The sequence below is a fragment of the Lissotriton helveticus genome, chromosome 1_1 (assembly GCF_964261635.1).
Source record: "Lissotriton helveticus chromosome 1_1, aLisHel1.1, whole genome shotgun sequence".
NCBI lineage: Eukaryota > Metazoa > Chordata > Amphibia > Caudata > Salamandridae > Lissotriton > Lissotriton helveticus.
This window is the reverse complement of record NC_136057.1, coordinates 1,348,645,446-1,348,717,534: the sequence shown is the minus strand read 5'-3', so window position 1 is coordinate 1,348,717,534 and position 72,089 is coordinate 1,348,645,446. Positions and strand designations below refer to the sequence as shown.

At 45.9% G+C, this 72,089-nt stretch overlaps 1 protein-coding gene across 1 annotated transcript; it reads right to left on the bottom strand.

The window, feature by feature from the left end:
• Positions 1–19,110: 19,110 nt before the first annotated feature.
• On the bottom strand, positions 19,111–44,832 carry TOB2 (transducer of ERBB2, 2). The gene is made up of 2 exons (XM_078683113.1): positions 44,627–44,832; positions 19,111–25,267 (listed from the first exon to the last, which is right to left on the bottom strand). The coding sequence occupies exon 2, from the start codon at positions 25,207–25,209 to the stop codon at positions 24,274–24,276; it is 936 nt and encodes a 311-aa protein (XP_078539239.1). The 5' UTR covers positions 25,210–25,267; positions 44,627–44,832; the 3' UTR covers positions 19,111–24,273.
• Between the last annotated feature and the right edge of the window lie 27,257 nt (positions 44,833–72,089).

Genomic DNA, 72,089 nt, shown 5'->3' with positions numbered 1-72,089 from the left:
CTCACCCTTGTCCCTCCTGGCACTAGCCAGGTTTCCCCCAGGAACAAAAAATAACAAGCATTGACATAGCCAAGAGGTCTTGCCTTTGGGACCTTATAAGTGTTTAGCCACGCAATAGTTGATGTTGTTGGACCAAGGATATTGTGCTGCATAACTAAATACTTAGAAGGCCCCAAAAGCAAGACCTATTGGCTATGCCAATGCCTGTTGTGCGTTACTGTGAATTTGAGATTAATATTAGTGAACTGCTGATGTGTTACAATCTGTAATCTGACACCAGTTACTGCTGACATTTTAAGCTATGATGAGATGAGACATTTTCATGCCCTGGCCTGTAATTTGGTACCACTAAATATTAAAATCTCATGTTGAGATCAAGGAGCTGTTTTCTGGCCTAACTTAACACCATTAGTGCTGACATTTACAATGAGATGAAATATCCGTTTTGAGGTCTTTTCTTGTTATTTGACACCACCGAGTGCTGCGTTCAAGATGAAAGAAGATTGGATAACCGTTTTCAGATCTAGTAATTTCACGTGACCTAGTGCTGTCATCTTAAGGCAGCAGCTTTACCTCGTGCTATGATTGCTGCTACCTAAATGAGTTTGACGGTACACAGTCTAAATATCGAGTTTGTACTATCGCCATACAGAAATATCGAGTCTGAAATATCGAAGGTAAAGAATACCGAGGTCAAGAATATCATTGGACAGAATATCGACCCTAAGGTAAGTAATATCGAAATTTTTTATATCGATGTAAGTAATATCGAAGTCAGTAATATCGATTTCAAATCTATTGATGTTACTAATTTCGATGTTACTAATATCAATATTTGTATTACTATTATGTATTTAATATGTATGTTATGTTTTTTGTTAAGTATTTTACTTGTTTTAAATTATATGTGTACTATTTTTATATATTAATAATGATATTTTTAAGTAAATTTTATGTTTTTGTACTGGAGCGAGTTGTGGGTTTATAGGGGAATAGGGTGGGAAGTAATTTAAATATATTAAATTAATTATTATTTTTTAGGAATTACAAATTAATTTTAATTAATTTTTGCTTTTAAGTTTTGTAGCGGGTAGTGGGTTTATAGGGGAATCGGGTGGGAAGTATTTTAATTGTAATTAAGTAATGATTTATTTTAATTTATTGGTATTGAGAATTAATTTATTTTTAATTAATTGGCAATTAATTATTTTAATTGGTAATTTATTTTTAAAATTGGTAATTAATGTTTGTAATTGGTAAGCAAATTTTTCTAATTGGAAATTATTTTTTAATAATTGGTAATTAATGATTTATAAAAAGTATTTTTGGTATAAAAAATAATGTTATTGTTTAACGTTTTTTAATTGCTAATCAATTTTTAATAAATATGTTTTTTGTTTTGAAAAATAGGTTATTGTTCAATATTTATTATATGCTAACTAATATTAATTAATTAGTATTGGTATTCATTGTTAATTTATTGTTAATAAATTATTTAATTGTAATTATGTTTTTAATAATTATTAATGGGTATTTTTAAATGTTGAGTTAGTTCAAATTTAAATTATTAATGATTTTAAATACAAACATTATTTATAAGTATGTTATATTTAATTTCTACGCTATCCAACGCTTTCCCTACTGCTGCACTCTCTAGAGTGGGAATAGTAATTTTTACCCCTACGCTATCCAACGTTTTCTCTACTGTTTCACTCTTTGGAGTAGTAATTTTTACCCACCCGCTATCCAACATTTTCCCTACTGTTGCACTCACTGGAGTGGGAATAGTAATTTGTACCCCTACGCTATCCAACACTTTTCCTACTGTTGCACTCTCTGGAGTGGGAATAGTAATTTTGACCTTCCCACTATCCAACGCTTTCCCTACTGTTGCACTCTCTGGAGTGGGAATAGTAATTCTTACCCCTACGCTATCCAATGCTTTCCCTACTGTTGCACTCCCTGGAGTGGGAATAGTAATTTTTACCTTCCCGCTATCCAACGCTTTCTCTACTGTTGCACTCTCTGGAGTGGGAATAGTAATTTTTACCCCTACGCTATCCAACGCTTTCCCTACTGTTGCACTCACTGGAGTGGGAACAGTAATTTTTACCCCTACGCTATCTTACGCTTTCCCTACTGTTGCACTCTCTGGAGTTGGAATAGTAATTTTTACCTTCCCACTATCCAACGCTTACCCTACTGTTGCACTCTTTGGAGTGGGAATAGTAATTTTTACCCCTACGCTATACAACGCTTTCCCTACTGTTGCACTCTCTGGAGTGGGAGTAGTAATTTTTACCCCTAAACTATCCACCACTTTCCCTACTGTTTCAGTCTCTGGAGTTGGAATAGTAATTTTTACCCCTACGCTATTGAACGCTTTCCCTACTGTTGCATTTTCTGGAGTGAGAATAGTAATGTTATGTTCTACGCCAGTGTTCTTCAATCTGTGGGGCGCGCCCCCCTGGGGGGGCGCGACACCTTCCCAGGGGGGGCGCGTCCTCCACTGCAAACCCTTTGTTCCCTCCATGCAAATCTTAGAGGACTCCGGTATGTGGAAGGGGGAGGGGGGAGATCGATGGGGCAGGAGGTGCCCGTCCTTTTGTCTGGGTAACTCTCCCAGGAGGGGGTTAATTCACGGAGCTGTTAGCTTCAGCTAAAGTGTGAGGCAAGGAGTCTCCTCTGCTAAAAACGAAAACAAACAGACACGCTTTCGGTTTTAGCAGAGGAGACCCCTCGCCTCCCACTGCAGCTGAAGCATTTCAGCTCTTGGAATTAACCCCCTCCTGGGAGAGTTAGCTCTTCCCAGAACAGAGACAGTTTCCAAAGTTCGAGTCTCGGCATTGAAACTGAACATCCTGTGATTCTGGGCAAATCACTTAATCTCCCCTTGCCTAACAAAGAAAATGAATATGTCCTCATTACAGATGGACACATTCATTTTTAGGCATGGGGTGAATACTTGATTTGCCCAGAATCACAGGATGTTTGAGCCTCCCACCAGATTCAACCTTGGTCCCCAGCTTCAAATTTGGCCGCTCCAACCGTTAAGCCTCATCCTCTCATGGAAGGAAGACAGTTACACAAGACTGCAGATAAGGCGAGGAATACTTTTTTATGTATATATTAAAGAATTGCTGACAATGCATTTTGCAGACAGCTGTGGTGTCAGCCAGACCTAAAAAGAGACTGGCAGTTCACTGTGGCTCATGTCGCTCTTAAGGGAGGGTTTAATTGTGAAGATTTCACAAATGTCATGAAAAAGCGTTTTTGTTCAGTGCTGAAAATAGAAATATATGTACCTCAGAAACCCATAATTTGAGGACGAAGGCATAAGGGAGCGGAGTGAGGGGGGAAGAGTCCAGAAGAGCAGCAGGACGAGAAGCGGAGTGAATTACAGACACCCTATCATTTAAATATTTTTTTTTTTTTACATATGCTGCACAGAAGTGTCGACGGAAAAATGTGATGGGCAAGCTTTTCTAACTTCCTTACTCTGTATTAAACCGACTGCATTTTAAGCTTGCTTTGGAGGTAAAGGCACTTGCTGCGTAGGTCTGTGTGCATCCAGCAGGTTTCAGGGTGTGATACTGGTGAGATAACTCTGGTAAATGACGCATTTGCTGGAGAGATCAGAGTGCACCCGTTTGACATGTCAAAATCATCACAAAATAGCTCAGAGGGTTAATGTACCTTTTGCAGAGCTCTACGTTTAAGCTACTTATTTTAATGTTTTGTTAAGTAGTTTGGTGGGCTAATGATTTTCTTTAAGAGGTCCTTGTGTAAACTGCAAGCTTACACTCTCAATAAAATGACCCAGTCATGTTCACTCTTTAAAGGACTCCATGTAGCCTGCGAAGTCTTAACTTTTAAACTCAATATTTTGATATTGTAAGATTGTTAATATGGGTTTTAATGGGTAGTGATAAATACTTATTATGTGCCAAAAAATGCAGTTTGTATCATCTGTTCTATGAACGATTATAAATAATGTACCTGCACACATACTATATATATATATATATATATGCTGCGAGCGCATCGGTTCAGGCTTCCCGGGAGTTGCAGCGCTCGTCATGGGTGCCTCTCCCTACGGCGGAACCACGCTGTTTTCAATATTAAACACATTACTTCTTTTATGAAAGATTTGGGGCGCACACCTTAAGTTTTCTACTGCAAAGTGCTTAAATTCAGGATCATATCATCATTACAGGATAAAAGCGAGTGATTTATGCGTTTCGGGGCACCTTGGTCACGATTCTACGCGTTTCAATGTCCCTGTCCCCTTGGTATATATAGTATTTTTGCTGACCATGCATAGATGTCATGTTTTACACAGTTACACAAGCTGAGAAAATAAATCAATTTCTGTAAATCTCAGCAACGTATGGATTTACGCTGCAAGGGATTTCTTTGGTTCTCTTGCTAGGCTGCTTGGTGCGGTGGCCAGGTATGATATACGGTTTATTATCAGTCATTGATCAATCAGGCAGCCCTAGAAAACAAGTGGTGTTTTGAGCTGTGTAATAAGCCTCTGTCATTTCACCACACCCACCCACTCACAAACCTGCAGTTTACTAAACACTCTTATTGTATTGAATGGTATTTGCTGAATATGCCCGGAATGTGCGAGTGGCGGTCGAGTCCAGAAATTTCTGTCAGGTGGTGGGGGGGCCCAACATCTAAAAAAATTCAGCTGGGGGGGGCTCAACCTACAAAAGTTTGAAGATCTCTGTTCTACGCTATCCAATGTTTTCATTACTGTAGTTTTTTTGGGACTTTAAAGAGTAGTTTTATTTATCTATTTAATATTTTTTGTATTATTTTAGAAAATGTAGTATTTAATTTTAAATATTTTGAAAGACAATTTTTTTTTTATTTATTAAAATAAATATTTACTTTTTCTTTATATTATGTTGTGTGTAGATGTATTTGTAATTTATAGTATTTATAAGTAATCTACAAGTAATTAAAATAATTATTAAAAGTTATTAAGTATATATTATATATTTTATGTATATGTTTAATTAATGTTTTATTATTATATGTGTATTATTTATTAATTTTAAACATTATTAAATATTTTTAACTATGTTTATTTTATTTATTAGTATTTACTTTATTTTACACATTTATTTTTAACAGAAAAAAACGATATTTTTAACATCAATATTTTAGTTTCAATATTTTTGTACTTACCTTGTTGTAGATAGGATGTCAATATACTTGCCTTCGATATTCCAGCATCGATGTTTCTGTAGGTTGATATTCTGTGACTCGATATTCTGTCAGTGATTCGAGTTTGACATATTTGATATGCTTACCTAAAAGTAGATATCAAACTAAAATTGCCTTATCTCGAACTTCATCATACATTTGACAACACTCTGTTGTGTTATATCCCTGAACAAACTACACCTCCCACTCCTGTGGATGGGACATGCCTGAACCCTGCATAAAGGAATTCCATGACGACAAGCCTATTCCAGAGCTACAACCTCACAGCCACTCTGTGGTTCCTAAAACCTATGACTAGGTAAGAACTGAGCAATCCATGATTTTCACAAGCCAGTGAGTGGAGAGTAATGGAGTGATAAACGTGTTAGAAAATTCCACTACAGCCATTGTTCTTTGGCAATGGTGTGGTTTGCATAGATTCAGTGGCTTCTTCGATCCTGAATGTAAACTGCTGTAGATGTTCAGAGAGTTGTCTGATCGGTTCATGAATGGAGATTTCGTCTTGCTGGTAGAGGGTAGTATGGAAGTTGCTGGTAGAAAGTTAAAACGGCTCTGAATATCTTGACTCATGTCTTCAGGCTAATTCTCTTGTGAACTGAAATCTAGTGGTGCCTAGTGAGTGACTGGCTGGCCTGGCACTTCTTTAGTCATTCCTGTTTGTTTCACATACTGGAGTGAGTTGTCCCATATTTCATATTTATGGAGATTGGCTGAGAAAAGCAGAGTGAGGGATGTAATACATAAATCAACACTTTATACCAATTAGCTTTTCCTTACAAGGCTGTTTAGCTCATCTGTGCGAGTAAAGAACAATTTGCAAATCAGCCGTGACCTCACTCCCAAAGGAACATTCTGACCTGAATTACTGTGCCACATTCCCTTTTCGAGGGTAAAATAAAGGTCAAGGAACCAACTACACAAGCTTCCTATCTAAGCCCGTGTAATTTTTAAGGCCAACTTTATCATTCACCACTCAAATTACTTTCATATTTCACTATACTGAGTCACCACTAATCCTTTATGGGTTCCGGAGTGGAGTGCTACTCGCCAAAAAAGCGCTTTAACATCCTGTCAGGGGTAACAAGCGCTATATAAATAAGACCTATCATGTGGCGCTGTATGTGTGCAAATGCACTGTCTTTTCACTTTTTAAGCAAATGTTTGGAGTGATTTTTGCACGGATATTTGTTGCTGCACCCACACACAGTCTGGTTCCTGGCGCACACAGCCTTGGCTGCAGCGCACAGAGTTCTTACACTGCCGCACACAGAGGAAAAAAAATAGAGGGAACATTGGTCACTGCACTTAAAACCTGTAAGTCAGCCCTAGACCAGGCCTTTACAATCCTGAGAGAAGGATGCTTGGTTCTAAGTGAGAGGGTGCCCCTGCATGAGCAAAACACCCCTGCAGCCTACGGAGTACATTCTACTGGGTTGTCAGTGAAGCAGCCATATACTATATAGAGGGGCATCACTTGACCGCACGATGAACATCTCGAAAACGGCTGCAACAAATCCGATCATGTTTGGTATCAAACATATTGAAAGCATACCCCACACCGTAAACAGTGTGGGAGGTATGATTCCAAGCACTGGAAGAGCCCTCCGTTAGGCTCTCGGTGTTCCCAGTACCAGCCTTCTAGTCCCGAACAACACAAAATGGTTGCTGTCGACCAGAGACAATTTCTGCCCTCCTGCTGCTGAGCCAAGCTCGAGCAAGGGAAGGAAGACAATAGGCATCCAGTCACAGGGAGGTGTTACCACCTCCCTGACAGGATTTGGTTTATTAGGGCTGGGTGGGTACGCTTGCCAGTGCCTGAAAGTCTGCATGAAGGGCACATTTGGTGTCCTTGTGCATAGTCCAGTACAAACCAGTCCTAGAAGCCGTTGGCTCCCGCTCTGGCGCGAAACTGGACAAAGGACATGGGAGTAACCTCACGCCTGTCCAGACTCTCCCCTGGGAGGGTCCCCTGAATCTTCCCAACCCTTTCCCTAGGGTACTTAAGGGCTTACCTGGGTGTAGGTCCCTAGATTAGTCGTGGGATAAGATTCAGAACTGAAACCACTGTACTTCTACCCTCTGGGCACTCTGGACTTCGCTTGGGCCGGACTTCGTCTCCCTTCCAGTCTGCTGCATAGTCTGTGCCTGTGCATCATACATGAACCTTCCAAGGCCTGTGATGCATCAAGGACAACCAAAGTAATCTCCCTTGGAGTGAAGGAGTCATTCGTAGGCAGCCCAACACTTCTGACCGGTCTGCTGATCCAGAGCTCCTGCGGACTCCAGAGGGTTTAACAACACAGGTGGTGGTCATCTACCTCAAGCTGCCCTCTCACCAAGTCGGAGGTCAGAAATCCTCGTAAGGGGCTGCATTAACTGAACCCCGGTGCACCGCGTACTTTTGCAAGTGAATATGCGTGTTGGCAACTGTGTGACAAGTGCATTGGGCTCCAAGTAGCCCCAACCTCCAGCAAATTCTTCCACCATGATCTTCAGCCACACCGCCTCGTGGGCACCATGGCCTGCTCCTTTTGGTGAGCCACTCAATGTCCTCTCGCGATCCCTGTGCCTCCGGCCTTTGGGTCCAATCAATGGTCATCTTTGTTTTCCTTGGGCACCCCCAATCCCCCCCCTCCCCCAGTGCTCGGGACTTGCCCTGACTCCCCTGCTTGTGGTGAGTCTCCTAGACCTTGCTGGTCCCAACCGTGCACCTTCTTGACTTCCTGCTGTAGTTGCCTTTGCCAAGGCTTGTTGGTGCTCCCACCGGACACCAACCCCTCAGGGCTAGACATCCGTCGTGGGACAGCTCATATCCGGGTCCTGGTTGTCCTCAGCATTGCCTGGTCCTCACAGCTGCAGAGTCAAGATCACGGTCATCTTACCTGAAGCACCGGGCATCCGTCTTCCAAGTCTACTGGTCACTCCTGAATGACAGACACTGTCCCCTCTGTTTTCATGTACTCCTCTTCCAGAATCCACATTTGGATTCCTCCGGACACTTTCTCCTCTTCCATCAGCGGCACTTTCCTGAAGTTCTCCGTTGGCTTCGACTGCGGTTTCCGACACCACTTCACACCGGCTTCCCTGGGATAGGTAACTTGGGTACCCCGGTATCCACGGGTGGGGTTGCTCTCCAACCTTCTGTCGTCCACTGGGTTTCTTCAGGGTCCACTGGGAAAGGTCCCTAATTTTTAAAATTCAAACCGCGACTTGCACATCATCTTGTACAGAGCATGCAGTTGTGTTCACACACTCTCCGTGGGGTCCCTATCTTCTTACCTTGGGTGGTTTTGTGGGTCCCCAGCAATTCTATGTCCTCTCAACACTGTCCTGACTAAAGTCTTGGTTCTTATACTGCTTTCTTAGTATATGGTTTGGTCCCCCCCTGTGCCCCACTGTATATTAGTGCTATTTACTGTGATTTCTTTGATAAAGTATTGTGTGCTTTGTGTCTATCGCCGTGTAGGAGATACCGTAACGTATTAGATAGTGTTCTATAATAAATAAAAAAAATTATAAATACTTTATGTGGGGCCTTTTCATTTAATCTATACTATAAGATAGCATTCTGGTAAAACAAGCTGCTTTACACTCCTTCTAGACTAAGCCAGAAGGCTGCTCTCCACAGCGACCACTTGGATAGCTTTCTAAGGTTGTCGGAGACCCCTTAAATCACCATAAGGGTTGTCTGGACTGGTGCAAGGTGCTCACTTACATTAGTGGACATCATATACCAGGCCAGTTTCTCACACCTGTGAGATGTGGAATGGAATGCTTTCAGCATTGGATGAACAGCTAGCAGCCCTGCAAGTTTGCTCTCCAACCTGAGAGTGATGCATCCGTTGTTATGGTCTTCTGCGGAACTGGGTCTAGGATAGGCTGTCCTTTTAGAAGACTGTTGGAATTCCACCACTGCAGAGTGCCAAGCTTGATAGCTGATTAACTACATCTTCCAGCTGACCGTTCGCTTGAGACCATTGATACGTTAAGCATTCTTTTAATAGTCGCATTTTGAGTATGGCATAGGGTATTATGCTATACATGATGCCTAGGAAGCGCATCACTTATCTGTTGATGAGGCTGAAACTGTGGGATAAGAGTTTGAAAGGACTGAGCCCTTGCTATTTTTGGGTAAGCTATCCCAGTTTGAGAAATGAGGATGGCTCCGAAGTAAGGTTGTATTTGTAGAGGCTGTAGGAGGGACTGGAGTGCATTGACTGAAACCTAGAAAAAATAGGTTTATAGTAGTTGGAGTGTGATGAAAAACGCTCCGATAGTTCAAACTTTTGATGAGCCAGTTGTCCAGATATGGGAAAACGTATATTTTGTCTGCGTAGATGAGCTGGTACTACAGATAGACATTTGGTGAACACACTGCGGACTGTAGTGACCCTGAATGGAAGCACTTTGAATTGAAAGTGTTTTCAATTTAATACAAATCTGAGGTACTGTTGACAAGCTGGGTGAATTGGAATGTGAAAGTAAGCGACCTTTAGGGCCAATGCAGACATGAAGTCGCCTTGTTTTAGCAGTGGAATTACATTTTGTAGAGTGACCATATGGAAGTGCTATGAGGGAATGTACCAGTTTAGGGTCTGAGGTCTAGAATTGGCTTGAGGGATCAGTCCTTTTTGGGAATGAGAATGCAAATTGAGTCATGCCTGTGTCCTGTTGGTGTAGTGGCACGGACTCTATAGCTCCCGTTTGAAGAAGAACTTTTCCTTCCACTTTGAGCAGCTGTTGATGGTCTCGAGTCTGTGTGTGGATGGTCGAATGTGTTATGGTGTTGAAGTGAGCTCCAGGCAATTACTATGTTGGATAATAGCAAACACCCACTGGTCGGAGGTGACAGTCTGCCATGTGGGAAAGAATTGTTGGAGTCTTCCCTCGACAGGTGTACTATGATCGGAGTGTTTAGCAGTTAAGTCAAGGCTTTGTGGCAGTAGCTGATTGTTTATTGAAACCGTCTCTACTGCGAACTCCAGAATTATTTCCTCTGTAGGAGCCTATATAATATCCTCTGGGGGGATGTTGTGACTGGGGAGGTAAACCTGCAGAGGTGTCTGCAGATGTACCTTTTGCTGCACCACGAAAGAGATCAGCGACGAAAATTCCCTCTTTGAGCAGATGTAACCCCCTCCCCATAGCTTTAGCCGTTTCATTGTCTTTCTTAATTATCCCAAGTAAGGTGCCTATTTTAGGGCCAAAGCAATTTTCCCCATCAATGAGAAGTGTGAGAATATGGTGTTGCACTTCTGGTTTGAAGCTAAAAACCTTGAGCCAGCGTGTCATCTTATGAAGACTGGTGTTAATTCCTCTGGCAGCTGTATCTAGTGCACAGCGGATGGAGGAGTTATCTTTTTTTGTACCCTCCGAGGCAATTTCACTGGCCCTTTTCTTGTATTGTTCTGGGAGATGTTGGAGGAGTCCCTCCATTTCATCCCAGTGTGCCCGGTCACAGCCAAAGGAGCTGGCTATCCTCCAAAGGCTGGCCGATTGTGCTGCCATTCTATTCCCTGCAGCATATATTTTCCTATCCTCTTTGTCTGGTAGGGGTGCCTCACCAGTTTGTGAGTTCGACCCCTTTCTTGCTGTGGCAACAACTAGAGAGTTTGGTAGTAGCCGACACTTTATATTTTGGGTCTGGCTTATATTTTTTATCCATTCGTGGTGCAATTACCCTTGCTTTTCCTGGGTCTTTAAAAATATATGTGGCATGTCTTAGCATGCTTTAAACATGGGCAGATATTGTGCCGAGTGGATGAAAGTGTTACAAATGGAAAATCATCCTTCAATGGTTCTGTGAGGAGTTGAACTTTTACGATAACTAGCTGCTCTACCTATAATGTCATGGTCTGTGGTAGTACTATCTGGAGGGGTAGGTTTAGCCAGATACAAAGCTGGGTTTGTCTCATATGTGTCCCACAGATAATTTTGAGGGAGAATAGATTATTGGCCCCAATCATCTGCTTGTCCCTGAAAGGAATGAAGGGAATCCTGTGGGAAGTAATGTGAATCTGCAGACAGTGAAGGTGGCAGAATGTGCCCTTGGTGCGCCTTGTCGTGGGCTAATGGGTGCTGGACTGGTGACCTTGTAGGTCCTTATTTTGTGCTGTGGTGGGCAGGGACTCGCCAATGCTGCTTCAAAAGTAAAAAAAAATGTGCTGGCTTGCCCTTGGTTTGTGGAAGTGCAACCATGATTTTATTGGTGTTTGGGTGAATCAACAGTTGTTTTGGCCTAGCATTGATATGTTGGATGGGGCACTAGTCTGGCCCACAGAATATTTTTTGGGGCCTTCCTCCCCAATGCTTGGCTTAGGTAGGGCTGGGTTTTATGCTTCAAGTATGTTGAAATAAGCCTGTAATTACCCATTTCATAATGTGCTAGGTTAGTTTTAAGTGACAGTTGGTAGATTTGATTATGGATTGCATTTTTGATAGTGGGGTAGTTTATGTCCTCATGACCCAAGTTCTGTATTGCCAGGTCCAGTGTTTCCACCGCTTTTTGAGTGTATATTTGCAATGGGTTGGTTGTCCCATCATAGATCGGTATTAGCATGCTCTTCATGCTTCCAGCAGGGGCCTTAAATGCTTGGTAGTAGTATTTCGCCTGCATACCCAGGCATTCTTTGTTTTGTTGTGACAGCATGGAATCAGTGTAGGCTATGCATTTACACAACTTGTGAAGGCAAATGAGAAAATATCAAACTGCATCAAATACAAGATAACAGCCCACCAACAGTAGGCAATGAAGGGCGGGGGGGGGGGCGTGAGCGATGCGTGATATCAGGAATCGTGTGACTAAAGGTTACACCAATCCAACACAGATTGCAGGTGAAAAAGTGTCAGCCGCTAGGAGGCCCTGGTGGTATGGTAAATGAGACCACTGGTGGCAAGTATGCCAGTGAGTCTCTGGTGAACAGATAAACAAAAAGGTTCTCATTTGTCTTTGGTTCGTGACTGCAAAGGCATTCATTTCCAGAAGAAGGAGAACTGTTTAGAGCAATATGTTGAACCCTGCAATCAGGCATCCACCAGACGCCTTCCCCAGTTCATGGCCACACTACGTTTACCAAGGAGGAGAAGCATAGCTATAAGTCTGCAGTTTGTGGCTGAAATGTCTTTGATCTAACCCAATAATCCGATTAAGAGGGTACAATGAATTTGCGCTCGTTACTGCATGTATGGTTAAAAATACTTCCTCCCAGAATTCTGCCGCCGTAGGGCACATCCACATCAGATGGTGGAAGGCTGGTGTCACAGCCCAATAGCGGCAGTTGGAGTCAGGGGCAAGACCCATGTTGAATAACTATGCTGGGGTTCTATATAAATGAGGTAAAAAATAGAAATGTATCAGCCGCAGTCTATTGTTGGGGGAAAGGAGCTCAAATTCCCACAGCAGAAGGACCACTGTGGATCTGTGAGTGGCGAGCCATAGTCTGTTTCCCACAGTGTGCAGGCTCTTGCAGTCACCGAGGTGTGCTCCATAATATTGTACAAACGGATTTACTTGCATGGGGAAACTGTAGTTAGAATAGGTTGCAGTGCCTGGAATGTCCGTAGTGGGTCGGGAAGGTGTCCTGAATGGTGCAGCAAGGTGCTTTGATTGGATGGAAAAGGTCCAGTGAGGTGGGTGTGGATGAAGAATTAGCAGCACAGATTGCATGAAGTTGTGCTCCGGGTACAGATCAGAGAATGTTATGTTAGCGTACTCACAATATAGCACCCATATCTTGTAACGGCAGCAAAAGAGGTTTATGGCTTTGGGGAATAGAAGGTGCATAATGCAAGTTAATCTAGCACTTTTGCAAAGGCCGTTCCAATTCCAGTGAACACATGCCACGGCATCAAGCTCATCCCAGGGCCCAATAAGGGGGCATTAAATGCCATGGATAGGGGCAATGGAGCTGTGGTCTGTTTCGACTTCATAGTGGGGCTGGTATGTGGCTGGGTGAATCCAATAATGTGATAATTGCACCTGGGCTCATAATGCGTATAACAACATTTGGGGCAGAGTGAGTATATACCAAGAAATGCGAGGCCGCTTGCCAGCCCAGACCAATGTAACCAGGTCTGACAGTAGACGACGCAGGAAATTAGTTCTGAGTGGTAGTAAGGGGGGGAAGGGGGGAAGGGGGGGGGGGGGGGGGAGGGAGGGGGGGGGGGGGGAGTAGAGGAAAACATAAAAAAAAATTGGGAAGGATCACCATTTTGGCAGTGGCTATCCTGCCAGTTTGGACTATTTGGGGATTCTGTCCTACAACCACTCAATAGCACAGCCATAATTAGCTGTCCAGATCTCCAGAGGATTGCGACCGAGCCATATACCCAGAAAGCAAAGCGGGTCAGTGGCCTACCTCAAGGGATATTTTGTGTGGAAATAGTGAGTCAAATCGAATTATCTCCCATGTAATTGGTGCAAGTTTTTGCGGGGGTTACAGGTGTACAGTGTAATGTCAACGGTATACACTGAGCGCATCAATCTCCTCTAAGTGAAGCCTATGCCCCGATTTATGTGATGTTGCCAGAGTCTAGCAGCCAGGGGCTCCATAGTCACCGCAAACAGCAATGGCAAGAGGAGGCGATCCTGTCGCATACATAGGGTGATTGAAAAAGGGCCTGAAATCAACCAGTTAAGACTGATACATGCTATGCGGCGTGTGTATAAAAGTTGAATGTATCAGATAACAGTAGGACTGCGTCCCGATCGTGGCAGGAGTGGGAAAAGATAATTCCATTCTAGCGAGTCAAAAGCTTTATAGTGTTGAGTAGGGCAGCAACAGCAGAGATCTGAGGATCAAGGTGGTGCATGACAGCAAAGATGGCACGTAGATTGTTGAGTAGATCAGGCAGGAATAAATACGGACTAGGCCGGTTGTACTATGTGGGGTGCAGAAGTTTTAGATTGTTTGCCAGAATTTTGGAAAGGATTTTGATATCTACATTAATCATTGACAGCAGTCTATAGAAGTCCCACTTGGAAGCTGGCTTGTCTGGTTTAAGGAGTGATACTATAACAGCCTCTTTAGGCGTGTGAGGCAGACAACTTGTCCTCAGGGAGTCTTCATACATAGCTAAGAGATGGGGGGGGGGGAAGCCTAATAAATGCAAATTCTTTGTAAAAAGTGGTCCTGAGGCTGTCCAGCTTGGGTGCTTTGTCCCATTGGAGCAAATTAATTTTCTGCACAATTTTTTTTCACGGTGATTGGGGGGGGGAAATCAAGGTATTCCCTGTGTGCTCAGTCGAGCCAGATCAGCCTCGCTTGGCCCATGCCAAACACCCAAATCCTCAGTGAGGAATCTTGGGTAATTATCGACAATAAACTATCCATGTCTGAACATATTAGCAAAGTAGTAGGCACCAGCTGTGGCCTCATGCGTAGTCTGAGGAAAATCTTTAAGTGGCTCCCCCTCTCAGCGCGTATGCCTTTAGTACAGGGACTCATCGTCAGTAGGATTGATTACGGGAACGCACTTTTGGCTTCAACAAACACCACCCTGCTGGCCCGCCTATAGCTCCTGCAGAATACCGCTGCAAGACTGGTGCTTGATCTGCCCTCCCGCACCCTTCACTACCCTGCTTAAAAACCTTACACTGGCTCCCAATACAAAAACGTATTAAATTCAAACTATGCTGCCTTGTCCACAAATCCATCAATGGGCATGGCCCGGCATACCTTGAACAAAAGCTTAAGGTCCACCACCCCGTGAGAACACTCAATCATCCACCAAGTCCCTTCTAAGTGTCCCCAGGGTACGTACGGCCAGAAACGGCGACAGGGCCTTCAGCAAAACAGCACCCGAGGCCTGGAACTCCCTTCCCCTCCAGATTAGGACGGAACCAGACTACCTGAGATTCCGCAAACAGCTAAAAACATGGCTTTTTTAAGATCTGCTTCTGCCATGCCTGGGTTTCTGCTAGGAGTTTTTCTGCAAGCGCTCTGAGACCTTCGGGTGATTCATGCGCTATACAAATGTAAAAAAATAAATAAAAAAAATAAAAGCCTGGTCACATATAGCCCTCAACCAGACTTTCACAATACACATTGCATATCACTGCCTTAAATGACTCACGAATCGTGGATGGGGAGTCCACGAGCCCTCATTATGTGTGAAGTATGCGATTATCTCTGCACATACCTCCTCCCAGAAGTCTGCTTCCCATAGCTCCAGCGAGGGAAGAAGCCACAAGTGTGTGCAAAGGGAGGCCTGAGGAATTGTGAATTCTAAAAGTACTGGGCCATGATCTAACAGCGCTCAAGGTAGGTGTGTTACTTTTAATCCCCAAGTTTTAACATCCTTAAATACAAGCCAATAGTCAAGCCTTGACCAGGTCTTGTAGTGCGATGTGATGATGCCTGTGTCCTCCTGAGTCTCCAAACGGGTCTTTCTCCGGACAGCTATGATTTTCATGCATAAGTGTTTTGAGCGTCAGTGACGCGCGAGGGTGCAGAGAGGCCCCAAAACGATCTAGCTGGTCATCCAATGCCATATTTAAGTCCAGATCCCCCCCACCCCTACCCCTCACCACCCTCCAGAGGATGGCCATGGGATTGAGTACAGATACCAACCTCCAAAGTTCAGTGAGTAATTCAGGCACGTCTGTATTACGACCATGGAGCTCAACTAAAAGTAAGGGCTGTCTGCTTAGTGGGCCAGCTAATATAGCAGCCTTCTTTGTCTGCAACGCTGTTTATGAGATGCCATGGAAGGTTCTTGTGTATTAAAATGGCAACTTCTCTGGCACAATTAGAGTATAGGGAGTCATGTGTCTCGTTACACCACCTAGCATGCAGACTTGGAGCAGAGATGTAGCACCTAGAGGAAGCATATGTCTGTTTGATAGTGGACTAAGTAGGCATGAAATAGGCAGGCTCTTTGGTGGTCATTAAGTCCGCAAATATTCCAAATGAGGCAAAGTCAGTAGTTAGTGTGGTGCAAGAGAGTTGGTTGTGTAATAGCCAGAATGTGAGAAGATGCTATGGTGTATTTGCCTAGAGGGTCCAAGAGAGTTAAAGAAAAGCAAAGAGATGAATAAGAAATAATCTAATCCATCCACTCCAGCCCCCAAACTTGGTCAAGTAGTTAGACCCCCCCCCCCCCCCCCAACCCATCATAAAGGGGATACATCCCTGGAGGCGGGGCAGGGGCGAACATTCATCCCTGCCAAACACTGGCTGGGTGGCCAAATGAGATCAGATCCAATAGTAGGTCAGTTAACACAGCAAGCACAAATACAAGGCAAATCTCAGTGACGGTACATCATGAAAAATAAGAATTGGGGGGCGTACCGCTCTCGAAACTGACCCAAGAGAGGAGTAGTGACTGATAAAACGATCAATCTCATGCCATCCCAGACCCTTCTCTTAAATCATGGTCATTTAAAGAGCTGCCACTAGAGTGATCTGGTGATATATCAGGAGAGAGTTGTTCTCGTGTGACATGCTTTGCTAATTTGAGACCTAGTTTATCATTGGTGAAGTGGGAGTTACCGTCATGGGAGTTATGCAGTTTGGCTGGATATATTAAAGCATATGGGATTTTAGCCTTCTGTAGGAGTCTCTTAGCCAGCAGAAACTCTCGTCGGACAGCTTGTGCCAACATGGGGAAGTCTGGGTAGAAAGTTGCCCTTATGGTATACGGACAGGTGCTTGTGTAGGGAAGGAGGACTGTATTGCAGTCTATTTGAGGAGGCACGAAACAATGGGACGCACCCCAGGGAATGATGGGCCCTTTCTACAATCAACCCTTTGTTTCATATGATCGAGGTGGTTGGCTATTGGGTATCATTTGGGGTTTAAGGCCCTGAGGCTAGTTCGGACATGGGGGCAGGGAGTATCCAAAATAGCCCCCCCTTTCAATATCAGACACGGGTGCTGACACACAAGGCTCAGAAGCGGAGCACCAGCACACTCGCGACAACCAGCGAGAAGGTTGCGCGCAGCAGTGGGCAAGGTAGCACCACGCACACACAGGTCCAGGCAAGCAGAGAAGAAGCATACTCCTGGCTCCTTAGGCTGCGATCTCAGGCCAGAGCTACGAGGCAGGCAGCCGGCCATAGCTCACAGGTATGGCAATTGGGTCCTGGCTGCAATAAGGCAGGCGGACTCCCGTGTCGGCAGTCCAACGGGGGGGGGGGGGGGGGGGGGGGGGTCTGTGGATAAGCTCTCCGCCAGATCCCAGCCACACCAACACCCAGGCAGCTGTCCGGTCTCGGAATGCAGCAAAGCTGGGGCAGGTGTCAATGCCCCTTATTGTTGCCAGCACTGGGTCGCCACCGCAGCATAAACCAATTGTGCGTCACTCCCTTAGACCACACTCAGGCGCACCTCTCCAGGCCAGTCATCTTCACTCCAGCTCACCTGCACAGCAAGGGTGCCCACATATGTCAATACAGCAATGGGGGGACGGAGGGGGACTGGGTTTACTGCGTCGCAGATTATGGAAGATCATAAAAACCGTCCGGCACAGCCTCTCTAGAGATCGACCATCTAGCAGCTCGACTAGGCTCCACCCAAACGAGAAGATTTTTGGGGACTCTTGAAAGTCCAAGCAATAAATAAAGATGCCTTTAAATTCTGTATCGATTGATGTGCTTCTAAGACCAAGGTGAAATGTCAGCTGATTTCTTTTGACTTTTTTTTTTTTTTTTAAACATTGCATTTGGTGTTCCCAGACGCCTCTCATTTTGCAGTCAGAGAAAAATAAAGTGAATTATGTGACAATGTAGCTAAGGTAAAGTATATATAAAAGGAAAACTGTGGATGTCATTTTTTTAACAATGTAAATACCTGTAAATGAATTGCATTAAATCAGCAGTTACAAAAGCAAAAATAAAGCACCTTTTTAATAAAAAAAATAAAGCTCAAGTGTGATGGAATAGGTGAAAAACAAATCAAGACACTTTACTTGGTGATGTACAAATGATAAATATTCACAGAGGGCAAAATTCACAATGGTAAACTTACACTTTGAGTGTATTTTTTTGTATTCACAAACTACAAGTTACTAGTAAGTATACATCTGAGCAGACTATATAGTTAGGGGGGAGAACTCCACATATAAAAAGATAGGCAGGCCTTCGCAGTCAAACTATTAACTTGCAGTTTGTGAATAAAAAAATTGAGAAAGTTACACAAGAGTGTAAGTTTACCTTCGTGAATCAGGACCTACAACCTGATTTCCACACATGATTGGGGTGCAATTTTGTTATATAAGTAAAACTATGTCTCAGCAAATCTAGTGCCACGTTCAACGGAAAATCTACTGTAACCGAGTGCACTAAGTGAGTCCTGAAAGTCTGTCAATCTAAAAACTGGGATTTGGGTCTAAGAAGTTTGGGAAGCACTGATCTAATAAATTAATTTGATGATTCAGTGCGTTTTTGATATGTAAACTAGTACCTTGTGAATTGCGATGCAAGTACTCCATAAGAGGGGCGATTATACACCAATCAGCTAATTGTATGAGGAGAGATGGTTATACTCTTGGGGGGCAAAGTCCTTACCCTTTTACATAGCAGAATTTATACTAAATTCCTCACACAGTTGCTCTAGTAAGCCAAACATAAAAAGACCAAAACAAACCTCATAGCAGATGGTAAGCAACCTGAAGGGAGAATGCAGTTTCACCTTCCTAACGCCAAGCCAGAGGGAAAACTCTGAGATATTTTGGCTGAGGTTAGATCTCTTGTAAATACTTCAAATAATAGCTACTGTATAGGGCCAATAAACTAATGGAATCTCGAAGACTATTACCAGAACGGGTGGATTTGGCAAAAAGGCAAACAAGATAGAGACAGTTTTGGAAAACTGACAAATTGCCAAAGGAAAATAAAATATAAATAATAAGGACAAACAAAGGCACAGCTTACATCATGCTTTTTTTAATACAAACTTAAAAAAATCTGCGACAATAGAAACTGTACAACTTGAATCAATCTTTAAACTTAACCAAAACACTCCCATTCCCCCATCAAAATATTGCACAATGTTTCAAATAAAAATAAAAATAAAACCTAAACTAGCTTTGTTTTCATTTCCTTTTCATCTCTGGTAAAGAAACTAATTTCCTTTCCCAACATAGCCCGCCCTTCGCAAAAAAGATAGAAAAAAACCTAGGATACAGTCTTTAGAAAAACATTCATAATTCCAATGTTTTAACTATCAAATTTCCTTAGCTGTACAAGATTACACATTGTGTTGATTGAACTGAGAGACCAGAAGGAAGGAGGGGTGGGCACAGGGGAAACAGGGAATTTTCTTACTTAGCTTAAACTAAATTTTTTCAAGTTTATTTTATTGAAAAAATATTTTTTTTTAGCTTTTCACTTTTTCTTATGAAAAATCTGGAAAGAAATTACAATGTACGTTAGAAATATATATACATAATATATACCTCTTACATTTTTACCAATGTATCAAATAATTCATACAAACTGAAAGGAAGAAAGGAACAAGGAAAGGGCAGGGCAGGCTGAGGAAACAGGTTGGACTTGGAGGGCGAAGGGGAAGTAAAATAAAAACTTAAGAACAAGGCAGTAGTTAGTGCCGATTTTTTGTTTAAAAAAAAAAAGTAAAAATCAAGCAGGTGTCGTTATAGCTACTTGAAGAATCTCACTTCAATATATATATTACTTTTAACACCCTTGTGAAGTGCATTCTTGTAGTTTCGTATAAAAAGGACTTTTTTTTATATTTTTGGTGGCTATGTTTTTCTTCTTCTTTCCAACTTGCTGATCACCTAATGTGCTAGTTCAATTCAATACTTCTTCAATCCCCCCACTCTTTGTGGCGGGTCGTCACAATGCTGAATATTAACCAGAAAGAAAACCTTTACACTTCCTGGAGAACTGAAAAGTTGGAATGATGGGAGGAGTCTTGCGTTCCATCTCAGCGAACATTTAAATAACTGAATTCATTTCTCTAAATACTTTGACAGAATTTGCTTGCTTGGGGTATTCGAAAGTAACCGTACAAGTTGACCAGAAAGAACGTTTGGTTGCAGGGCTTTAGCACAGAACATATATAATTTAACCTTTTCCATGCGTCTGACCGACGGTGGGTGTGTGCGCCGGACGACGGGGGCCGTCCGATCTGTGCACCATCAAATTCCACCGCATCACGACAGAATGTGCACCACAGATATCGATAATTGTCAGATACTGAAGCACTGGTTACTCAAGGATAAGGCCAACTGCCACATATTTATGCGTGGTTAGACTTTTCTTATGTGCCACAAATCAAAAGTTGCAGAATTGGTTGGGGAGGCAGTAAACACAATCATATACAAATAGCTTCTTCACAGCAGTCTGCATCTCCTCCCCTCCATAAGAATCAGGAAAACCTCAAGAGCATTTTCAATCAGGATACCCTGGTCCTCAACCACAGGGCTCCCAGTTAAAGAATAAATGTCAGGGAGTGCCTTGCAGCAGTCAACATTTGGGGCTACATAAATATTTTAGATTGCTTTTGGTTTTACCTCAGCCGAGCACCCCAGATGTACAATTATTACAAAATAGTTAAAAAAACGAGTTTTCAAGAAGGCTGAAGGATTGGACACATGCACACAGGGCAAGCCTCCTTGGACACACATCGGTTGAGCGTGAACATGCAGGTTGCATAACTTTATGGACGCACACCAAAAGGGTGTATACTCTTTTTGTACGTTTATTACCAATTAGTTAAAATAATTTCTGTTTGCTCTGCAATAGTGACAACCTATTAACAGGTAGTTGCATGAAAGAACGTCAGCACAAAGCTTTAACCAAACTACGTAACTGATCCAAAAAAAATTCTTGTGACACCACAAGCTGCGCTAAGCTTGCCTTTCAAAAGCTTTGAGACTAGAGCCTAGCTAACTCCAAGGTGGGTGTTTCTACGTTAGGCTTGGATGAGTTAAATACAGGAATTGTATTGATAAATTTCCAAACTTGTGGAATTCTGTGGACCCAACCCCCATGCCCACTTCGAGGAAAGCTCAAACCTATAGCCAGCTACAAATTCTGGCCCAGACAATAGGAGTGCGCAGCAGTAGCATTTTAGTGGAATACGTATTTTGAACCTGTACAGGGCTTTACGGCCGGCAGAGTGGTTTCAAGGAGCAATCCGGGTATCCGAGTACATTCTTCCCATTCTGCTGTTACGTTAGCACCAATTAAGCTAGTTCATAGCTGGCTGAGTGTGTGGATGAAATAGCTATAGTCTGAGTCAGCAGAGCAGTGGCTCATGGTATGCAAGTCTTCCAGGCTCTCAATGAAACAAAATTTCAGAGTTAAAGAGATTTCAAAAGCTCTGCTACGTAACAGAGCTACTATCATGTAGTTTTCCGCTTCACACAACAGCAATCATGAGGTTAGAGATTTTCAAGCCTCAAACAGTACAACTATCCCAGTCTAGACAGCAGTTATCTGTCAAAAGTATCATTAAGCAACATTTTGCCAGGAACTGGTATTCAGATGAGACTGCAGAGCCATCAAATGTGACATAAGCGAACACCCTTAGAGGTAACCATCATTTGTTTGTATATCATTTATATCCTTCTAAAGGCCTACAAATCTCTGCCCACCTTTCATCAGTGTGCAGTGTAATGCGACATTTCGCCTCACAGAAATACAAGTCAAAACCAGGCGTTTCAAAATGCACAGGCCACTGCAGCCAAAAGAGGGTGCCAAATACAAAACACGCACTATGGCTGAAACATTGTTATGCTGTGACCTTCCATTACCTTTTGTGCACAGTTTAAACATTGATCTCCCTCACCTCTGCACCCCTTCAGGGAGAGCTTAAGGCATCACTCAAGGCAGCCCAAGTAAGCAAGTCCAACAAGTGGAGATCCCGGGCAAGGGCAACTCTGCCAACAATGGCAGCCAGGCTTCAAACCTTAAAACGTTTGTGTACCTATCTCACTGAAAGCCAGTGCGGAGGAAGAAGATAGATACTTAGGGGTGGGAGGGTGGCGAGGAAGGCTCGAGGTAAGAATGGGTCCATGGCTCGTTTAGGGCCTTCATTAGAACCAAGTAAACAAAAAGTGCTTTTGTGGCAGGAATGAACATTGGCTGGCATTAGAGATGGCATATGTGGCACAGGTGTTTTAGGAAGGGGTGGGTGGGCACAATACTGTCATTTGGAAGGCGCCATATTCCATTCACTTCTTAGCCCTGCCAACATGCCACCCACCCTCTTCTTAATGGGAGAGCCCCACAGGAAACAGTACCATGGACCCTAGCCCGAGGCACGTAATGAGATTCAAAGTGCTGCATCCCCACCCCAAACAGTGAGACAGATGAGACAACACACACTGAGTACCTGGGGAGGAAGGAGAAGGACAGTTAACAATACTGGGAGACAGAATAAAAACACCTAACCCTGCATTCATTTGCACGCAATTCCACCAAGCTCTCTTAAATGTTACCATTTTAGACCATACCAAACCCTCGCAGCCCCTTTCAACAAAAATGTAGGGCATTTACCGGGCCTGAAACGTGTTTTGATAGATAAGAGTAGAATGGAGAAGAGAGACCAAATAAGGCACCTGTGCAGTCTCAGTGTACCCAAGGAACCCAACTCTGCAGGGTCAATTTGCTTGCCAGAACTCGGTTCAGTAATGTGCTCAACGATTAACTTATTATTTTGCCATAAATATCATTTTGGCTTTCATCGCCCTCATTAAGCAGCTTGGCTCATCTTTACCAATACCTACACAAATCAGCTCAAAGCACACTAGCAAACAGCTTCGGAAAGGGGACAAAACACATAACCAGTCAGAGACTACATTGGCAATGCAGTCTCAAATTTCACCCCACACCCATTATTCAAGCTTATACACTGAACCATGGAAAATAGGTTGAACATGAATTTCCTTATTTTGGAAACCGCATGGCCAAAGTATTCTGCACTACAACCAAAAAATACGGGATTATACCAAGCTGTTTATAACAGAAAAATACTGGTGGTTATGTGCCAATAACAATTTCACTACCCCAGACGGCAGGAGGACTGAGGTGGGGATGGACTGTATAAAGGAGAACTGCTCCTAGACATCAATAAATGCCTCCAAGAAAATAAATTGGTGTGGCAAACGACATCCAAGACCACTTCAAGGAACCTTTGGTGGCAAAATTATTTTAGAAAGTCAATGAGAGAGGTAATCAGAAAATAATTTTGGTATATCCCCAATAAAATAAATGGATAATTTTGTGAGCATGGTGGAGGTGAACTCTGGATATTCAAATAGAATAAAATATCAAAGAAATTTGCATTTCGTTGTGCGCTTTAGGGTGCAATTGTCAGAAGTAATCCACCTGTGCAAAGACACATGAAAATAGAAACCAAAACCTTTCCAAGCAGCTGGAATGGCGACAATGACTTGTACTCTTTCCCCAAACTGATTCCAAGAGGTAAAAAGTTGGGGTGGTGGTGGGTCAGGGGCACAAGAGGCAGCTCAGATAGGGAAATAGCGATATCTGTTCCAGGCCTTTCCCAGGTACACCAGTACACGCACGTTGTCCCAAACGCTTACATTTTTCTACACCCAATTTTCATTGTGGCCAACTATGGAAAACCTTTCCACATGCCTGCTGGGTCCAGTGGGGTGGGGGCAGATGGAACAAGGCAGTCACATAGTCCAGACGGGCACACTGGGCTTTCAGATTCCAGAAGCAGTTTAATTCTGGCTCACCGCCATGACAGACGGCCACCCAAGTCATAACAATGGGCTATGCCCCAGAGGTACAAAAAAAATATATATTTGTGTGTATAAAGGCAACACTAGTTTCAGTCTTCCCGTTCGGATCGCCGGGGAAGTAGCAGAAAAAAAAAAATACACAAACACTTGCCACCTGTTTTTTTTCTTCTTTGCTCTGTTTAAATATTCTACTTAAAGATTCGCTTCACAGGTGATCTACAGCAAAGTAGAGTAAAAAAAATAATCTGGTTTGTAATAATTTTATCTTCCAGTAGCTATATTTATAGATTTGTTTTTTCTCTTCTTTTAATGTATCTTCACAAAAAAGTTATAAAAAGGATTTGTTTCTTAGTTAGCCAAAACAACAGGCTGGAAGGGCTGGCCAGGATACTGCATGGAGTTTAGGTTGAAATTAAGCCCTTCGACAAACTGGGACTTTTCCATGAATAGGGCGCCGCCAGTACCGGCAGCATTTCCTCCTGCCAGGACCTGTGCCATGTCGAAAGTGCTGCCAAAGGCGCCCTGCCCCGCCTCACCATCGTAGAATAGGCCACCTGCCCCATTGTAGACAAACTCCTTGGCGTTGGGTGACAGTTGGGACTGTGGTGGCGGGTTGGTGTTGCTGACGAAGTTCAGAGAGTGCATGGACAGAGAAAGGCCCTTGTGCTTGGGCAGGCTGCCAGTGGGGGAGCGGGCCACCCGCTGCCCACCTTTCTTCATCTTGGTGGAGCCAAACTTGGTGGCGGCAAAAGTGGCAGTGGTAAAAGTGATTGGTTGGGCTGAGCGAGGGATGAAAGTGGGGCTAGGTGACTGGCCAAAGGAGGGAGATGGTGAGTTGGACAAGGAGTTGTCCTGGCTGGTAATGGGGATGAAGGCCTGTGCCTCTGGGTTGAAGCTGCTTTTGATCTCCTTGTCCAACTCCAGGCTGTTATCAAGCTCATCCAGGTACAGTACCTTCACGGCCCCCTTCTCACCAATCTGGTAGGACACTTCGAAGGGGTCGATCCACACGCTGAGCTCCTCTGGCACGTTAGCTCGCACGTCGTCAATGTCCAATCCGCTTCGGCGTGCTGCCTGCTCCACTACCGGGTCGACAGTCTCCCCAATATGCACACAGCGGTAGCCAGAGCCTTTCAGGGGCTTCTCAGGGTACCAATGCCCGTCGTACTTTGTCTTCAGCAACCTTTCCAACTCCTCACCAAACAGGTCAGCGCGCCGGCGCGGCAGCTTATTGTACAGGTACGAAATGATGAAGTTTAGAGCAACTTTTATCTCCAGATGCATACTCTCCTTCACAGCAACGAATCAGGGCAGTGTATAAAATATTTGGTTCCAAATAATCCTGTAATGAGAAAAGAAAAAAAGAAAAACAAAAAGACATGTTAATGCATCAAACTTTCAATCCCAAGTCCCCCCCCCCTTCCAACCGCAAGGATAACCAGACACATTATTCATCTACAAGTACCCAAAACCATTCACAGTCTTGCTCTGTAAAACCTAAAGGTAGCTAAACACGTTGGGGAACTTCACTGTTTACCCTTAAGTCCTCGCAAAGCAACCATTGCAATTTACAAAGCATCAGATAAAGTAGATTAGGTTCCTCCTGGAACATTATGGTCCAACATAACCAGGAGACAGCAACCTCTGTAATACAGATGCCATAACAAATTAAGATATCATAAAGTACAGCAGGTGCTTTCCTCCTAAAACATTAGCTCCGCTAAGCCAGCTTGTATTGCTCTAATGGTCTACCTAGTGTCTCAGTAGACAGGGCAGAGTATGCCTGGGTCCGGGTCCGTGTGCCCCACCCGTTGCAATCTCAAAACCAGCAGCCTCTGACTATAAAGGCTAGGTATCCATGGGACCTACATTTAGCACCCTGCTTTAGTACAGTTATCTGTATTATTGTTTTCATATAACAGGTCTATGGCGGGAGCAATTGGCCTCTTTGAACACCAGGGCCCCGAGACCAGCCAAAAGACTGATCACAGCCTACGCATTACCTCTGGCTTCGCTATTTATAAATGCCTTGTTCATCCATCTAAATATAACACTCCCTGCGCCCTCGCCATCTCGGGTTATGTTACAGTTCATGTCATTTATTCATCAGTTTTTATGTCCTTGTTGCTTCGAGCCAACTCCCCTTGCACCAGTCTAGAGCACCTAATGGGGGCCAGCTTCAGCAGCCTATACCCCTCCTGCATCGAGCAATCAGATTAAAACGCGAGAGATTAACAATTTGTCTCAGAGGCGCTCACTAGTGCAGCTTGGTATCAATGTAACACGGCTGGTACAGGTGGCCAGATACTCAAGACAACCGCCATGATTTAATACTGCTGCACAGCTTGTAAAAGTGCCTCCTGTGCTGCTCAAGTTCACCATGACTGTGCTGAACGTGGGGTGCGCACTTTACACCCTTGGCCAGCCAAAATGAATCTCAAAATAATCAAGCCAAGTAGCCCACAAGGTCATTGGCAAGCCCAATAGGTCTGGCTAGGGAAGTCGGTGTGATGGTTATTTTTTTTGCAAGCATGTGCCAACAGATTAAGAGATAAAACATGCCACAATCTAAAATGTATGGCTTGCAAAGGTAGCAATTATTTTCCATTTAAATTATTGGCTTTTTCTGTTTAATGCCAGTGCTTTCCAGCAGACAGATGAACATGCAACAAGGGTATAACGCCCTTTTTAGTTTCAATGCACATCACATAAAAATGTGCTTATTAGCAAAACGAAAGGGTTCCATTTGATTTAAATTACTGCAAGCTAAAGATAGTTCAAACACATAGGACTATTAAAAAAAACAAAAACAAAGGATAGAAAGAGAAAAAGCATTTTTCAACTAAAGGGTTATCCCAACAGCACCGAGTGTTTATTGTAATGTGGATGTGTGTGTCTGACCACCAGAAGCAAAAAGTGCATGAAAGCCAAACAGATGAATAAGGCTGAACCCAAAGTCCCCAAGTAAGTACATATGCATTATTTATTTCATAGGGAAAGTAGCTAAATGTGTCCCTAGGTTAGACCGAATGACTATGCTTTGTAATGACCGAAGTGGGCTTTGGGGGAACAGGCCACAGACCGAATGACGATGCTTTGAAACGACCGAGGTGGGCTTTGGGTACAGAGCACAGTTTGGGCCTTCAGGAGCCAAAGGTAACAATGATAGGTTCCTCCCAGAGCATGGACATTTAAAAATGGCCGCTCATCTACGCTTGACTGAGGCCTGCAGTTTGGCCCTACAGTCGAAATGGCTCTTACATGCGTAGGCAGTTTAACCTCCTGCCAAAGTCCTCCATGGTCTTCCTTCAGAACATGTACCCTTCACCTGCTTTTTCTTAAACCTGTGCAATTTTGCGTCCTTTGAACTTTGTGGTGACTGTAGCGTACATTTAACAGGCCTGTGGAAGACTTTACCTTGAGCTGTTGACATTTCAGACAAATGTGCGAAAGGGATCTGGTGAACTCCTGTTTACACACGGACTTCTGGACGAAATCCTACCACCTGTCAAGTCTTTCCAGAATTGACAATGTACACCAGGTAGGTACGGCGTGCAACCAAAGATTATCAAGTCTTCCAAACAGGATGGCAGTGGAGGTAGACAATGGCCTGCCAAGCCACCATATGTCATCCGTTTTTGCAGATTGCAACAGAAGTGACAGCGCGATATCTGGTAACCAGCAATTTGGTCACTCCTGGTCTGCACGTGTCACCGAATCGGAGGACTGTTCTCACGTCAAGAACATTAGGCTGCGCAGGACTAAGGTGGCAACACACTTAAGAAGATTCAATGCACAGGGGATCGTTTACCCAAAAGCCATCTGGTCACATTTTTGAACAACGGTTTCTCAATAGAAATTCAGCACGACTTTGGGGAGACAAACATGTAGCCAGTCAGCTCTTCCAGTGGAGTACCTTAAGAGGTCACAATGGAAGAGTTCCAAAATCGGGCCTGAATGGTCCACTTGGATATAAAAAAAAACAATTAAAAATATTTAAAAAACTCCCTGAAATGTTTGTTGAGCACTGGCGTTAAAGGAACTGCTACTTGCATTCTGTATTGTAGCTTTGCACTAAAAAATTATTATCCAAGCAGTGGACTCAAAAATTCTACCTGAAATGCAGCTCGCATTTGAAAATTACCCAAAAGCTACATTGTTTATTTAAATTTCTCCCTGAAATGACACTTTGTGGCATAATCGCTGTCATTTCACTAATTCCGTTATGTGAAATTGCCAAAATTATGTAATTACACTAGGATAATTAAAGTTTCGCCCAGACCGGTCAGTGTGAGAGTCATTTCAAATTGCCCTGCAGGTCTGGGCTCGAGCTCCATTAAGCATGCTGTTAAATGTCAAAACCAGAAACCATGGTGATGGGCTCCCAGATCAGATCCGCCAGGACATTGGATGTCTTGAATCTAGCAATAGGAATAAGACTTGACTGCAAAGGTACTCATGCCACAGGCCACACCTAATTATCAAAGCAGTTTTAATGGCAGAGCGCAAACCTCTCTTGAATGGCTTCTGTACCGAAATATCACACTGCAATAAAGTAGATGTGTGAGAAATGGACTATCAACGCAGACTGAAGAGATGAGAACTTCACACACCGAGCAGGTGTCTGGTGAAAGGCCTCATCATCAGGTTCAAGTCTACACGCGAACGGCATCCTTTCAGTCCATGGTTACTAGAAACTAATCAAGACTAAATGTAAATGGCAAGACATGAATGTATATTCAGGCTTCAGCCAACAGATTAGCTCCTTCTGTTTTAGGAGGAGACTCGCACACAAACATAGGTAAACTCGAGTCACTTGGAGTAAAATCGAACGTGTGTGGCCAGAGCCAGTCCTGGTAAAGCATAGGATGCAGGCAGTAATTGCTGAGTGGGTCTGGCCCCAACTTGCACATGCATTGCCATCCTCTGGCAAACTAAAAAGGTGAATTGGAGCCTTCGGGTACGGGGAGGGAGGGGGGGGGGGGGCAAGTAATAGGACCTCGGTGGATTTTTTTTGCAGTCATTCGTGGAGTAAACTGGCATGACCCCGTTTCCGGATATCTTAAATACCGTGGAAATTGTAGGGTGGAACTCCCCCCAAATACGAAGGAACGGTGGTCCACGTAGACAGGGTGGGAAACGAGGAAAATCACAGCAAAATGTAGATGAAGGCGTGTACTTCAAGTGCTTCTCTGGAAGTAAGGACAACAAGCTCTCTCTCGCCCCTGCAGACCAAGGCGAAGACCAGACCCCTTCACCTTAGCAACTGAGCAGCATACACTTGAACTTGTTCATGGGGAGGAGCATAGACACCCCGACGGGGACGTGGGTAAAACGATGGGTAGTTGTGCTGTCTGGGCCTGTGTCCAATCGCTACATGTGAAGAGCACAACCGCTCTTGGTTTAGGGGGTTACCGTGGAACCAGCTGGCTCAAATGCAATCCCGAGGTGCCTACCTTGGGCACAAGGCTGTTCGAATCACTAGGCCCATGTGCCACTATTCCTCAGGCAGACATTTGCAATGCTTTGAAACTGGCAACGCGAGTCACTACAAACATCAGCTTTCAACAGCAGTATTCTCAGGATTGGTGCTAGATCGGGCACATTCTGCTGGGCTTCCACTCAGCCGAAGAGAGATCACGCTGACGCTTGCAGGGTCGTAGAATCGGCATATTCACGAGAAGACTGTTCAAAACACTTCCATCAAATTCGAGTTTATCATATTCAAAAATAGTGGTGAGGGGCGGGGTGAACGACACTAGTCACACTACCATACATTTGATGAGGTACTTATGCAGCTGTTTTTTAGGCCCTCCTTCCCAATACATTATAGAAGTAATGAACTGCAATGTTGTAACCCACGCCCCCCCATCCACCCCAAGAGTCCGTATGGCACGTTGGTGTGTGCATATACCGATAATAAAGGCAAAGACACGAGGGAATATTTGGGAGTCCGGTACACAAGCAGATCGGGTTAAACGGACATAAACTTCCATTGTATAGCATATGTTACAGCGTGCTCGGGCAGGTTGTACCTCGCTTCACAGTGCTTTCCTAAATAAACGGCTTACACATTTAGTTGGACAGGCACTTATTTCAATATATGGGGTATTTAAAAAATGGTTTCTACGGGGAAGCCACGTGGGCAAATAACCTAATGTTAATGGGTTGTGCACCCGCTAATCTAACTTTTGAAACAGGACGGATAAAGGAGCTGCATCAGATCTCCCGAGCGGCAGGATCCCCTCTGTACCCGGGATGGTTAGCGCTTCCCAGGCAGACAATGTTTTAAGAAGCCCTGGAGGAGCCTCGAAGAGGAGGGGGGGCAGACCTCGAGGCTCATATCCCTCTAAGGAGAGAGGGTCAGTGAAGTGCAAAGGTTCCTCATGAATACTTGCCGTGCATAAAAATAGACAAATCCATCTGCTAGAGGGTGGAGACCGCATCAGCCAATAAGCATAGGGGGAGGTTGCCAGGTGACCGACAAATTTTTTTTATCTCGGCGATTCAAGGCGATTTTACCAAGGATCCCAATCCCGTGGGCACAGAAGGGGGTGGTGGAACACTAGGGACGGGTATATTAATCCGAAACTCATTAAGGGGGCAGCGTCGAGAAGCGAAAGGTATCACTGGAGATTGTGAAACATCGCCACCCATCATATTACGAAGGCCAATTCACACTCCCTGCCAAAAATATTGACAAGTAAATATGCAGAGTTCTAATACAAAAATTACACCAGTTTCTCAACACTTGCAATACGGGACCGAGGGTGCAATGCGCACATGTACAAAACGTCGAGAAGCCGAGATTAGAACCAAGAGCAGACACTCACCGGCGGTCCGAGCCCCACACAGACTAATTTAGTGAATAGGTGGTACAAGGCTTAACTGGCAGCACCCATGCGGCGACGGGCCTTTGAAGTCCAACCCGGATACAAGCGGACATTGCAAACTTGACCGAACTGGCAAGATCTGTGTATGGCCTGACAACAGAATGTCGTGCCCACCGTCGTTAGCATGTTCACCCTCTGTCCAGGACATAACGTAGCATTCCACCTCTGTAAAGAACTATGGATAACGCCAATCTTACACCCCAACCCCACTCCCATCGACAGCACTTACTACTAGCCAGAGGAAAGACAACGCAAAAAGTAACCTGGATTGTCGGATGTGAAATCAAAAAAAGCATTCAGGCACTTCGATTAATGAACCCAAGTCTCCAAGCACTCAAATATGACACCTTGGCTGCCGCATCCCTACCCACCAACTGTGCGAAACCTTCCTTTGCACGTCACGGTGTGTTTACCATATTGTCACCAGGGTCCCCATGGAAAATAAATAGCGATCTACTTTGAGACACGTCCTTTCTGTTGCGATGAGTGTACACGCGTACTTTGAGGATTTCATCGAATACTACATTCAACCCCAAATGAATGCGGGTTTAGGCAAGCCGCTCCGAAGTAATGGCAACCAATCTGTAGGCTGGCGTACCTACGAGACGCCAGCCTATTAATAATCAGGGGCCTGGTTTTAAACGGACTGGCGTGTAACAAAACATTTTCCGTGTTTTGGTGCGCACATAACATGCCACACAGCCATCTTCTGAAAATACAAAACACGTAGCACATTTTTGGAGCAGAGAGTTTACCACATTATGCCAGCCAGGGGGCACTTCGGAAGATCAGAACAGACCTCTAGCCCGCACAAGACGCCCCCGCCCACCTTTGCGAAGGCCAGGTTTATGCAATCCGTTGCAGAGTATTCCAATAAAATGTTGGTTTCTGCGAGGCACCCTTCTTTCCGTCAGGGAATGTCCATCCCTTACCTACTTTTGACGGCGAGCGATGGATCGCACTTATTACCTTTACAATCTTCATTTTAAAACGAGTAGAAAGACACCGTGCATTACCGAGGGTGGAGTTCACGAAGCCGCTCCGGCTGTACACATAATGGCTCCTCGGCAAACTCGGCTCAAGGATTATCGCCCGCCCCTCCTAAAGCCGCTTTCTGCGCGTCGAGAGCATGCAGGGAAATGTAGTCCTGGCAGCCCACCCTACCCGCCCGCCTGCTGACCCACTTTCCCCTGGACTTCTTCCACCGGCATGCTTAGGGAGAAGAGGTGGTAAATTCCCAGTGAACGCTGCACACGTCACACACCCACGCTCCTCCTCCAGGGCTATTGCTCAACCTGAAAGGGGGAGTCAGAATTAGGCCTTCCCGTCCCTTGCTCGCACAACCCTGTAGCGGATTTTATCCCGTCTGGACCTGGAGTCGATCCAAAGAACCTTTTTTTTTCTTCAAATACTTGAGGGGAGGGGGGCAGTCGTTTAAAAGCTTTGTATTGCAATCTTTCACGTCTCTACCCCACGATAAGAAAAGGCACAGCACGCCACTCCCGGTTCCGGGCGGATCCCTTAAACTGATGAAGAGGGGGAGCAAATCTCTCTCCCGACACCCTCTCCGGGGCGCGTTCTGGATTATGGGCCGTGCACAGCCTGGCGACAGCTGGCTCCACAATAAGGACTTATCCGACTCTTGTAGAGGCCCTCCACCCTGTAGCGTGAACCCTGGGCGTCGCCCGCACCCCCTCCAGGGCAGATACTACTCATCCGGCCAGACAGCACAGACTACCGACCCCTGTAGCTCAGGCGCGCTCATTTACACCTCAGAAAAACACGGCTAAAAAGAGACCCGCACCCCCGGAGCTCTGGCACAGCCGCGTCGCACACACAGCCCTACGACCTAGTACACCCCTTCGCGACCTTCACGGTCCGTGGCCTGGTGCTTCGCCAAACCCAAAGGGGGAACAAGCCACTTATGCAAGCTCTGAACACAGCCAAGCGCAGCGTCAGCCGAAGATAAGGCGGTCCAGTGGCGGCCATCTGACCCTAACAAAACCACCCCATATTACCCATAACCAACCAAGCCTATCCTTTCAACGAACCAACGTAAGCCATTCCCCAACTATACTCTGCCAACTCTCCATATTCTACAAAACCAACCTCGCATCAGCCTCTAAAATAAAAAAAAATGACTGACGACCCCTTCCAGCCTCATCCACACCCCCTCTCGACAGACCCAAACCAGCCTAACCACCACCCCCCTCCATCAAAACCAACCTCAACCTATTCCATTTCTCCATGCTCCGACCATAGTAAAGTCTCATCCGCTCCAATATAACACCCCCTCCCTAACTCCAACACAGGCTAATCTCGGCCAAAACACTCCCTTAACACAGCCAACTCACCTCTCACTAAACATAACTTTGCCCCCCCCCCCCGCCTAAATTCAAACCTCGCTTCAAAACAGGAGTATAAGAAAATCAACTCAGGTCAACGTCCCCTTGTCCAATCACACAAAAAATTAACTGCGAACCGCCCACCCCTTTCTCCGCTCATAACGAACCACAGTCAACACCTTCTAAACTCCACATACTTAACTCGAAAGGCTTTCTCCCCAATCGAGCAAAATGCAAACAACGTTTAAATATCAACTCTAAAACGACTAAAAAGCCTGCCGGAATCAACCCCCCACTCCAAAACACTAAATTGAGCAAAGCGAAGATAACCCCCACCACCCTCAGTAGTTGACTAGAGGTAATGATCCGCCCCAAGAGCCGGTGCATTACACCATTTTTCCTTGCGAGTGGAGGGACGCCAAGTCCACTGCTCAAGGACAACGCCGGGTCCAAAGGCTTGGAGGCGTTTGCTTGGCAGTACCTTTAACAAGGGCCTCACAAACACTTACACCAGAAGAGTACACTTGGGTCACGAGAGAGGGAGGGTCAGGGGTTTATTGCCCACAAGGGAGAGGAGAAGGAATGGGGATACGCCTACCTTACACAGAGCGATGGGGTCGCGAACAAAAACATTAATACATTTAAACCAGTGACCAAAAAAGTCACCCGAACCGCAACACTAAAAACCGTACTGGCATCAAGTTTTTTTTGTATTTATTTTTTAGAAAACTGAGAAGTTACATACATTTTAGCTACATGGGGTACGAAGAAGCACACCCTGAAAAACTACAAAATAAACTGGCGCGTAGTTTAGTACAGGCAGGCGCAAACAGCACCTGGGAGCCAGTGAAAAGATGTAATCAATGAACCGTACGGGAATCACCAAAAAGACAAAATGCGTCAGAGTCGGTTGCTGCCGAAATCACAGTAAAACACGCTGCACACAGTAAATGACCAGAAAGCAAAACTGCCCAATGACCCCGGGATATGGAACATGCCTGAGCAGGTAACCATATTGCATTAAGAAACACCAGCATATGGTACAGAACCGTGCCAGCTCACAATAGGCAAAACGAACCGTGGCATATGGTGCAGTCTGCTATCCAAAATAATGAAGTCCACCTTCGAGACATAACCACAAGCTTACATAAGCGACCACTACAACAACCAAAACTAGATTACGAATCACACCATGGTAAAGGACTAGGCCTGCATACACGACGACTCAATTCAGTAAAACGCTCTAAAAAAATAAAATAAACAGGTGGCGACTAAAACTCCCACGCAGTAAAGGGGTCAACAAGCTAAATGACATAACCGCCCCAGATAGTACTGAACTGGACCAGCTATCAACCAAAGCGGTTTAACAAACCGCTCCATATGGTACCAGATTAGGCCGACATACATAGTAACTTATCAATATGAAGAATTTCTTAACTAAAAGGAGACAACCATGAGACGTTGACACCTAAAATACCAAAACAAGAATGACAATGTAATAAAGCAAAGGTCTGCATACCAAAATTACAAAAACAATAGGGGTCCATGCTAATAGACAACCCAAAACGCAAACTGCAAAACAATAAAGGATGGTTTTCCTCACACAATTAACTTACAAAACTCAATCCTACACTAAGATAAAGGGCAGTTGCACGTGCCACCCAAAACCCATAAAACATATCTATAGGTAGAACAGTCGACTGCTTCCCACCAGACCTACGATACTACGCAACTGTACCCAGAGAACACGCCAACTTATAAACGGATAAAAGCACCATAACACTAAAGAAAAACCCATAAAGGATGGAGCAGGCACATCAAATTACACACACTATCATATAAATGCAACATTGTACAGGATCAGCAGAAGAATACTACAAATCAGCCCATCACGTATAGGAAACGCAAATACCCTGAAATACACACTCCTACCCTGCGTATATTGTACCACAACCAGCTATACAACTGACCCCAGTATATGGGGAGGGGTTGGCAACTACAGGACCAACCCTGGCATATGGTATTAAGAGGCTAGGGTTAGCACCTCCATGTGACATCTGGTACATGTTAGGGCTGACACAGAAAGATATGTGAAAACAAAACATACCACACAACCGAGAGCACCTCATAACATATCCATACTGGTTTGGCAGGGGCAAACTTGTATAAAAACAAAATCTATCATACGTAGAGCAGTCCAGTCCTTAAGAATACAAACAAGCAAAATGAACGCTACACCTCGATATGGTACAGAACCACAGTGACACAAACACGCAGAAGTCACGGGACGGATGGAAACATAACAAAATACACAAAGAACAGAGAAAAAAAGTTATACAAACCAACTCATGGTTGGAGAGAACGGTGGGTACAAGAGGAGTTATGTATGTGGTACAGCAAGATGAAGGGACATCTTGATCAACTGAGGCGTCCCATCTGCACCGTAATACTGAAACCGTGTATACACACACATTACCCTGAAATTATATATGTCAAAGATAAATGAAGCACACAGGAGCCATTTACAGAGACTGGAGACCAACCAACTAACCTTTTTAATATATATATTTTTTTTTTACACAAACTAAAACATTTGTTTCCGCCCAAGTTAAATGTCGCTCGCTTATCTTAAAAAATAAAGATTATATGTTGGAGCGTATTTAGGCAAACAATGTCCCAACTATCACAGTGCTGTTCGAAGGTCATCCGCAATTGATAACTACACCTGGAAAGTTACCACATATCTGCCTCAATGCCGTCTACAAAGCCCTATGGCAAGCTGCGTCCAGATACTCGAGGGGAGTAGCAGACCAAGCAACATTCCTTGTGTATTTTTTAACGACACTCCAATTAGAAGACGAGCCGTCTTAAAACAGAGTCACAAGTTGACAACTTTAATTTAGGTATCTGGACCCAAGGCGGATAGCTTAACGCCAATACACTTCCTAGCACTGTTAATGTGCCCTAAAACCCATCTGCAAAGAACATGTAGGTATTTGTGTAAACCTGAGGACGAGGAAGAAAAATTGAGGCCTGCATAGGCACGGAACAAAATGGGAGCCAGAGTAAAGTGAGAAACCTGAACACAGGAGAGCTGTAGTGGAGCCGGGGTTATTTACACAGGAACAAAAAAAAAAGCCACAGATGGACGACGACTCTTACTAACTTTTTTTTTCCTCCAAAACTGGGCAAAGGACTATTAAGGCCTAGGCTACAGGTGAGCAATATTACAGAGCGTGGATTCAGCAAGGGGCGAAAGAAATACAACGGAGTCCATACCTGAGGGAAATACAAGGGAGACAGACGTACATAGTAAGAACAGCTGCTTACTACGTAGCGAAGAGAGAATAGTGCTAAGCTGTGGGACTCGAGAAAGCAGCTAGTCAAAAGTAAAAGGTGCTGCTAGGAACAGTGTGCAATAAAAGAAAAGGTGTAACAAGAGCAGTATAGGAGAAGGCACAAATTATATAGAGCAGATGTAAAGCTGGGGCCCAGAAAGTAGACTTGTCTGTGGGTGTGACTGCCAACTTGCCACCATGACAGACACGTTCGGCCAATAAACCCGGTTTTATTTCTTCAAACCAACTGCGCTTTGAACGCGGCTAAAACTGACAAGATTTATCTTCTTTGTTACCAGTGAAGCCAAATTTACGTAAGCTTCAATACTGGAAAGGAGAGACCCGTTTCTTTTAAGGAGGGATTAGAGAGGTATATAACCCAAAAGGCCCAACACTGGTTGCAATGAAGAAATATCGGCTCGGATTCTCGCCACTAGTGACCTATTTCCTAAAGCTGGCTGTTGAAAAGGAATGATTATATTAAAGTTAAAACATGAACAGGGAGCAATAGCTGAAACACAGGGGAACATATCTGCTCCAATGCTGGTGGTAAGGGATATTTGTCAAATACGGACTCCAGTACTTACCTTACAATGAAGGAGGAATATCGGCTATAACACCAGCTGGAACGGTAAACATATCAAATACTAAAAGGTGTCGTGCTGCAGTACCAGAAACAGGGGTCTGCCCTAACACTGTCAGAGACGAGGGTATATCAGCTCCAATACTAAGTGGATGGGAAAGTCACCCCCCCCCCCTAAAAAAACGAGGGTAGGAGAGAGACAGGACCAGGGAATCACAAACAACAAAAAAAGTAAGGCTGGACATAGCTTTTGAAAATTGCTTGGCTCCTGTCTGGGTCGAAGACTCAATGGGACACCAGGACCCCCATCACATGGGTCGTTTCCAATGCTAGGACACTGATACAATTCTCAGGTGTGTCACGCCTCACATTTACTCTTTTCATGATAAATATTGGCTCAGACAGCCTTATGTGGGGGGCACACTGAGTCTTTAAAGGGAAGCAGCAGAGTATGCTTCTAGCAGCCATGGTTGGGGACTCTATCCACTTTGGCAACCATGAGGAGAAGCTGTATCCGAACAGTTTATGAACTGCAACAGACATGCGAGGGGGTCTCAGCAGGTTGGTAGAGTTGGTCTATGGGCTGAAGACAACCAAGCCTGGGGGTGTCCTACTGAGGCACTGGGTCAAGACTGATTTGCATATGGCTGGGTCCAAACTGGGGTGGCGTAGTGGGCAAAAAAACAACGGATTTAACCAAGGCCTCTTGAATGGGGGAAAATGTTTGAATCATTCTGCATTCTGTCTATCATTTGTTGCAGTTACTCTACTGACCACCGCAGCACGTGGTGGTGGTGGTGGTGGGTAGGGATGTTCTAACAATCCTTTTGGCTATGCAGTCGGAAAGCAGATCTGTCAGCTACCACAAACAATAAAAGGGTTCCATCAGCTCAGACAGCCATTTAAGAGGTATGGGGGTAAAGGAGTGATCTAACCGTTCCATCAGCCCGAGGTAGACTATAGGCTCCAACAACAGTAACTGCAAAAATCTGCCTTTATAGCGTCAGCCAGTACAAGTCTATCGGCTTATACACCAGCAGCAAGGGGTGGGTGAATAACGGCTCCAGCAGCTGGGACGGGGGTTTAAATCTTATGAAGGAGCATAGTCGGTCTACTGCAGGGGTCTTCAAACTGGGGGGGCCTCAAGTGATGGAGGTGCCAGGCTCTGGCCAAAAGAAGCATTATGCTGATAACAGTCCTTTGTTTTAAGCGGAAAAAAACCAATGAGCAGCAGTAAGCCTTTCTATAATATGGCCATCGGTAATACCTTTTGTAATTTATATCCTAGCTGGGGAAGAGTCAAAAGGGAAGGGACTCCAAATATTCTTAAAAAAAAAAAAACACCCCCATTTCGAATAGTCAAGATGCGGATACATTTACACGTTAGTTAGGCCTGCCCGACCAAAATAGTATGTTTGCCAATCACGTATTTGGTAGCATTTTTAAAAAGGAACAGAATTTAACTGCAGTGTTCAAATAGGTTTTGGGGGTTAAATAAGTTGAGAAATATCAAACAATTGCCAATTTAATAAAATTAGGAACAATTCTGAAGAGGGCCCGTTTAATTTTATTTTTTCAAAAGGGGGGCGTGGCATAAAAAAGTTTGTAGACCACTGGTCTGCCACAGGGAGAGTCTACCGAGTATGGTCCATCATGTCCAGCACCACAGGGATGGTCCGTCGCTCTGGCAGCCATGGGTTCTATCAGCTCCAAGAGCCAGCAGTGCCATAGTGTTTCAAGTATTATGCTTTGGAGCATATATGGATTGGGATAAGGCTGAAGGATGTAGTCTCCAAAAAAACAACAAAAAAAACTATCAGGCATTCTTTAAAGTGCAATGGTCCAAACTGTTGGGATGGAAGCACACTTAAAATCATGGAATTGCGAAACAAGCCTAAGTATGTTTTACTGGCATAAACTTATCCTTTGATTTTAAATGTTTTAAATTACTGTGCAAGTTAAATTAAGGGGACGTTAAGGGCTCATCCACGCCCAATCAAGTTATCTTAAACTGGAGAACTATATTTATCATTACAATCCAGGAAGGAACTAAAAGCCAGAGGCTGTGCACAAGCAAAGGTAAAATATGTTGCTTATTTGTCCCTTTAAAATATCTACAGTTCATCATGGGAAAATTATAACCTCTTTCCTGTATTTTATATTACCAAATCCGGAATGCTTTACTGAAAGAGCAATTGGGGCTAAACCCATTGTATTTTTTTGACTGCAAGTGAATCAGTTTCCGATCAAGGATGGACAGTGCAACCGTAGCCTTAGGGTGCGTTGTTTGTCGGTTCATATGTTTGGACTTGTCCCACGGCCAAAGTTCCAATAGCAGCAGCCAAGGGAAAGTCTATCACCTTATATACCAATAGCGGACAGTGTTGTGGGGAGAGTATATCGGTCTATATACTGAATGGGGAGGGGGGGGGGGTCTATTGGCTGGTACTGCCAGCTGGTTGGAGGCATTATGGTTTGGAAGTTGTGGAAGAGGCCGTCTATTGGATTCAGGAGCCAGTAGTTTGTTGTAGTCCAGTAGACAGTAGAGCCTATCAGATGCGGCAGAACTAGGGTATGAGACGTAGCCCAATGAGTGGGCGGGGTCCATTAACAAAAGTGGTGTGGCACGGTGTGGCACAAAGACAAATTAGCTTTGACACTGCCAGCTGTGAGAGTGGATGCGGTCTATAAGCTACAGCAGCACAGGGGCTGCCTCTTGGCCCAGGCAGTCAATCTGGTGGGGGTATCCTCTCTGCTTCAGCAGCCATGGAGGTGTGGATACTCATAGCTCAAGCAGTGTAGATTGGGTTGATTCCTGAAGCCATTGGGGGGAGGGGGTGCTATCTGCTCCAACACCTGCAGATTGGAGGCGCGCGGGGGGGGGGGGGTGTCTAAGAACTCCAATACCAGCAGCTAGAAGAAAGCTGCACCAAACGGCCCAAACACCAGTGGCACCTGTCAACACAGACATTGGCAGACCCCATCAACACAAGCTACACAGCAGCCGTGGGGACACCCATTAGCTAAGACACTGGTGGCAACTATCTACTCAAGGCGTGGGGGGAGTCCATTGGCTCAAGGTGCAGGGGCGTCCTTCGCCTTAGGGCACTGGGGGGCACCCACCCATCTGCTCAAGGTGCCGGTGGGGGAACCCACCCATCGTCTCAAGGTTCTGGAGAGAGGGGACAACCGCTAATCGTCTCAATGTTCTGGGGTGGCACCCACCCATCGACTCCAGGAGGGGGCGGCACCCACCCATCGGCTCCAGGAGGTGGGGCAGCTCCCACCCAACAGCTCCAGGGGGGGGGGACTGGCACCCACCCATCAGCTCCAGGCCTGGGGGGGGGGCGGGCACCCACCCGCCAGCTCCAGGCCGGGGGGGACCGGCACCAACCCATCAGCTCCAGGCCAGGGGGGGGGGGGACCGGCACCCACCCACCCATCAGCGCCAGGCAGGAGGGGGGGGACCGGCACCCACCCATCAGCTCCAGGCAGGAGGGGGGGCACCCGCTAATTGTCTCAATGTTCTGGGGTGGCACCCACCCATCGGCTCTAGGCGGCACCCAACCATAGGCTCCAGGAGGTGGGGCAGCTCCCACCCAACAGCTCCAGGCGTGAGGGGGGAGGCACCCACCCATCAGCTCCAGGCAGGGGGGGGGGAGGGGGACCGGCACCCACCCATCCATCCGCTCCAGGTGGGAGACCGGCACCCACCCATCCATCAGCTCCAGGCGGGAGGGGGGGACCGGCGCCCACCCATCAACTCCGGGGGGGACCGGCACCCACCCATCCATCAGCTCCAGGTGGGAGACCGGCACCCACCCATCCATCAGCTCCAGACGGGGCGGGGGGACCGGCACCCACCCATCAGCTCCAGGCAGGGGAAGGGGACCGGCACCCACCCATCAGCTCCAGGCAGGGGAAGGGGACCGGCACCCACCCATCAGCTCCTGGCAGGGGGGGGGGCCGGCACCCACCCATCAGCTCCAGGCAGGGGGGGGGGCCGGCACCCACCCATCAGCTCCAGGCAGGGGGGGGGGGGGCCGGCACCCACCCATCAGCTCCAGGCAGGGGGGGGGGGGCCGGCACCCACCCATCAGCTCCAGGCAGGGGGGGGGGGGGGGCGGCACCCACCCATCAGTTTCAGGCAGGGGGGGGGCCGGCACCCACCCATCAGCTCCAGGCGGGGGGGGGGGGGGGGGGGACCGGCACCCACCCATCAGCTCCAGGCAGGGGGGGGGGGGACCGGCACCCACCCATCAGCTCCAGGCAGGGGGGGGACTGGCACCCACCCATCAGCTCCAGGCAGGGGGGGACCGGCACCCACCCATCAGCTCCAGGCAAGGGGGGGACCGGCACCCACCCATCAGCTCCAGGCAGGGGAGGGGACCGGCACCCACCCATCAGCTCCAGGCAGGGGAGGGGACCGGCACCCACCCATCAGCTCCAGGCAGGGGAGGGGACCGGCACCCACCCATCAGCTCGAGGGGGAGGACCGGCACCCACCCATCGGCTCCAGGCAGGGGGACCGGCACCCACCCATCGGCTGCAGGCAGGGGAGGGGACCGGCACCCACCCATCAGCTCAAGGCGGAGGGGGAGGACCGGCACCCACCCATCGGCTCCAGGCAGGGGGACCGGCACCCACCCATCGGCTCCAGGCAGGGGGACCGGCACCCACCCATCAGCTCCAGGCAGGAGGACCGGCACCCACCCATCAGCTCCAGGCAGGAGGACCGGCACCCACACATCAGCTCCAGGCAGGAGAGGGGAGGGGGGGGAGAACCGGCACCCACCCATCAGCCCCAGGCGGGAGGGGGGGGAACCGGCACCCACCCATCAGCTCCAGGCGGGAGGGGGGGGGGACCGGCACCCACCCATCAGCTCCAGGCGGGAGGGGGGGGGGACCGGCACCCACCCATCAGCTCCAGGCGGGAGGGGGGGGAACCGGCACCCACCCATCAGCTCCAGATGGGAGGGGGGGGGGACCGGCACCCACCCATCAGCTACAGGCGGGAGGGGGGAACCGGCACCCACCCATCAGCTCCAGGCGGGAGAGGGGTGGGACCGGCACCCACCCATCAGCTCCAGGCGGGAGAGGGGTGGGACCGGCACCCACCCATCAGCTCCAGACGGGAGAGGGGTGGGACCGGCACCCACCCATCAGCTCCAGGCGGGAGAGGGGTGGGACCGGCACCCACCCATCAGCTCCAGGCGGGAGAGGGGTGGGACCGGCACCCACCCATCGGCTACAGGCAAGGAGGAACTGGCACCCACCCATCGGCTACAGGCGAGGGGGAACCGGCACCCACCCATCGGCTACAGGCGAGGGGGAGCCGGCACCCACCCATCGGCTACAGGCACGGGGACTAGTACCCACCCATCAGCTCAAGGCGGAGGAGTGCATCCATCAGCTGACACACAGACGGCCGGATGGAGCCATCGGCTCTGGCATCAACAGCTGGGTCATCCCTCAGATTGCATACCTGTGGCTAAGCAATGGCAGGATATCTGCTCAATCAGGGTTCCTAGAAAGCACAACTACTCACCAGTTGGGGTCTCAAGGCACTAAGTGGGAGGAACGTGCAGTTCAGTTAAAGAGCGAAGTCTTGGGTCCTTCCTGTAATGAGGCAGTGATTGCCAGAGATGTAGAGACAGGGAGTTCCAGGTCTTCGCAATGAGTTAGGAGAAGGATCTTCCTCCAGCCGTGGTCTTGCAGATTTGTGGGATGGTGGCCAGGGACAGTTGGTCTGAGCAGAGATGTCTGGTGGGAATGTAGGAGGAGAGGCAGTGGTTGAGATCAGCAGGTTTGGCGTTGTAGGCGTGTACGAGGATCTTAAAAGGTAATTATTTTTTTTTAATCAGGAGCCAGTGGCAGTCTCTCGGGTGACCGATGATGTGGCTGTGGATGTTCAGGATGAGTCTGTTGGAGGGATTCTGGATGTTCTGCGGTCTCTGTTTTTGGGTGCTGCCAGCGTAGAGTGCGTTGCCATAGTAGTGTGCTGCTGGCGAGCAAATGGGTGACCGTTTTCCTGGACTTGGCGGGAATCCACTTGAAGATCTTACGAATCAGACAAGAGGATGTGCGAGCAGGACAACAAGACTGCATTGATTTGGCGGCCCATAGAGAGCGAGGAATCCAGGATGATGGCGAGGTTACGTGCGTGGGATGTACGTAGGTGGTGTTGAGTTGTTCCAAGGGCTGCGGGCCACCAGTTGTTCCATACGGAGGGGTGAAGCCCAAGACGAGGACTTCGGTCTTGTTTGGAGTTGAGTTTGAGGCAGCTGTCCTTCATCCTATTGTGGAAGTTGCTCTTGGCGGCTGTGGGCTTATCTGTTAGTGAGATAATCAGCTGGCAACAATGTAGTGGCAGCTGCTTTGATAACACCGGAGGGGAGGGGGTGAATTCAAGCTCCAAAACTATCGGATATGGGAGGGTATCCGCTTATGCTTATATAAACTACAAAGAAAGTAGGATGTCTGCTCCATAACAGAAATTAAGTGAAAATATCAGTTCTAACGTCAATCTACTTTTGATTCTGGTTTATCTGCTATGATAGATGCCACTCAGCAAGGGGAATGTAAGATACTGGCCTACTTACTGGACAGGTGTATAATCTCTTCCAATACTAGTAATATGTCTGAGATTTGTAAAGGCCAAAATGCACAGTACTGGCATTAGTTTTGAAGGAGTGATTTAATCGGCCTGTCAGATATGTTTTTGGGGCCATGCGAGACAGATGAGAGTTGATGCCTGGTGGAAAGGTACATCGTAGGTGGACTATTTGGACATTGTTCTTGTCAATAGTGAGCTTGATCACAACTCAGTTTTTTTTGGGTGGGGCAAGTTATCCAGGAGAAAAAGAAGAAAAAGGCACACTATCTTTATGATCGATTGGAGGGGGGGGGCTGTCATTAAATGCACCTGTTTTCAAGAGAGCCATGAAGTAAACCTACAGTCAAGATCGCACGCACAAATCCAACATAAATTATTGAAAGATGAAAACATAAAACGGCCTTGTTTATGCGAGGAGCAAAAAATGAATATTTAAAACTCCGTTCTTAGGCCAGGCAACACTGTCCCATGACAAAAAGACTGTCAACTCGGAGACGGGCCCACTGGTACGGCCCGTCCCTTTAACAGCCAAACTCGCCTATCAATTTTTTGGGCTGTGGGGGGGGGGGCACCTAATTGCGTCAGGGTCATTGCAAGCCCCCCTCCTACATTTCGGAAGGAGGAGACTACATTTAAACCCCCCCCCCCCCTTATTGGTTTTCCGGTTACTAAACGTAAAAACAATCACGGTATCCCACAGAGGTAAATAACGCACGCAACAACGTATGATCGCCTCCACACGAACAGGACGGCGTAGTGTATACGTCACGATGCCCTCTAGCACCGACGACATGTTCGATCCGACCGACTGACCGCCGGCAACCCCACCCCCCTCCGTCCCTCAGCGACGTACTTAAAAGAAATAAAGAGCAGACGACGTCCCCCCATATATAAAAAAACATCCACATCCCCGAGAGAATACTTACTCGGTGGGCTCCGGGAGAAGATCTTGTTGCAGAGTCTTGTTGTTTTTTTTTTTGCTGCGGCTGGCGGGGGAGTTTCCTTTTTCTGTTGCTTTATTTTTGTAGTCTGGTTTGGGGGGGATTATAATGTTTCGGCCCCTTGCCGCCTCGAAACCTCCGCTGGGGAGCTGGAGCCTGCCTCTCCCTGGCCCAAAGTGAGCAAAGTCAATGAAAAAGTTTCACCCCGTAGCAACCTTCCCCTCCCCCGGCGGAAGGACACGGCGCTCCACCCTCCACCGTCAGCAACCAGGGGCGGCCGCTATCTTTGACGCCATCACAAGGACAGCGACTGGGCGGGGCTACGGCCGGCACTACTTTCTTCCCCAGGCCGCTACGATTCAGTGGGTTGATAGAAACCGTGTAAAATGACGAAAACGGTGGCCCTGATGGATTGGGTAGACTCCTCCTTCGCCTTGGGTGTTACTTCTGGAAGGACATAAACGTAGTGGCCATTTTACTTTTTTTTCATACAAGTTTGTGGGAATTAAAGTTAAAGGCTTTCCCCGATTGTTGCCGTAACAGAACTGCTTCTCCATTCACTTGAAATCGTCACGAGCTGAGACGAGAACTCTACAAATTGTCCGAATCGCCTTTTTATTATTTACGCGATGATTATTTTAGACCTACCTTATTCATAGCTGCCAAGGTTTCAGGTTTAAGAGTGACATTTGCATAATTTTAGTGTAATTGTGAGTGACATTCAACAACTACGAGTGACACCTTCTCACGAGTAAAATCAAGCAATGAAGACGAGGGAAACATATACACATTAGAAATTACACCCATTTTAGCAACGACAAACTCTAAAAAGATTTTAAAACTGCTGCAAAGTACCAGAAATGGAAGGGTACTCATAGCTGCCAAGTTTTAAGATTGCTTCTGTGTGAAATTTCCATGATTTAGGGCACATATGAGTGGCATTAAGTGACCAAATGTGTGACACTTGAGAGTGACATTTTCTCGCAAGTAAAAAGCACACACCTCTTACAAACATTAAAGGTTAACTCTAAGGTACAAGTTGGATGTTAATTCAAGGGGGATAGAAGTGGCCCTTTAATCATCTTTCTCTTTTGGTAATACAGTTCTAAAATTATTTTTTTTACATATAAGACAAGCATTGGCATAGCCAATAGGACGCGCTTTTAGGACCTTATAAGTATTTAGTTATGCAGCACAATATCCTGAGTGCAACAACATCAACTGTTGCATGGCTAAACACTTATAAGGTCCCAAAGGCAAGACCTATTGGCTATGCCAAAGCTTGTTCTACCTGGAGTAAGGCGACCTCATCCAAGCAAAGTAGTAGGTTTAAGGTGATTTATTTCTTAAAAGTAAATCAGTTGCATGTTCAAAATAAAGATACAGCATCCCACCAAGAGCTGTGCAGTTCTTCAGTCTGTCTACTATTCACTGATGCTCTCAGTGTACTGGTATTCTGACTGAATCATACTCTAAAGACATGGCATACTACTAAAGACCCTTACAACAAGACTGTGGGCCAGATGTAGGTATCCAAATACTGGTTGGTAACGGCCGAAAATACAGATTTTTGGCCGTTACCGACCAGTATTTGGATTCTGAGATGTAGGGCCACCTAAAATACAGATTCTGTAATTTTACAGAATCTGTAATTTTACAGATACGGTAAAATTACCGATTCTGTAAAATTACCGAATCTGTATTATGAGATGTAGGTGGCACTGTAATCAGTGCTACAGGGCTTTAAGAATTCGTTATTTACCACCAACTAGAAGTTGGTGGTAAATAATGATAAGCCTTGAAAAAGCATTTTTTTTGCTTTTCAAACGCTGCCATATTGCAGAAATACATGCCCTTGGGGCATGTATGTCTGCAACATGTGCACCCATACACGATTGAGGGGTGCAACAGGGTGTCAAAGTGACACCCTGCTACCCTTCAATGTTTCCCCCAATTACCGAATCGGTATTTACCGATTCGGTAATTGACATTCATTCCTATGGGCCTCCAGGCCCATAGGAATGAATGGCAATTACCGAATCGGTAAATACCGATTCGGTAATTACCGAATCTTACCGATTCGGTAATTTAAAAAGAGAAATGACCTACATCCCATTTACCTACTGTTAAATACCGAATCGGTAGGATATGGTATTTAAGAGTAGGTAAATCGAGATTACCTACATCTGGCCCTGGGTGACCTACCGGAAAACCACATTAGAGTAAATAGATGACGGAAAACCCTTTCTCTACCTCCTTGCCCAATTCTGAGGGGAGTATCTTTTGCACCCTTGATACTGAATTACTTCCCATAACTGCAATAAAATTGCTAAACATTTCTAAGGTTCAAATGCGTCAGAATATGCATTGTGATAACCAACACACGTTTGCGCTTGTGAGAATGAGCAAACCTCTAGAGAATTCCCGCCTAGGAATTCCCACTCCCCAGGAATATTAAGTGAATAAATCCATGTATAAGTGTGAAGCCAGGTTTTTTGAATTGCAAAGGTGGAGTTGTGCTTGCAAATCAAGCTGTTTGTCGGGGGTAAGTCTGGTTTAGTTAGGTGTTCGAACAGTTTTAAGTATTCGGCCCTGTATGTTATGTAGGTTTCACTACCTGACCAGGCCTAAGAATGAAAAGAGATATTATATTTTTGGTTTCTCTTTCCAGCAGCAGAATAACAGAGACACATCTCTCTAGACATTTGTAATTTGAATAGCCGAACAGAAATAACGGAAGCACACTTGTTTCCCTCCCGGCTGTATTTCTTGGTGAGATCTTGAACATTCGAGTTTTTTGGAATGCCAACTAGCAAATTATATTGCAGCTACCAAGGCAGCCAGTGATAAAGAAATAAATTAACACCTGAGAAATTAGATAACTTCTGGAATGTTATAAATGCAAGGGGGGGGACAGACATAAATAGTGCACCCACTTCCACCAGCATTTAGGAAATTCAATAGCTTTAAAAAAGCTGAACGGCCAAAGAGGAACAAAAAGACACAGACTGTGTAAGTTGTAGGTTTGCAAAAATGGTTTCGGCCCCTGCAGTACAAATTCAGTACATTCGTAAGTTGCATACTATAGCAAAGTATTTTTCTCTTACTCTACACATATATCTACATGATTATATCCCGGACGAAGCATTAAAAAGCCTTCATAACATTTGCTGTACTTCACTTCAGTACAGGCGCTGTCAAAACGGATTTACTTCCCACTGACATGTTCTGAAGGTGTCACAAGCATAACACAAATTACTTTATAAGTTATTTTGTGACAAAGCACCCTACCATATTTGCCCTTGGGTGGTGGACTCAGGAAGAGAGTGAAATGGTCTAATTTTAGTCAATCCGAGGACAAAATGAGTAGTTTATATGAATCCTTGCTACCTGTTCTCGTGGAGGCGTCCACCCTATGTTGCCCGAGTGTGGACGGTATAGACTTATTGCAGGATGAAATGAATAATGTTAAACTAGGGAAAGCCACATTTGATTTTTTTTTTATCCAAATAAATGCATGAAGCAGGATAAGCCGCCCTCCCACCCTTGGTTTAATGTTTCTTGTCGCACGGCCAAAAAAGCACTAGTAAAATCTATCCAAGCCAAAGACCGCCCCTTAATCAGGACAGCCAGAGTAAATTACAAAGCGGTCATACTTGAAGCTAAGAAGAGGTGGGAAGATGAAAATTGGGCCACCCTGAAAAATGCACTGGGGGAAAGAGATATGAGGACTTTCTGGGAAGTGGTAAATACAGGAACGCCAGCCCCCTGAAGTGCGACTGAACCAAATTTGGATGAGGAGGTCTGGCGGGAGCACTTTGAATCCCTATATGCCAAGGAGCAATTGCCCGGAGCTTCTCTCGCCAATAGTTGCGATTTGTTAGCGCCCTGCCCCACAGCTAAAAGGGATTTAACCCTCCCGCTTGATGGTGCTGTGGGTCCAAGCATAAGCTTAAAAGAAATAAAGGGCGCTCTGGAAAGGATAGCCCCGGGTAAAGCTCCAGGCCTAGATAAGATACCTGGAGACCTTTTTAGGACTGAACCAGCCATTTGGGCCCCATATTTTTGGCTTCTTTTTTATGCAATCATGCAAGGTATGAAGATTCCCCCGAGCTGGCTTGGTGCGGAAATAATTCTGATTTTTAAAAAGTGCTTCCCACTCCTCCCTACTAATTACAGACCAATCAGTTTAATAGATATACCGCAGAAAGTATTTGCACGTGTTCTACTCCTTAGGCTACAATCATGGATGGAAGAGAGGGGGATACTGACCGCTCTGCAGGCTGGGTTCAGGGAAAAGCTGTCGACCCTGGACCAAGTACTGAAACTGCAACTGCTGTACTGGAAGACCGTTAGCCTGCAGGGGGGCAGTCTCTACCTTATCTTTGTAGACCTGAGGTCTGCATTTAATTTAGTTCCCAGGGAGAAACTCTGGATGGTCTTGGATGAGATGGGGGTCCCTGTATATTTAATTCAACTTTTTAAACGTCTACATGAGTCTAACTATGCACGTATTAGGCATGTCAAGGATGGTAACCTTACAGCACCTATAGCCATTAATCGTGGAGTACGTCAGGGTTGCGTGCTTGCGCCAACCCTCTTTAGCCTCTATATTAATGGCTTGATAGATGCCCTGCTTGCAGAAAAAGATCTGGATGCCCCTAAACTAGCCTCCCGCAGAATCTCGGCAATGATGTTCGCGGATGACACTCTACTGATAGCCAAATCGCCAACAGGCCTACAACGGGTTTTGGACAAATTTGAGACTTTCTGTAGGGAAAGAGGTCTAGAAATAAATCTACAGAAAACCAAACTTATGGCATTTAATTGCCCAAAAAGCACACGTTCCCAACCCATCTTTAAATGGCATTCCTCTTGAGAGAGTGTCATCCTTTGTGTATTTAGGAATTACAATCTCCGAATCTATGGGATGGGGGTTCACATCACAAAATCTACGCTAAAATTGGGCCAAACCTCGGGTGGCATCACGAAGGTCCTCAATAAGTCTAGCAAAAGAATAGTCAGCCCGGTGATAGAAATCTATAGGGCACAGGCTAGAGGTGGGGCATTATACGGTGCAGTGTTATGGGGACATTTAAAGCTTGACAATTTAACTCGGGTGGAGAACCAATTTTTAAGACAGTTATTTAGATTGCCACGCGGCACTCCGTTGGTCCCATTATGTTTAGATATGGGAATTATACCAATTGCCGATGTGGCGAGCCTTAAACCTATAATGTATTGGCGCCGCCTGTGGACTACCCCCGAACTTACATCTTACAGGGAGGAATTGTCAGAGGTTTTGAGGGCAAGGGCCGCAGTAAAGGTCCCTTGGTTCGACCATATCAAATCCCTGCTAATTGGCATTGGCCTAGGGGATTGTTGGTCTGAACCCGAGTCAGCCTGTTTATTAATATCTAGGAATAAAATGAAGGCACTTTATAATGAGTACAGATTGGCCCAGCTCCATATTTCCTCCAGTATTGGGAAAATTACTAGAGTCTTTTTAGAAATAAAAGATCTCCCTTACTTTGAGTCTGTAATAGATCTAATCAATCCTCCGGCGGCTAGGAAGCTCTACCTACAGTATAGATATGGGGTGCTACCTCTTCGCTGCTTTACATCTAAGTGGAGAGATCAGCAAATTCTCCAGTGCCCGGTGTGTGCTTACCCCGAGGAATCAGAGCTCCATGTTTTCTTTAGCTGTCCAGGCTATCAGAAAGCAAGGAAACGCTGGTTGGTTCAGATCTGCAGAAATATTGGCGATAGGTGCTGTCTTGAAGTATTTAGGATACTGAAATCTGATTCTAGTATCCCAATAGTTTATTGAGTTGCAGGCTTCTTGTTCTCCATGTGGTGCACCAGAAGGTTTTTTTTGAAATCTTGAAAATGCTGTATTGATCCCGCCATGATGAACTAATAGTGTTACTATAGCAAGCTGGTTTAATCATTTTGTAGCATTTTTTACACTTTTTAAATTGGAGGTTTACTGTACTCCTTTTTTATCATGTTTGTTTTAGCTAAATTATACATTTATTAATATACTACGCACTTTCCGGAATTAACTTTGTGCCCTTCGTCTAGTTACAACACACCAACAATCTGATTGTTTCTGAATGAAGAATATGTGTTTAATTAATAATATCATTTTTAATCATAATTGAATTTTTGATGTATTTTAGACTTGATTGATTACTGTGTCTTGTACTTTTTAGGTCATTCTGACCGAAATAAAGTTTTTTTGAACTGAACTGATATTTGCCCTTGGCCCCATATTTATGCTTTCTTCGCATTATATTAAACATGGAAAGAACAGGCATAGAGTAGAGCACGTACTGTCCGCCTGGGCAGGGCTACACATCCCACACAGAAGAACAGACAGAGCTAACAAACACGGACAGAACAGGCAAATAGCAGAGCAGGCACAGTCCACCTGAGCAGGGCTGCAAATCGCACACAGAAGAACAGGCAGAGCTAACAAACACGGGCAAAGCAGGCAAATAGCAGAGCAGGCACAGTCCCCCTGAGCAGGGCTGCAAATCGCACACAGAAGAACAGACAGAGCTAACAAACACGGGCAAAACAGGCAAATAGCAGAGCAGGCACGGTCCACCTGAGCAAGGCTGCACATCACACACAGAAGAACAACAGAGCTAACAAGCACAGACAGAACAGGCATAAAGCGGATCAGGCACGAACCACCTGAGTGGGGATGCATATCACACACAGAAGAACAGACAGAGCTAACAAACAAGGACTGAACAGGCATAAAGCGGAGAAGGCACGGACCACCTGAGTGGGGCTGCAAATCACACACAGAAGCAGACTAATAGCGAAGCGAACACTGTTCACCCGAACAGTGCTAACACAAACACACAGATAGAGCAAGCACAGCTCACCCGAGCAGTTCTAACAAACACACAGGAACAGACAGAGGTAACAAACAGAAAAAAACAGACATATAGAGCAAGCATACTTCACCTGAGAAGTTCTAACAAACACACACAAGAACAGACAGAGTTAACAAACACTTAAAGAAGAACAGACTGATAAGAGAGCAAGCACCATTCCCTCGAGCGCTGCGAGATGAGCTAACAATCACACACAGAACAGACAGCATGCAGTATCTGGTTGGATTGAAGCGCCATACCTGCCTTTTACTGTGGCGTTTGCTGCTCTCAGTGGCTGTGTGTGTTGCAGGTGCTGGGCGCCTGAGCTCTGATGCTGCTTGCCTGCCTCCTGTGTCCTCAGCACACACAGCATCCACTAGGACTCCCCCTCTCTGCAGCACGGGCTGCAGGCACTTATATTGCCTATCGAACGATTATGCAAATGTTTGTGATACAATTTAAGTGATGCATTGCTTTCGCCTTTCGTTGAGTGTGTGTGTGTTTTTAGACTGCTGACGTCAGAGATGTGAGTTTGCAATGCACAACCAAGTTCTGCCTAGTTTCATGACTTGATTTGGGGGGCACATGCTCTTAGGGTGGCAGTGTTCACCCGTGAGGGGTTGTGTTATTGGCGTGGGTGGTTGTTTGTCATACTAGGGTGTTTTGACTCCCCTGGTGTCTCCATTGATATGCATCTGTGCCTCTGTGTGGCACTACCTGTGAACATCTGTGGGAAATGGTGCCCGTGTGTCACTTTGGTGTTTATGCGTGCACTTATGTTTTTAATTCAGTTTGTGCAAATTTGATTTGTCTATCTGAGTGCTCTTCATATCATTATTTGGTTTAACAAAACCTTACTGCACAATAATAACAATACAAAAACACAATTAAATAAGTATTAGAAGATTCACAATTCCACCATTCATGTTTTTAAAAACACAATAACATGTATTAAAATGTCCCAAATGCAGCGTTGAAGAACGCGTTACACTTCCACATACTTCCCCTCTTAGGGAAAGAAGGCAGTACATATACACTGGTTTGCGAAGGATCACACAGTTTGGTCTAGCATGAACGCAGGGATTCTATTTTAGGTTTACTGACGCCATACTCATAATTTAGCTACGCTGTACATGTGTGGACTTCATGGGAGATTGTTAGTGTATGTGTATGTCTTTGCTCTCTGTGAATGTGCCTGCCTTCCGATTTACATTACCGGGCACAGCTAAATAAATGTGTGTCTTAAAAAAAGGGACTTTATCAATTTACCCTCTTTCCCCTGACCTATGCTGCACAGGTAAGTTGCGTCTTGTCAGCCCCCACTGTTCACACCCAAACCTCATGCCCACAACAGACATTTTAATGTGAAAAAAACGAGGTAAAAGTGAGATGGGCTCCATAAGAACAGAGGGACGGAGTGGAAAAAACACCATAAGCAACAAATACCCCGATGTAAGCACAGTTTTTACAGAATTATTTGAACACATCGAGTTACTGTGGGTTCTTATTTTACGGTTGAGTGATTTGTAGTGCTTCATGCTGCCTTTTAGCGCTAGAGGCGCACACAACAATAAAGAAAATATTTTTAACCACAGGTAGGGCTGCTGACTGCGTGAAGGCTAGAGGTAGGAGCGAATGTAATGAATGGAAACAGGATTATTCATATTTTATCAGTAGTTGTAGCGATGTAAGCCACGAAAGTGAAAGTGATCGGACAGAGGCAGAGGGGAAAGCACAGGAAATAAAAACAAGCAACTTAATGACCTGTGACGGAGGAGAAAGATGGCGGATGCGCGTGTGCACGCGCATGTGGACTCAAGCTTGAGGCCAGCAAAAGCCTCAGGTAGCACTTTTTTTGTACCCCTTTACTAAAAGTCGAGCATGCAACGCATGCGCTGCTCTAGGCTCGACCTAAAAAAAAAGAAGCTTTCTGGTTGCAAGCAGGCCCGGCTCCAGGAATTTTTAATTGGGTGGGCCAAGGACGCATTTGGGTGGGCCACTGCGGACTCGATTTGTCGCATATATGTCTAGGCAGGCCTGCTTCAGGGCCCTCCTTTACCTCTTCTTAGTCTTTCAAAGCCCAGTAAAACTCACTCTTTTCCAAATCTCTTTTTAATGTTATCACTCACAAAAAGTGTTTTTTCTATGTAATGTTCCTTTGATGGGAAGAGGAGGTCTCTGAGGTGGGAGTATCAGGCAAGTGACACTTCTCGGGCTCCCTCTGTGCGAGCCTTCAGGGAGAATCCCTCTTCATTACTACCTCCACCTGACCACGGACTCTTCAGCGCACTCCCTTACAAGCTTGATTAGCCACTATTCCTCTACAGTGCACCTTATCTCACAGATGACCTTGGGCCCCGCCCCATGTCAGGCACCATCTCCCGGTAAAAACTTTAGTAAAATCACCTTCATACTTACCTGTTGTGAAAAAAAAAATCACCTTCATACTTAAAACATTGAATAGAGCAATAAATATAATTAGCACGCACTTTAAAGTATGTTCCACAGTGGCCCTTATGGCGCGACTGCTAATTAAATAAACAAAAACAGAAAGGCCATGACAGCGCTGATGCAAACGTCTTTTTTGGCGCTGCACCAAAAACCTCTTCATAAATACCTTTACTACCACCTTCCAACAGTGTACCTCATCTATCCATGCCCCCCCCTATTGACCTCTTCCTCGGATTCCCTCACTGCCACACGCCACAAGTGCCCCTCATCTCCCCATAGCCCCTCCCATTTATGACCTCCTCCTCGGATTCCCTCACTGCCGCCCTCCCCCAGTGCCCCTCGTCTCTCTGTAGCCCCTACCCCTCATGACCTCCTCATCAGACTCCCTCAATACCACCATCCACCGGTGCCCCTCATCTCTCCCTAGCTCCCCCTCCACCCCATGACCTCCTCTTCGGATTCCCTCACTGCCACCCTCCACCAGCGCCCCTCCTCTCTCTGTAGCCCATCCCCCTCATGACCTCCTCCTCAGACTCCCTCACTACCACCCTCTACCAGTGCCCCTCATCTCTCCCTAGCTTCCCCCTCCACCCCATGACCTCTTCCTCTGATTCCCTCACTGTCATCCTCCAACAGTGCCCCTCATCGCTCCATAGCCCCTCCCACTACCTCCTCCTCGGATTCCCTCACTGGCACCCTCCACCAGCGCCCCTCATGTTTACGTATCCCCTCTCTCATATGCATTTAATTTGTTGTATAACGCTGCTCATATCAATGTAGTGTGTGTCAGTACTTTACACCACGCACACACTTACAGAGACAATGAATCATGCAAGTATGTAAATCAGTCTACAGTGAATGTCACATAAGCCAATGAGGATTACAAGGTGTAGGTATCATAGGTCATCCATTCTGGTGGGTAGTATATTTTAAGAGGGTTTGGTCTGGGGAAACACAACCTTAGGATTTAAAGAGTATTCCATGGGGTCAGCTTTACTGATAAAAATGTATATCTGCCCAAACATACTCATTTTAGCAACATTAGAATAATGAAAAGACTAGGGAAGTTCTAACTATATCACAAAACAAAAAAAGCGAAGTTCTAATTATACCATTCATGTTTGTTTGCAGCTCTTTGGTGGCAGTTCATTGTTCACTGCCTTTTGTTAGGATTGTAACTTCTGAAGTAACACAAGGATCTCTGTGACAAAGGCAGTAACCCACTGAGCTATCCACATAAAATACAGTGTGTCTGCATTTAAAAAAATACTAACAGAAAAACGATTGCTCTAAAGTAGGATCATTAATCACCAACTTTATCTGGGCATTGTGTATTGTTTTATAGTTGACCAGCATCGGCTAGGATGAAATGATAAAAACTGTTTAAATGAAGCACATACAAAGTATGTGTCCTGCTGGGCCTGTGCAGATTTTAAAAAGAATTTTTTTTGTAACACATTCTCTTACCTACTCCATTAGTCATATTTTGTGTCACAGCCTTATGTGATAAGCAGCTGCAGGGGTCAGGGGGTGACTAGGAATAAACAGACCACTTTTCCCCTGCGCTGCATAGAAAAAGAAATATCAACGCAGCAGGACAGTGGACAAAGGTTACCGTTGTCAAAGAAAGGATTTGTCCCCTTTCACCATGCAGAGATGAAGGGGTAAAAAAACGAAACAAAGCCTCCTTAACATGTAAATGGTCTTTTAAAGACCTGTTAAGTACTTTGGTGCGGCTGCGATAATCTTAAACTGTCTGTGTGTGTGTGCGCCCGGGAAGCTGTCTCCCCGGGCTGACACACACGACCTGTGCTTTTGCACGCCTGCCTTCAAGCCCTCACTGCGAGGGCCAAGGCTCCTGTTTGGGTGGGCCAGGCTCATCTTTGGGTGGGCCGGGCCCACCCGGCCCACCCGCTAGAACCGGGCCTGGTTGCAAGCCTGGCAACTTTGCTGTGTGTACCACACAGTTATTCTCTGTGGAATTGTGCATCTGAAATATAAAGAAAAAAACATGCCTCTGGCTATCACTGTAACTAATTGAGAGGTTGGCCTAGTAGGTTAAGGCACATGCTGCATAGATCAGACAAGGAAACTTCTGTTCAGCTTAATTTGAGCCTGTAGTTTTCCGGAGCTCGGCACCGACACTTAATTGTCATCACCACACTTCTGACACTTTGCCTCATGGTGGTGCAGTTAATCTAATTTAGAGATGAGCAGAACAACGGTTGTTTATGAATACAACATACATTAAAAAATACTAAGTCTTGCCTCCCCAGCCATACCTTTAGCTTTGGGGACCTGGAATAATCTAAACTGTGGCACTTGCAGGTGAGAGAGTGGATTAGCAGTTGTTTTGGTACTGTCATTAGCAGCAATGACGGGGCAATGGGTGGTGCAAGCTGCAGTGGCCCTCTATTCAAGGCCTTGGCACTTATTATTTTACAAATTAAGCACTTTGACCTCACTAGCAATCAGTAAGTACCTGGGCAGTGTGTGTGCCAGGCTACTCACTTGTCTTGAGAGTGTCTTACAATTATTTTGGGCGGTCTAGACAGGGGGGCACTAGATTGCTGCAGCAGCAGACAAGCTGATGTTATAAAGTGCTTCCCACTGAAGTGCTTTCTTCTTACACTGCAGTTTCAAGTACGTACTGATAAGGAAGAGAAAAATCAGCTTACATTGATTTTTATATTTGTAATACTGTCTGGGCCATTAAAATGCCATTCATGCTGACCATGTGGCAACCCTAACAGCAGTAAGGCTACCCAACACTAAAAAAAGAAATTCAAAATGACCCGGAGAAAGATGAGAATAAACAAGACAGCTTGCAGAAGAGTTACACAGCTGCTCGCTTTCAGGACAGTAAATCAACTATCACAATCATGCTAGTTTGTGCCAACAATGCTCTGCTTACTTTCCAAATCTGTGTTTGGCCCTCTAGCTACTCTGCAGCTTTCCGCTCCACTTTCACCAGGAGCTGCTGGTGCCGCTTTCCCCACAATCTCTACTTGGGCCCCCCACCGCCTTAGTTACTGCTACTGGACCAAGGGATGAACTAAGTTGTTGCTCTCACATGGTGCTACAAAACACAGTACACTGGGGTCATACCACCTTGTCTAGGTGGCTGTGGGCAGGGCAGAATGGGACTGTCCACCTGAGCCCTGCAACTGCGGCATGTGTAAGGGAAAATAATAGAAGCCGTCAGATTCACATGAGGCTGGGTCCGGCGCATGTTGCGTATCAGTGATGCTGTTGCCGGATCCACGTGGCCCAGACAGGCCGAATCGCAGGCTTTCGACTTTTTACATTTTTTTAAAAGGAACATAAGCCGCACTGAGCAGGGGCAAACTAAACGGTTTTATTCTAGCTAATGTTAACTAGCCCAGGCTCGGTCAGTGGCAGGCAGCAGAACAACAAGCTGATAAGAGTGCAGGTTGTTTTTGTTTATAATTGCAGCACCTCATAGTAAGTTGCAGCAGCTGTAGTTATGCATGACTAATGCATTTTAGTGCGGTAATGCGGGCACAAGCAGGAAAATGCGTTAGTCTAACCGCTGATGTGTGGTGCTTGGCAGGGCTGCTTATTTTCAGGCAAGCAAGCTTACACTTATCATCAGTGAACCCTAACTACCTAAAGTTAAATAAAGGGATGCCTTAATAGAAAATGGAGATATGTTTTATGAGAGTTTGAAACAAAAAAAAGTGTTACTTTTCCAGACACTGCTGCTGCTGCTAAGGTAGGATGTGTCTTTTCTGGAATGGCAGCACAATAGAAGACGTAGGCGTCATGCGTTCTAGTCTGCTTTGTATACTCAATCTCTTAAACAGGCATCTTGGGGCTGTCAGCACCATCTACACTAAATTTGCTGTAAAATCAATGTAATCTTCAACATAGATTAAGCAACAGTGCTTTACTTTTTTCTCCTGCTAATGTTATTAGGTGCATTAAATATCTGAACGAAATTCGCAGGGTGGCTGGCAGTAAGGTGTTTTTTTCAGATTACTAGAAATTCGTGTTTTTGAACACACTTTTCCAAATTAAATTTCCTGTGTTGCTACAAAGGCATTTCGATACACATTGACTTCTTCTTTGATGAGTGACTTGAATGGATTACTTATCTTCGAATAATAACTTTGCTTCGAGGACCATCAATCTGAGTACATTGCCATCAGGCAACCCATTCACCTTGAGGCTTCACATACGTTATGTAGGCGAGATTGTCAAGGGACCAACATTATTACAATACTTTATTAATGAGACAGAATACTTGTGAGCTAAACAAGTTTATCGGTCGCAACAACCCCTGTTAAGGAATAATAACAACAACTTTCATACCGGTCAGCTTAGTCTGTCAGAGCGAGTGGTAAGTCTGTTAGGCATGTAAAGCTAAAGTCTAGTAGTACTGCAATCCTGGGCACTCATACATAGATCTGATGAGTCTGGAAGCTAAAACCAGGTCACAGCTGTAAAGAAAGCAAACTAAACACTGCTTTAGCCACATTATGATACCATAACCAAATGCAATTTACACTTGCCCCCAGAGTAACCGGACAACCAAACTTCACAAAATATTCTCCAACCTCTATTCAAAAACCCATTGACTCATGTATAATTTTCTGGGACTGGGCAGTCTGAGATTATCCATAGTATGATCATGCTCTCAAAATGTTAACCCAGACTAGATAACTATAGCAGTCATCTTAACCAAGACATATGTATTGTACGTATTGCCCTATCAGCCATCCAAATCTAAACCAAAAACTCTTGTATCTTCTTACCAAGTTACAGGCATAGGCAATAAACTTTCTGTCAGCTAGAATGGCACACAGCTGGCTTATCCAAGAAAAGAGCAGGCTACCTACACTCACACCCTAATTGACAGATCCTAATTGGCCCAACTCACATATATTCACAGCCTCGCCTCACTTTTTCACCCCCCCACATCTTCTATGGGTACTACAACCACTCTAACCATCTTTGACATAGCAACCTACCAATCATTCCATAGACCTTTTTGTAGCCATCCCTTTACTCCTCATCTCAATGCACGGTAATGTTCTTGCTCTGCTTGCTCCTAACAAAGTCTTACAACATGCCAAGGTTTGAAAATCTGAAATAATAATTTAACAGGGGAGTGGTCAGTGGGTTGGGCGAAAAAGTACACAGACCCCCTCGAGCATCTGAGCAATAATGATTTGGTGGGATATATAGACTATGCAGCCGTCATAAACTTAAGTTAGCTAAGGAATCTGATTTTCAATATCTTGAATGTCTCTCCAATGATCTTACCCCTTTTTTTTCCTCTTTATACTGGCTACCCTCTTCCCCGTGCATGAACTCCTTCTTTGATGCCGAAGCCTTTGCATCCTATTTTGCAACCAAAAGGAGTAACACTAAGGTGCCTTTGATTCTGTACTGAAAAACACACAGGACAAACACCCTTTATGCCTGCAAATGGAACCAGGGTACAACATAGAACATGAACAATGGTTCAGTGGGTCTTATTTAAAACTACTGTGGTCAATGTACTTATTTAGGACAGAAAACAAGCACAACCTTTCAGAATGAAAATATTATATTCCTTTAGATTCCTTTGGTTAGTATTAACATTTATAATAGCGCAAACAACACTGTGCTCATAGATGCAGTTGTATGAACAATAAAATGTGATACAAACGTAGAGTCTAATAAGACGTCCCCTATTTATCAAGCATCCACAGTTCAATATCAGTTTCTTGTGCTCGTGTTTGGATTCAATCATGGACAATCCCTGAACCGATGTCAATGTTTCGACCCACACACTAAGTTCAATGGGTCTCGTTAGGACAACAAGTGTCATCCGACACAACTACCTTAGTGCTGCAGTCATTCTACTGCATGTTGAGGTAGTCAGGATACAATGACACAGCAATGGATCATTACAAGCAAACACATTTCTATGGGAGTGTGTTGCAGTACCAATAGTTGGCCATCTGTGACACTGGATTTCTAGCTGGAGTGCTGCAGTTTTGAGTCCCTTTTTGTCTGTAGTAACCTTAGAAGTGCAGTTTGTGAACAGGAATGGGTTTAGACTTTTGTGGGTCCCTCCCAAAACCTCTCCTTGCCCCTCCCTTAACCCCTCTTCATTCATCCCTATTCGCCTCCCCTTTATTAGTAAGTAATCCCCATTTTTTAGCCACTCCCCTCTATCCCTCTCACATTTACTACTAAAACGTATACTTGCTTGTGCAGAGACTCCGTACTCAAGACAGAGATCTCCACAGAGAAAAAGATAGGAGAGGTGGAGGTGTAAACTCCACACATAGGTTTGTGAATAGCATTTTGTAATACATTTTGTAGTATTACAAAATTTACTACAAAATGCAGTTTGTGAATAGGCCCCATGGTGTGCATCCGCGGTTCAGAAAAGTCGGACTTTGCTGGTGAAGAAAGACAATACACATCAAGCACCTCCAGTGAGGTTGCTGCTGTCAAGGCCCCTTTGTTTAAAACACATCATCCACCACATGGACAAATGAAGCTGTCCACTTACAGTGAGGACTGCACTTCATTTTTATAAGACGTCTACGTACTAAAAAATAAAATGCATCAAGTAATGGGAACAAATTACAAACTGTTATCCATTGCCCCAACTACCAACAACCTCAGGATCGACTTTATTCGTTTTGCTGCAGTTGAGAAAGGTAAAACATATGTTGTTTTTGCTATCTCTGCCACTAGGACACGAGTTAAATTCGATGTGATTTGGACAACAGTGATACAGTGTAAGGTTTGACTGCCTCTAGGCGACACTCAAACACCTTGTGTTACTTTAAAGGTATGATAGTGAGAGTAAAAGTTATTTTATATGCATCTGTGCTATATTGTGAAGTAGTTAAAGTTGTATAGCCCTTCTTACCTCAAACAAGGCATTTTAGCTCAAGGACAGTATGCTGCCCCCAATGATGTGCCTGTTTGGAAAATGTTCGATTGTAGTGTGGCCTATGGAGAAAGTGTTTTGGGGTCATGTGTGATGACTTGAGTGTTGCTCTTATACAGTCCTCAGAGACTATGCCTAAAGCGTGCAGAGGAACGAAGAAGAGGGGGGATGATGGAATGCCTGAGGTTTATATTATTGTTGCATCTGGGTGGAAAGGTGTAGATTGCAAGTGTGGCCTGTGTGAAAAGCGTTTTGGTGGTGGGCCTGATGAGTAGCAGATTGAACTTTTTGTGTTGTTGAATATTAGGGCTGGTCTTGCAAGATGCAGCAATTGTATAAGTTCTGGGGGGGGCTGATCTCTAAGAAAAGGATATCAGCCATACCACATTTGTTGTGTATTTTCCACGCTCTTACCATTTAAACAGAACATAAGCTGCTAAAAGATCTTCAAAGGGACCTGGTAAGTTTTATAGTTCAATATAAATGCAATGATTAAATTGTTAAATATATTTAGAGCTAACCATTTTATAGTATACCTATGGAAAATATGTTTGTCATTATGAAGGGTAGGGGGCGAAAGATTTTTCTTCCATTAGGTGGGCGTGGCATTATAAAGCTTGAAGATCACTGCTTTAAGATGATGTAGGGATGGCACCTCACTCTGGATAGATAGCAGGCAACGTTTTCCAACACATTAGGGAAATGATGATGCCACTGTAGGGAGTAATGGAGAGTGATACTACTCTGGTGGTCATGGACAAGGTGCAGATATTGTGTAAAGAGGTCCCTGCAATGTAAGGCTATACTATCTTTTGTGTGGTTTTGTTGCATTTTCATAACTTATGTGTCAGTCATGATTCTGGGTTACTTGTTCAATGGAGTCCAGGTGCTCTGTCGCAACACCGCCGCCCTACTGGACAACCTCGCCAACCTCGGACTCAAGCAACTGGTCAACACCCCCACCCACTACGCCGGCCACACGCTTGACCCCGTCTTCTCATCCAGCAAGCACATCACCTTCAGCCACTCCACCGGACTCCACTGGACCGACCACAGCTGCGTCCACTTCAGCTTCAGAAGAACCACGACCCACCACCACCCGCTCCAGGTTCCCCACAGAAGCTGGAGTAAGATCACCACCGACCAGCTCACCACCTCCCTCAGCCAGAACCCACCCGCCAGCGCAATGGACCCCAACGAAGCAGCCCGCAACCTCACGCAGTAGCTGGCCGCCTGCGCCGATGACCTCGCACCACTGAAGAACCCTCCCAGCAGACCCAGAAGCAAGAAGGCTTCCTGGTTCACCGACGAACTCAAGGACTCCAAGAAGACCTGCCGCACCCTCGAGAAAGCCTGGCTCCTCGACCAGACCACCGACAACATGACCGCCCTCAAACATGCACCCGCAAGCACCACCAGCTTATCCGCACCACCAAGAAGAAATCCCTGAAGGAACGATTGGACAACAATGCCCACGACAGCAAGGAACTCTTCAGCATCGTCAAGGAGTTCTCCAGCCCCAGCACCGGCAACAACGACATCACTCCGTCACAAGACCTCTGCGACTCCCTCGCCTCGTTCTTCCACCACAAGATCCCCGACATCCACAACAGCTTCAGCGCACCATCCACGCACCCCACCGTCGAACCAACGCCCCCCACCACCACCATCCGCACCTGGACCACGGTGACCACCGAGGAAACAGCCCGCACAATGAACACCATCCACTCCGGATCACCGACCGACCCCTGCCCACACCACGTCTTCAACAAGCCCGACTCCACCATCGCACCCCAACTCCGGAACATCATCAACACCTCCTTCAACACCGCCACCTTCCCGGAGAGCTGGAAGCAGGCCGAGCTCAGCGCCCTACTGAAGAAACCAACAGCGGACCCCACCGACCTCAAAAACGTCCGCCCCATCTCGCTCCTCCCTTTTCCTGCTAAAGTCATCGAGAAGATCGTCAACAGACAGCTGGCCACCTTCCTCGAGACGAACGGATCCCTCGACCCCTCGCAGTCCGGTTTCAGAGCCAACCACAGCACCGAGACCGCCCTCATCGCAGCCACCGACGACATCCGAGCCCTGCTCGACAACGGGGAAACTGCTGCCCTCATCCTCCTGGACCTCTCCGCAGCGTTCGACACTGTCTGCCACCGCACCCTAGTTCAACGCCTCAGCAACATCGGCATCCAAGAGAAGGCACTGGAGTGGATCACCTCGTTCCTCGCCGGAAGAACACAGAGAGTCCGCCTCCCCCCGTTTCGATCCGAGGCTACCGAAGTCATCTGCGGCGTTCCGCAAGGATCTTCACTCAGCCCCAGCCTCTTTAACGTCTACATGAGACCTCTTGCAGCCATCGCACGCCAACACAACCTCAACATCATCTCCTACGCCGACGACACCCAGCTGATCCTCTCCCTCACCAGAGACCCCGACACCGCCAGAACCTGCCTACACGAAGGGATGAAAGACGTCGCCGAGTGGATGAAGAACAGCCGCCTGAAACTGAACTCAGACAAGACGGAAGTCCTCATCCTGGGACCATCGCCCTCTGCCTGGGACGACTCCTGGTGGCCCCCCGCCCTGGTCACCGCACCCAAGCCAACCGACCATGCACGCAACCTGGGCTTCATCCTGGACTCTTCCCTCTCGATGACCAGACAAGTCAACGCCGTCTCCTCATCGTGCTTCAACACCCTGCGTATGCTCCGAAAGATCTTCCAATGGATCCCGACCGAAACCAGGAAGACGGTCACCCAGGCCCTCGTCACCAGCCGACTGGACTACGGAAACACCCTCTACGCCGGAACCACAGCCAAGCTACAGAAAAAACTCCAACGCATCCAGAACGCCTCCGCCCGACTCATCCTGGACATCCCCCGACGCGGCCACATCTCCGGCCACCTGAAAGACCTGCACTGGCTCCCCGTCAACAAGAGGATCACGTTCCGGCTCCTCACTGTTGAAAGTTGGGCTAAAACCGTCAACATTATCGGCGCCCTCTTGCTCTCCTTAAACCTTTTGTGCGCGTAAAACAGCCGCCATTTTGGGCACCATGGCTTCCCTACTCTCACCGAGAGCCAGCGCGCCTCTCTCTCCCTCCTAGCTTCGCTGGCAACCCCCTGCTTGCACCTGCCTTGAGTCATAAACCCCTCTTCGGCGCTGCTCTGCCCCAGGCCCTCATCCTGTTCCCAGCGCGACACCTCCCTGCTTCCCTCTCATGATCTCCGGCCCTTTGATGCAAACCCCTTTTCCCTGTGTGCCCGTTTGTCTTCCCCGTTCCCAGGCCGGCACCCAGCTCTGCCGATACCAATCCCTTGCCCCTCCCCGTACAATAGAAAGCTTCCCTCCTCAAAGGACCCCCGAGATGATCAAAGCCCCCCCCATCCCACGAGATCCGATCGAACCCCACACACTCCGTGAATCGGCGGAATATCCAGCTGCGCGATGATCATCACCTGTTGTGAACGGGGCGGGGACTTCCACTGTAACCTTGCGTGGGAACGGGCTGGGAAGGGGGGGATTCTGAGGATGTCTTTCCGTACATCAAAGTATCGACGAGAATGTGTTACATGCAATAAACAGATAAACGTGTGTATAAAAGGCCAGGCCTCAGGGATGCAGTTAGAGCACCTCAGAACGATACCTTCTGTCCGTTTCGTTGTGTTCTCCTCCGGAGAGAATAAAAACCTTGTTTCCTGCCTTCCAGTCTCCAGCGCCTGCCTCTTCAATAGTTTAACTTCTTTGTGGGTTCAAGAGGCGACACCGCCGGGCAATACTTAAGGATCTTATATTCTGGTTGGTAGTGCCCCCCAATTATTTTCTACATCACCCACGCACACAAGTCTCTTCACGACCTGGGCCCCAAGTACCTCAACGACCGCCTGGCCTTCTACACGCCCACCCGCCGGCTACGGTCCACCAGCCTCGCCCTCGCCGCCGTACCACGTATCCGAAGAGCCACCGCCGGAGGAAGATCCTTCTCTTACCTGGCTGCCAAGACATGGAACTCCCTCCCCATCTACCTTCGGCTGACCCAGGACCATCTCGCCTTCAGGAGACAACTCAAGACATGGCTGTTCGAGCAGTAGCAACCCCCTTCCCCCAAGCGCCTTGAGACCCTCCCGGGTGAGTAGTGCGCTATACAAGTGTTATGATTGATTGATTGATTGATTGTTGACACTGTGTTTGGTTGTTGTGTGTACTATTTGTGGATGTGTCATAATTGATAGTGGCTAGCAGAGTTATTGTAGAGTAGTGAATTGCTTAGTGAAAATGGCCAGCTAGTTTCAGTGGATTTATGTGGGGCATTGTGTATGTATGTGTAGCAGGACACTGCTGTTTGTTTTGTCCATTGCTTAGCTGAAGGCAGTGATTACGTTTTGGGCATGTTTAACCAGCGGCGGAGTGGGTTGCCAGCGCCCAGGGCAAGCCTAGTATTCTTCCACTTTCTTTTAAATTTGTGCGCCCCTATTAAAAGTTTGCGCCCCCCAAAAATGCCCCTATGTATTTTGCACCTGGGGCAACAGCCTCTGTGGCCACCTCCATGCTACGCTACTGTGTTTAACCATTATGTGGCATTTACGGAGACCTATATGCATGTGGAAGTTTAAGTTAACTTCTTTAGGATGGTTGATATTTAAATTAGTGAGAGGGTACGGAGGCGTTGTTGAGGTGGAAATTCATTCTTTATGGTTTGTTTAATGTAAGCATCAATTTATATAAGAGGGTATGCATCAGAAATATAGGTGTATGTACAATGCTAAACAGCACCACGGTGTCATTTGAAGATCTGTTTTTCGTTTGGGAAGCCATACTGCTGTTACTCTGTTCAGTTCCATTGGTCTCATGGGGAGACTCAATATATGGAAGCCACTTCTTTTGTCTTGTCCTCAGGCCGCATTTTGAGTATTCTGTCCAGTTTTGAAGGCAAACTCACTAGGGGTTCTGCACAAGTTGTTTGTACTTTTGAACTCTGTAAAACCCACTGCGCAGGTGTAAATTCCATGCCTATGTAATTTCAAAGTCTTATTTTTGAAGTTGCATTGGGGCGAGGGAATAGCTTTGCTCTTGCACCCGAGCTGTAACACAGGCATGGCTCAAATTCAAACATGCTACTAGGTTAGTGCACCAACTGTGTGTCACCAACGAAGTGGGTCACATTTAGTCCACACACATGGGGTGACTTCTGAAAGTGGGCAAGGAGTCCCCCATCCCCCAGGCGGGTAAGACACCACCCACCAGCAAAAAAAGCCGGTTAGGTGATCTGCTTGTTCTTCAAAATCAGGCTGACAGGCCATTTACAACGCGGAAAAGTGATTTCAAAACGTTGCTCCACCTTAGAGTCCATCACTCGCCTCAGAGCACCTGCACTGGACACTCTGCATATTTTTATAATGAGGCCTCCACCTGTGCGGGCGTGCTCAGTGGTGATGCGCCCGGGCGCATACCTGGACAGCACGCTCATTAGCATAACATGGCGCCAGATGTCTCATAAAGGCTGAAGAATGCCCTGAGTGTGCTTTCATAACAAAACAAAGTTACACGTGATGCAAGGGCGAGAGGTTGTGGGAGACTCATTTGCATTCTTAAACCAAACCCCACAGGTAAAAGTCTTCATTTTCAACTGGAGTGTACCAATATGTGACTTGGGATAAACGTGTTTTCTTTCAGAGCACACGGGATGCAGAGCACAGACCTCTGTAGGAGTTTTGGAGCCAAGCTAAGTAAATCACTACAAAAACTCGCGGGATTTACACCCTGTGAGGTATACAGTGAAGTGTGTCACCGTACAGCTGGAGACCTCGGTGGGTCTGTGTCAAGAGCTTGTGGATTCAGGACACACCAAGAACCGTTAATCGAGTCCAGGCAATTAAAAGTATCGGCCACGCAGCTCTTGATCACTAACCCCGGGATTCACCAATTCTGGACTTACAGGGGGGGAGGGGTGCAGATCTCTTGGTCATTATAATGGTCCAGTCCACAACCTCCAGGTCACAAAGACAGCCCTGGTATTACAGGTAGAGGGAAACAGAGAAGCGAGTACGTCTAGTGACAGAGTGGCCCAGTGGTAGTATACAAAGAAGATGTGTAGAGGGTTCCAGACCATAGGCCAGGCTATGGAGTCCTGGTGCTAAAGGGATGCTTGACGTCACCAGGAAAGACTGGTCGAGTCCTGGTACAACCAGCAGGGGTAAGGCAGACCTCCGAGTCACACTAGGGATGGGCTAGTTCGGTGCTGATATGAAAAGAAAGAAAGCACAGAGGCTCCGGTCCATGAATAGACTGGTCCTGTTCTGGTATTTAAGGTAGGGGCGCGGGGCTCCATGTTCCTAGAGCGGGCTGATCCAGTCCTGGTTTCAAACGTTCTGAAAGCAGAGAGCTCTTATGCTGGGGAGCACAGGGCGCCGGGTCACTGGGACCGGATGGCCGAGTCCTGTGTATTAAAGCTAGAAGTGGACAGGGCTCCAGGTCACCAGGGACAGGGGGAGGGGGAGGAGGGGCAGGGAGCCCAGAGCTGTGCCAGCACATTCTGGCCCTTTCTCACTGCTGCTGAATGCTGTCATGCAGATACCAGTGCTCAGAGCATGAGAGGAGGCAAGCACCGAAAATAACCCAGGGCTGAATGCCTCAGAGGGCCTACTCATCGCTCAGGTATCCCTGGTGTGTCCCATGCGCCCCAATGACAAGAAAAGTGAGTAGCACCACCCATCACTAACACCTGACATCACCGGCAGCCTCTCCAGAACCGCCCTGGCCTGTCAGGTTATTTTATGTTACACATATTTAAATAGCATGCAAACAGGACTGCACGTGTCCCCTGTGCACAAGTCCACGCTGGCTCACCAGGAACCAGCCTTACTTAAAGGAATGCACGGTTAGATGACGCTGGTGGGGTTTGTAGCCACAGATATCAAGTTACACACAACAAGCAGGCTCAGAGGGCAAAGCTATCTCATGCGTTTCAGTAGTCTCACAGAACTGGACAAGTTACATGAATCGTAGAGTTCTGGTAGTGGAGATATCGCTCCAGATTCAGAGAAATGTACATGCCTAGCACCCAACAGAAGTACTCTGACACAGGTCCGACATGTCTTACAGGCACAAAGTTAGAAAGCAAAGCAACCTATCAATTTATAGAAAACATGGAACCCCAAGACAGCAGAGCCATCTCTCAAGTTGCACAGATCTTAAAGGTCTAGCTTTATTCAGCAGTGGAACGTCCATGGTTTTAGCCCTTGCAGTTTAAAGGCAGCAGAGCTAAATGTATAACCTCTTTCCAGTTCCAGGCAGCCCCTCTGTGTTACTGGATATGAGGAACAGGTGCGAGTGGTAGTGTGTGTCACAAAATGTCATCTTGTCCACCCCAGCTTACTCGGCATTTGTGTGCAGTCTTGCCCAACATAGCCAGCATTTCGGATTGCGTAATCACCTGCAGTACTGGCCAGTTCTATTTATAGAACATGACTGTGACAGTAGTGGTATCCCTCAGTTTCCATAGATCCCACAAGACTCAGACAGCAGATCTGTCTCTTAAGGTACCAAGATTTTTCATCACTAGACCTCAGGCAGCTGAATTATGGTGGAAGTTACACAGATCTTACAGTGTTGTCCCAGAGAGTTCACAGATCTTACAGAGCATAGCGTCACTGGAGCATTTGCAGATGTTAAAGGCTCAGATCTCAAATAGTAACAATATATCTTATTTTGAACTAACGGCTCAGAAAGTTGTCATTTTCAGTGTGGCTTACTCCATGACAAATTTACCATTAGGAAAACGTTTTTTATTACAAAAAAACATCCTACAATTGTATGCCAAATTCGTCAAAGGCCACTTACCATTTAAAGGTATGACATCATTTATTTTCCTTCCCGGCTAGGATACATGTAGATGATGACGCAATTCACTGTTTGAGTGACACACACAAGGAAGTCAATATAAATAATACAATTATTAATTAATTTCTATATATTAAGGCCCATAACTCACAAATATTTTCTCCAGTGATTGATTTTGAAACCTCTGTTAAGCATATATTATGACTGGATATGAAACCTGCACATTGCAATTACTCTTGAGCGTTCGCCTTATTTGAATCAGTCATGTGGTAATATTTCCAGTTCTTGTTCCGCCAGCCCTTCGAACCCACCTGACAACGGGCCGGGCCAGGGATCCCGGAAAGAACTTCTTGTCATATATATATATATATATATATTATATATATCAGCTTCGACGCTTGCACGCTTAAAGCAGGCACAGGCACTCGCGGGGGTTCATTTGCACACCTTTATTGATCGCAGACGCGTTTCAGCCGTAGCTTTCATCAGTGCTGAAAGGTGTAGAGAAGTTCTCATGTGCACGGGGGTGTCATTTTAAAAGGGGAATAGTCTTTCCTGATTGGTGCTGCAATACAGGTAGGCGAAGAAAGACTCCGATGACATGTACTCTTCGGGCTGCCATATTAACAAGGTGGAAATGCCTTTAATCCCCAGTTCATATAGATGTTCACAAACAGGTAAATTATATTATTATCACAATTCTCAATATGGCATTCACTTTTAGTCTTCGCCTGCCAAAGCCGCCGTGCTTAGTTTCCCCCTCGTCAAGCCTCTGTTACACACTGGGATGTTGTCCGCAGGAGGCAGTCAATTACTGCGTACCTTGGATTTGAATAATCCACAACCTTATGGCGACGGACACATCCTGCAGAGACGTTCCGACTCCTGGTTACACTCGTAGCTCCAAAGTCCACCAAACCCAGGCTTCGTCGAACTCTAGGTGGGTGCCATTGAGTTATATATATATCATGGTCCAGTAGAAGGCTGTGAAGTTAAAAAGCGTAGACCGTCCCATTAACCATTTTTTGCACTTGGGTGTGCTAAATAAATAATTCCCAATAAACTTACCTCTGTGGTGGTGCCGTGCATTCTCGATGGAGGAGGAGGATCAGCGAAGAGTTAATCTGTGATATATATATATATATATCATGGTCCAGTAGAAGGCTGGCAGCCGAAACGCGTAGACCATCCTCTGCCGTTTTGTTATGCACTATGGTTTAAGATAATAAAACAACACGTACTTGATACCTCTGTGTGTGGTGCTGTGATCCTTCACCAAGTGTTTGGAACAGAGGAGTTTGGAGCATATATATATATATATATATATATATATATATATATATATATTTTATAGAACACGTCGTGAGTGAGGTAATATGGAAGGTATCTAGCAGTGCATAGAGAGGGCACAAGTTATAGTTACTTTTGCCCAGCCCCTCACCGCAGTGCATGTAACAATATCAACAGTGTCATTTTAAGTAAGGCAGATCTACTGGCTTTGTCACAGGTACAAAATACCAAAATATTAAAGTGGCTGGGCCTATTGGTTTTATCAAGGGGTCAACACATCAACATATATAAAACAGACCTATAGGCTTTATAAGAAAGTCACTAATAACTATAATCATATGTATATTTCATAAATTCACATATTGCAATGTTCAATAATAGTGAATGTCTCAATGTATTTTAATGATGTGTTTAAAAAAACATTAAACATGTCTTTGAGTCTTTTCCCCCAACATTTGTTTAGGCCTTAAAGTGCAGCTATAGAAACATCCACAAGGGATCTCTGCACTCCAGTTAAAGAGCACAAAGCTCCAGCTTGCCAGCTTGGAGTGCTTTAAGAATATGGTAAACCATTCTGGGGTTATGGGCAATGACCTAGGAGACTTACTGAGTTTTCTTTTTAAATGTTGGCGGGGTACTGCTATGCTCCCTGCAGCCCTCCACAACATTTAGAAACATGTTTACTGGTGCCCCTGCCCCTTCTAGGGACTCCACCAGGAAGAAAAATATCAATAAAAAAAACCCTTGGAGGGCATTATGAGGTGCTCCTTGCAGGAACAGGGAATAATAAATGAGTGTCTCCTGCTGGTCATTTACTATTCTTTTTTTTTTAGTGGTTGTGTACCCGGAGCACCCACAACACCCCAAATCATTAGGTACCATGGTAAGAACCACAATGCCCCCACAGCCTTCTCCCCAGCAACCACCCTACTGAATGATGGTCGGAGACAGCTCAGTTCCTTTACTTCTGCCAGACAGGAGCATCGTATTTCTCTGCTCCCACCTGGGCAAGAGCAAAATTGCGTTCCTTGCCTGGGAGAGTGCGGGCAGGGAATAAAGTTGACATTCCCAGCCCGCACTCTCCCGGGAAGAGAACACTAGTGTCCCGGGGGATGTTATCCATGGGACACTGTACCAGTCATCAGGCCCAAGGGATGGGGTCACTAGAGCTGATGTTCAGCTCAGGGAGGGAGCTGAATGCCCCTCACCCCAGAACTGAAAACTCGCCCCATAGAGGACAGGGTGCTCAAGGCACCCATGAGGCTAGGGGAGTGGGATGCACACCCCTCCCAATTATATGAAAATTAGCTAGCCCCAGGGATCAGGTTTGTGGGCCTTAAAAAGGCTCAAGGAGGAAGATCCACACACCTCCTCCCCATAAAAAAAGAAAGCACCAACCCTCCCGGGCCATGGTGAGTACTAAGTGAAAAAGATGAGAAGCAGGGAAACACGGTTATTGGAAAAAATCAAAAAGACGAGCTGTAAACAATGGAAAATGTATCAATCAGGCTCTCTCTTTTGTTGTGTCACTAACTTAGTACTCACCATGTTAGGTTATGGTCACTTCACTGGGGCTCACAAATCACTCTACTGTGCTTAAAGTGTAAACTTTACGAATTAAAAAATGTATAAAGAAATACCCCTGTGTTAATATTTGTCGCTACAAATAAATCCCACTCACTTCGGCTGAAGTGAGCACTACTTTAAATAATTGCTGTTTTGGGCTTTTTTAAGATAATATAAGATTTTCCTCTAAGAAATTGCATAATATAAAAAAGATTTTTTGATATTTTGACCGTGATCTAACTAGGAAGGTCGCCATTTGAATTGTTGTGTCCTAGATAAATCTGACCAAGTTATATTAGCTTGCATGTAACATGTTGTTTTGATAAATGAGTTCCTTGTGAACACTGTTAATTTGCTCAAATGCAATACCCAGCTCACAAGGACGTATGGGTTGCTCTTGTTTCCTTGACATATTATTTAAAAAGTAGTCACAGACATGGTCACCACCATTCCTGTGAGTGCCTGCCAGTCCCAATGGGTCGCAAAA

Bases quoted from the DNA above. Each gene is read 5' to 3' on its own strand.
- TOB2 (XM_078683113.1), bottom strand. From the start codon at position 25,209: ATGCATCTGGAGATAAAAGTTGCTCTAAACTTCATCATTTCGTACCTG.